Source organism: Hetaerina americana, unplaced genomic scaffold (genome assembly GCF_022747635.1).
Source record: "Hetaerina americana unplaced genomic scaffold, ioHetAmer1.1.p SCAF_8, whole genome shotgun sequence".
NCBI classification, from domain to species: domain Eukaryota; kingdom Metazoa; phylum Arthropoda; class Insecta; order Odonata; family Calopterygidae; genus Hetaerina; species Hetaerina americana.
This window is the reverse complement of record NW_027287427.1, coordinates 2,752,176-2,824,264: the sequence shown is the minus strand read 5'-3', so window position 1 is coordinate 2,824,264 and position 72,089 is coordinate 2,752,176. Positions and strand designations below refer to the sequence as shown.

Here is a 72,089-nt window from a genome sequence, read left to right as displayed (position 1 = left end):
TTTGATATGGAGCGTCGCTATGTACGGCGCGGAAACGTGGTCATTGAAGCAGGAGGATAAACATAGATTGGAGGCTTTTGAAATGTGGGTGTGGAGAAGAATGGAGAAGGTGAAATGGACAGAGAAGAAAACAAATGAGGAAGTATGGTGGACGAAGAGAGGGGATTGTTGGGAGAAATCCTTTGGAGGTAGGAAAAGTGGATGACGGGGGTGTTGACCGGCAGTGGGTTGTTGAAGACTGTGATAGAGGGTAGAATGTTGGGCAAAAGAGGAAAGGGAAGGAACAGGATAGGAATGTTGGGCGGGATGAAGGGAGGAAGAAAGTACTCAGAGACGAAGAGGGACCTGATTTAGAGTAGGATGCTGGATTTTGTGTTTTGTTAGGATTCACAAAATATTTATTTAGCAGCTGTGTCCATCCAAAAACCTACCTTAACCGGTAGATTACCTAATAATAATAATAAAGTTAAATTCTTTAAAATATGAAAATAATTTTAACAAGAGATTATCTGTTATATGGTAATTAAGCGGTAATTACTTTTCTAAGCATAACATTAATAAATTATGTTTGGAAGGAATGCCGACACACACGGCTACTGAGAATTTAAATACACCTTCTCTACCAGATAAGGGGTCGAAGTAACTGCAAAAAAAGACCGTGGGAAAAATGGCATTTCGATCTTTCGGTTTAGCGTTCTGTCTAAATCTTATGTTTAGCATCTCTCTCGTAAATACATCGGGGATGGCGATACAGTTTGCAAATTATCACCAAAAGTGACCTGCTTCCAATTCCTATATCGAATTAAATTTTGTATTTTTATTTTCGTTCTGGTAGGATTTTCATTCTCATCTATCTAATAACCAAGTTAAGGTCATTACACGAGGGTAGGCTGAAAAGTAATGCACACATGTTTGTAGACCACAAACAAAATGACCTACAGAAGCACTTCTGGTAGCATGTGGAAGTAAAACTCTCTCTCAACACGCATGCGCAAGTTCGAGGTCGTTACATTCATCCAGTGTATTTCGAGAAGCGGAAGTATGTGGACGTGTTCTAGTGCTATGTCAACGCGAGTTAAACAGCGTCCTTTTATCGAATTTTTAACTGCTGAAAAAGTTACTCCTACTGAGATTCATCGTCGTTTAAAGGCTGTTTATGGTGACGATTCTGTTGATAGGTCTACTGTAAATCAATGGGTAAAAACATTTCCTGGTTGTGAGCCTGGAAAAGCTATAATTGTTGATGAAACACGCAGGGGACATCCGATCACTGCCACAGACGATAAACATCGCAAACTCGTCAAAGATTTGATCCAAAATGCCCGGCGAACCACTCAAAAGGGTACCGAAAACCAAATCGGAATATCCAAGGAAGAAGTTTGTTGTGTTAAAGGCAGCCTGGCGCCAATAATCTTGCAACATGACAACGCTCTTCCACACACCTCGAGCGCAACTGGAGAGGCTCTGCGAAACCTGAAATTTGAACCGATTCCACACCCTCCTTATTTCCCCGATATTGCGATGCCTTGCGATTTTTATTTTTTTTCTCAACTCAAGAGACATCTCGAGGGTAATCATTACGCCGATGAGGTGAAGGCAGCTGCCAAGTCCTGGATTCGAGAAAAGTCGGTAGAGTTTTTCATTGACGGATGGACAAATCTTGTTACACGCTGGGAGAAATGTGTTAACCTTGGCGGCGACTATCTTGAAAATAAATAAATTATTATGAAACTTAAGAATTGTACTTTAATTTACTTTTTGCGCGATATATTTGTTTTTGTTTGAGATCTACAAGCATGAGTGCATTACTTTTCAGCCTACCCCCGTCTTACCTCTTCGCTGCTTACGATTTAATCGGCAAACGAAACCGACTTTATGAGGACCCTGTACTAGAATCCAACATGGCCTCCATGCGAAATGTTTCTGATTCACATTTCCGATGCATTCCCTTCAGTTACTGGGTGAGCTCTCTCAAGGAAATAATTAATCAAAGGGGGATTGATTTTGTGAAAATATGAAGGTACAGAATAAGAAAGGAATTTCATCCCCCATCCTTTTTAATCGTTGGCACACTTCAGCTTGTTTAAGGCCTTGCTGTCATTTTTGCAGTGCACTGTTGTAATCTACTTAATGATAAAGCGTAGGCATAAAAACCAATTCCAAGTGTATCTTTAACGAGTATGAAAACTGAATGTCAGAATTCTGCATCGTTAGGAAAAGCCGCGCAATGTTAGGCTTACAGAAAATGGGTTGTCCGCCTTAAGGATTCCTGCCATGCTTCCGAATGCCTTATGGTGCTTATTTGCCCAATATCTTTCAATCGTAGATTCTTTAGTGCAATCCTACAAATCTTCTCTTTGCTAGCAGTTCAATCATATTCGCCGAAGAATTCCTTGGCTTGCTTCTCCCTCAAGCAATTTACCCTCCTCTTCTCGCATGACAGTGTATCTGTTCAATGGAGATCCAGCAACTCCGCGTGATATCGCCCCAGCGAAGAACATTTCATTTTTCTGTGCATTAATATTAATGCACGGAAAAGGTGTTCGCTTCAGAATAAATCAGTTCATCGAACCCACAATTCTTTCGCAACTGACTCATTCCTCCTCGCCTCGTCTTTCTCTTCTATTTTCACCGCTACACATTCCTGGGATGGAAGAAGCGCGACCCACATCAAGCGAAGAATAGCCCAAGCAAAGAAGGCGTTCATTGAGAAGAAGCAACTACTACTCTGTTCAAAGAACATAAGATTGCAGATAAGGAAGCAGTTCGTCAAAAAGTTCGTGAGGAGCTTGGCACTCTACGGATCGGAGGCATGGAATATTGGAAAAATGGACCAACGAAGAATGCGTAGAAGCCTTTGAAACATGGTGCTGGAGGAGAATGCTGAAGATTTAGACAGTGAGGAATGATGAAGTAGTATATAGAAGAGCAGAAGAGGAGAGGACCACATGGAGAGCCCTACGGCAAAGAAGAAATAGACGGATTGGACATACCTTGAGGCACAATGGATTAGTTAGAAACATAATAGAAGGAAAAATTGAAGGAAGATCCCGCGAGGAAGGCCAAGGGACAAGTACATAGGGCAAATTAAGAAGGACGTCAAACAGGGAACCTATCAGAGGGTGAGGGAATTGACACTAAATGGGGAAGAATGGAGGGCTGCAATACACCAATCTTCAAATTGAAATACTCATGATGAAACATTCCTCTTATGTGTCTTGTCCACATTCCACTGTAGTCAGTGGAATTTCACGCTTAACATCAAGTTCCGCTTCGGTTCAGTAATGCGGGGAAAAGTACGCTACATTGCCCTTTTTTGCTTCATTTCAACAGCATTCGTATTTTCATGCACTCAAAAACGTTAATGCCGGCGAACGCACGCCTTTGAAATTTCTCGTAGAAATTGGAACGCGTTTTTTTAGCGTTAGAAAATAGTTAGGCATTGTCTCTCATGTAAATGATTAACAATAACAATGCGTATGATTAACATAAGGATGCTCAATTGCATGGATCCGAACCACGGGTCTTATTTTACGCCCTTCTTTTTTGCCGAAAAATATTTTTTTATTACTTTTAATATGCAACAGAATGCAAAGTTGACAGTGGAGGTAACATTTGATGGTGATGGTGGAGTGGAAAGCGAAGGTGCTGAGCGAAGATGGTGTGGAGGTTTCGGCTGAGGAATAAGGAATAACAGTGCCGGGGGTGGAATCAAATTCCGTTGGAAAAGTGGTTTAATCATCACGAATTCTTAGTTTAAACATAACAATAGAAGTAGACGTACGTTGATTATACCCAGGAACTCAATAGAGATATCAGTTCATGACTCTATTTTGTTTAGTCACAGGTTCAGGAACAGCGTGGTCAATTCGCACAGTTTCCCGGAAGCCGACGCGGATTCAGGTCACAATGAAGTACTAATGATGTGTAAGTTCAGATTCGAGAGGATCATACAGGGAAGAAAGATGAGGAAATGGAATGTGGGAGATTTAAGAGGGGCGGGAAGGAAGGAGTATCAGGAAATCTTTGAGTGAGACTGGGATAAGGGCATTATTTATTATTATTTTATTTTACAATTACTTTGCAATTAGGCGATTTTCCTGGTGGCAACGGTTAAGTTTGGTCAAAGATAACTCTTACAACGAAAAAAAACATGCATACACGCACTATAAAAACAGATAACCCCGTATCCACCCAATTAATTTCGCTCACGCCTCTGTTCTTGTAAATTTGTCCGCCAAACTCTGCGTTTGCGCTTTTTCATTTTATTCTTTCAAATATTTATTTAAATCCAGTTATATGCAATCCATGGCTGTCTTGGCCATTTTCTATTTTCAATTCCCATAATGCCGTTCGCGTATTTCGACATTCCTTTTTTAATGTTATCGATTTCCTTCCATTAAACCCATTATTCACTTTCTTCCCCTTGCACTTTTTTCGTCCGTTTAACGCTTCATTGCACTTGCAAAGGATTGTTTCATGTTTACGTCTTTTGAACATGGTGTTACTCTTCGTAGCGACTAAATTCTGGTCAGAATCCGCATCCGCTCCCGGGAAGCTGTGCGAATTTATCACATTGCTCCTAAACCTATGTCTAACCAGAATATAACTGATACCTTTCTGAGTCACCCCGCATTTTCTATGTATACCTACGTAGCGCCCTTCGTGGTGTCTAAACCAAGTGTTGGTGATGACTAATGCCTGTCTCCTGCCGAACTCTAATGCTTTCTCCCCGCTGTGATTTCTTATTCCTAAACCCTAATCCCCCACCTCATCACCATTTCTTCCTCCGTCTACTGTCAAGTTCCAATACCCAATCACTATAAAATGTTTTCCTGCAGGGACACACGCGATTATGTCCTCTAACTGATCGTTTATCCTATCGACCTCTTCCTCCGTATGGTTTCTCGGTGACATGCGTACCTGAACAATGGCCAAGTTCGTCGGTTCTGCTTTGACCTCTACTAGTAATATTTTATTCGCTGCTCGCTCTATGTTGACTTAGCTCCTCCTACCTCTTTATTCAATATTATGCCAACCCAACCGTTCCGTTGGTTCTCGTCCCCGCCGCTGTATATTATTCTATAATTAGCACACCAGTAATTTCCGCTATCCTTCCATCTCACCTCGCATAGACCTAAAATACGAGGGTAGGTCAATAGTAAAGTCACAAACATCTCTTAAAAACTGCTACAAGCTGTCACAAACATTTCATTCGGAACACCTGAAATATCCACCGTTCAGTTCCGAATTCGCCCCCAGTGATTTTTAACAGTCAGGGCCCCAAAAATCTCATTTGGGTGGCCGAGGTTTTGAAAATGACGGCGCAGAAGTCCGAGAGGTTACTCGTAGCTGCGACAGTCGAACAGAATACTTCTATGCTGCCGTCTATTAAGGACTTTTAAAGAGAGGAGAGAGGTTTTTGAATGTAGAGGCTCAATATACATTAAATTTAAATAAATTTCAGGAAAACACTGATTTTTATCGCCTCTATCCAGTTTTGCGAGTTATTTATCGACTTAACCTCATATCTGTGCGATTATTTCCCCTCTCCATCTCTCACTTAATATTTTCTAATTTTCCTGTCCTCTAAATCGTCCTAGCATTCCTAAGTCTGACTAATTCGGTTTTCATTTGCGTCTCCTGCGGGTGCTACTGTCAATTTTCCTTTGCAATGATGTGATGTCAGGACGACCGCTAAAGCTTTTCCACTCCAGCTGCCGGGATTAGGTAGCCCAAACATTCTTCGCTGCCCTTTTTTGGAATTTCTATCCAAACAGATAGTGTCACGGAAATGTTAGATGTACTGAAATGGGAGAGTTTGGAAAATAGAAGAAAAAGGAGTAGGTTAGGCCTGATGTATAGAATTGTTAAAAAGGACGAAGCGTGGGAGGATTTATGGCAAGGGATAGAAAAGCCTAACTTTAAGGGGAAAAAACGACCACAGTTTCAAAATAAAAATAAGGACGCAAAAAACAAATAAGAAAAAAATGCTCTTTTTTGAATAGAACTATAATTGATTGGAACCAGCTGCCTGGAGGTTTTTTTGAGCCCTTTCCATCCAATTTTAGAAGTTTTAAGTATAAATGTAAAGCAGCCACTGGGTGATAAGCTTCATTGTAGTTATTAAAATATTGTTTGCATGTGATGTGGACGGCATTTTGTATGTGATGTGGAAGTTTGTTTGTATGTGATGTGCAAGTTTGTTTGTGAGAAGATCAAAGATTAGTGAGAAAAATTATCAGTTGAACCATTTTAAAAATTCAGGGGAGATGGTAAGGATGTATTTAATTATAAACTCTATGGCAAAGACAATATACCAGCAAGTACAGGCATGTAAAGAGGATAATATGTAGATGAGAATAGATTAGGTCGAGATATAGCTAATGGCGAGATAGAAAGTGCATGAAGGGAATTGAAATCAACCAAATGATGCAATGGGGGTAGATGACATTACCCACGGAGATACTTCAGGGTTTCGGGAAACGAGGAAGGAAAGTTTTCATGGACTAATTATGAGCATTAATGAGAGAGGAATTTGGTTGGAAGATTTTGTGAGATCAGTGTTAGTTCCTATTCCAAGAAAAGCAACCACATGTTTGGACTAAAGAACAATAAGCTTAATTTCGCACGCAGCTAAAGTGGTTCTCAGGATCATCAACGAGTGGGTGAAGAGCAGGGCAAATTAATACTTCGGGGATGATTAGTTTGGGTTCAGGAAGGGGGCGCGTGATGCAATTGCAAAATGAGGTCACTGAGGAATGTAGAGTACAATGAGGATGTAATTGTTTGCTTAACGTATATTTCAAAAAGGCCTTTAATAGAGGGAATTGGGGAAACAAATGAATTTACTGTGGAAAATAGGAACAGATTTGAGGGACAGGAGACTAATCCGCAACCTGTACATGTCTCAGACTGCTCAGGCACGAGTGGGGCATTGTGAGATGGGTTAGTCAGTGTTAGGAAGAGGTGTAAGGCAGAGTTGTCCATTATAACCGGTGATGTTTAAAGTGCGAGGTCTTCCCAATAAATACGCGAACTGGTGCAATCTGCAATCGCCTGTGACCCAATGAGCCGTCTGTGCTTGGCGGATCGTCGAGCTGTGCGTATGATTCCAGTTATGTTAGTTTCTGTTGTCCTTGTTTTTACTGTTTGTCGAAAACGGAAATTGACTAAATCACGGAGCAACGAATCAATATCTAGTTTTTTGGTGAAGTGCGGAAAAAGTTATCAAGAATTCATATTACTGAAATTTTGACAGCTGATTACGGTGACAATGCTCTGAAGAAAACATCCGTTTTCAAGTGGATTAAATCAAACCAAAAAATCGAGAAAAAACTGATCGAAAATCAAAGCCATGCTACTGGTTTTCTTTGATGTCATGGTTCATCATGAATTTCTCCCTGAAGGACAAACAGTGAACGCTGAGTTCTACCTTTTAGTTCTCATCGCGTGCGACCAAATTTGACTCAAGGCGATGGATGGATTCTCAACCAAGACAATGCACCTGCACATTCAGCATTGATTGTTCGCCAGTTCCTGGCAAAAAAATTCAATCACCATCCTCTTTATTTGCCAGATCTCGCCCCCTGAGACTTTTTCTTATTCCCAAATTGGAAAAGTGCAATGAGGGGACATCACTGGAAGATGTGGACGCAATAAAGCGAGAAACGACGAGAAAACTAAAAAGCCGAACAGCTCAGGACATCCAAGGGTGCCCTAAACTGTGGAAAGGAAGATGGAATAATGGGCAGTACTTTGAAACGAATGGAGAGTACTTTGAAGGTGACAAAATCGATGTAGACTAAAGTTTGCCAAAAAAAGTTTTTATATGCCTCAGTTCGCGTATTTATTGGACAGGCCTCGTGTATGTGGAAGAACTGATAGGAGGGGAAAGGGAGCCCATGGAGACTAAAAAGAAATCGTCGTGCAATCCATGGCATCCATGAGAAATTAACGTTTTCGGACGATTAATCTTTGGATAGCCAGTCATCCAATTGGCTGACAAGTATTTGGGAGTGCATAAAAAACAATGTTAAAGGTATGGGATGATAGTCGACGTATACAAAACAACGGCTATGAGGTTTTATGATTAAGAGTACAGTTAAGTTATGTGCCATAAACTAGATTTTGGGTATTTTACCCATTTCGGAAGTGTTTTGAACGAAGATGGTCGAAATAGCAGATCCATTATGAAGGGGAAAAGTTGCGTCTCGCGAAAAATACACTTCACAAAAGGGAATCGATGACAGGGACGTTGAGTAAGGATGTTGAGAATAGGTACGTTAAAACTTTGTAATCGAGGGTAGTTTTGTACGGTTGGGAAGCATGGTCGTTGAAGCAACAAGGTGTGCTTAAATAGGAAGCTTGTGAAATGCGTGTTTCAGAGTGTGATTCAAAAGTTGGTGAAATACACAGAAAGGAAAACGGAGGAGGAAGTGTTGGGCTTAGTGGGGAAGAGGATGGGGTCGCCGGTGGAAATCCAAAGGAGGCATGAGAGATGGAGGCAGATCGTTTTGATTGGCGATGGGATGTTGAAGACTGTGAAAAAGGGGAGTACGTTAGGCTAGCGAGGAAAGGGCAGGAATAGGAAAGGGATGTTGGACCGAATGAAGGGAGAGGGGAAGTATACGGAGATGAAGAGGGGCTTGTTTTAGAGTAGGATGTTAGGTTTTGCTTTATTAATTTATATTCAGGCTTCATCTGTTCCCCAGGGAAGTGTTGTGTCACCTCTTTTATTCCATCATTACGCTAATGACTTTAATCTGAGGGTAAAGGCGCTTATTTGCCGGCCACGCATTAGTTTGCAGAGATTAGATCAGTTATTAGTAGTCTTTAGGATAAGTAACTTTAGTAAGACGGCCTTAATGCAATTCAACGATGGTGTGGCACTTGGTATTTAAAATAAAACTTAAAAAAGATTGTAGTGGTGAATTTTGGATTATGAATAGTTTTATCCAGATTGCCTTCCGAATCAGCAATAACCGAAATATGAGGTGTATAGAAACTCGAGCATATTACTTATTACGTGTCACCCTTACAGACGACCCCTCCTGAGTGAAACACATGAGGAATATATGGGCAAGCAAGCGAAAAATTAGGATTAATTGGAAGAGAATAGGGGAAATGTAACGAGAATGTTTGGAAGAGAAATTATATCTCTTGCTCGTAAGGCCTCATTAAAAATATGCTGCTAGTGTAAGGGATTATCGTGACGTTGGATTGATTGCCGTATTCGATCGCGTGCACTAGAAGAGTTGTAAAACTTGTGAAGGCGTGTAAAACGTTGTTACGATAAACTTTGTAGCTTATCCAAAATATTAGAGGAGCTGGGCTGGGAATCACTCACGGAGCGAAGGTTTAGTTCCAGATTAAATCTCTTTCATTAATTGGCAGTGGATCTTTTAGCGTTGACGTTGAAAATGTATTATTAGTTAAATCATACGCACGCATGGGAAATATCATACGATTGGGGAAGATTGTAAATAAAATTAGAGAGATTAATTTTAGAAGAGATTGAATTGAGATGTCATTTTTCCCACGAAGAATAAAGGATCAGTCTAACTGTATCTGACCGTGTTTTCCATAGGGAGGGCAAAAATATATTTAAATTTTTCATTCTACTCGTAAAGTAATTTAGTATGCTGTCATTGTCTCATCCAGCATATGTTTTTGTGTTTTATGTCACTGACACCTAGGGAAGTATAACTAACTTGGATACCGTGTGCAAACATTATTTGAAATATTTTACTGAAATATACGTGGTCTATGCAATAAATGCGCGAACTGGTGCAATCTGGCGGCCATGGCGCGGACTATAGCCCCGCCCACTAGCGGCGCTATTTGCCTGAGACCCATCTGTGCTTGGCGGATCGTCGAGATGTGCGTATGGTGCCGGTTATGTTAGTTTCTGTTGTCCTTTTTACTGTTTGTCAGAAATGGAAATTCACGAAATCACGTAGCAACGAATCAACATGGCGTTTTTTGGTGAAGTGCGGTAAAAGTTATCAAGAAATTACTGAAATGTTGACAGTTGTTTACGGTGATAATACTCTGAAGAAAATATCCGTTTCCAAGTGGATTAAGCGTTTTAAAGATGGCCACGAATGATGCAAGGCCGGGACGACCGTCAAACACCTGTGTTGACGACAACATTGATCGTGTGCGGCCCCTTGTCCTTACCGATCGTCGAAAAACTGTCCGAATGGTAGCTGTTGAACTGAATTCAGGAAAATCTACAGTGCACCCTACGTATTTCAACCGAACATGACGGGTATCACATGGATGATGTCCTTTCGCCCTCTTCCACGTCTCCTTCATGTGGGTTAAGGAGTGCAATGTGTTTGTGGAAGTATCGGAGGAGATGCAGGAATGCTGGTTACCTAACACCCCCTGCCACACGTCTTTGCGACGTGTTGGAGGGTAGTCTTTTCATGTATACAAAGTATATGAATATGAGGGAGATAGGTCTGTATTTACCTAGCTTCTCTCCGTTGATGACTCAAGTTCGGTGTTACTTTAAATGTTTCGTTATTTTGGGGAGAACAATTGGAAACTTCTTAAATGTGATCCCTATATTCGGGGCAATTTTCGACGCTATTTCCTTAAATAAACATACGAACTGCTATTTGATCGGGCCGGAAGGATTTTAATAGGTTTCTGTTTTTCAGTGGAAGTAGTTCTATTCCACTCTGTAAATTTTCAATTTCGGGTATCGGTTGGGAAAACCAGCTTAGGTAAAGTGCAAGAGATATTATATATATATATATATATATATATATATATATATATATATATATATATATATATATATATATAGGTGGAAACTTAGTGGAATCGCTTTAAGATATGAATTTCAGCAGCTGCGCTGCTAATCAAAATACTGGTTACTCTATCGCCATTATCGTTTTTGAGCGAGTAAAACGTTGTTTTATTTCCCAGAACTTCCATGGGAATGGACCAAAATGTTTTCGGATTTTTGCGTACATCTTTAGCCAATTCTTTTCTTTTGCATGCGCTGATCGCTTTTTGCAATGCTTTATTTGAATTTTGCTGGGCTGTTTTTACAATCGTGAATAATCTCATGCCGTTCGTCTTTAGAGATATCATTCCGTATATTTTTCGTCTTTGGTATAGCCTTTCACGTCGTAACGATTTTCTATCTTTGTGTTGCACCATGCTAATGCGCGTGTTACCCTGACAGACGACCTCTCTCGAGTGAAACCTGCATGGGGAATATGTGGACAAGCAAGCGAAAAGTAGAGATTAATTACAAGAATATTGGGGAAATGTGACGAGAAGATTTGGAAGAGAAATTATATCTCTCGCTCGGAAGACCTCGTTTAGAATATCCTACTAGTATATGGGATTGTAATCGATTGCCGAATTAGATCACGTGCAGTAGAAGAGTTGTAAAACGTGTAAAAATGCAATCAAGTTAACGTCTAACTTCACGATTTACAAACTTATTGTTGGTTCCGTGATATCTTTCATGATTTTACTTGGAATGAACCCGTTGGCTGCTGAGCAGGAAGAAGTGAGTCCCAGTGTTTCGGCGCTTGCGAAATTTCGTAAAGTTAAAAAATGACCTCTGTCAAAAGCAATTAAAGCCATCACGGTCCCAGTTATCAAAAAAGCAAATTTATCTTTTGCGCTTCTTATTTCGGATCCCATAGAGGGAAATCTGTGGTCTCTAATTACATTCATAGTTTCTATTTTTGAAACTTTTTCGGCTACGTTCGTCGATGAGAAATCAAGAATAACATTGCCCCTTCTTTGTTAAGTGAAGCATGGAGTTCAACGCTAAAGAATGTAATAGCGACTCGAGGGTACAATGATAGGCTGACAAAAGTAATGCAGACCACAAACAAAAACAAATAGCTTGATCGGGCGGAAAGTACATTAAAGTACAATGCTTAAGTTTCGCAGGTCCGTGCAATAAGTATCGTAACTGTTTCGCTGTAGTCTCGCCGGAGCGGTGGATGGGGGTCCGACCGGTCGGCTCGGTAGAGGGGTCCCCCGCCACTCAGGCGCACTTTAGTTCAGTCGCCTCCGGGCATGCTTTGAGACAGGAGGTGGATTTTTGTGACGAGTGATTGTTTGCGGTGTCGTCGCGACAGCAAGTAGCGCACCGTCGAGCAACGGTACGCTGTGAAGTTTTGCGTTAAACTCGTGAAATCCGCGTCGGAGACCCTTGAACTCATTAAACAGGCTTATGGGGATGACGCCTTAAGCCGTACAAGAGTTTTTGAGTGGCACAAAATGTTTAAGGAAAGCCGGGAGCTCGGACGCCCGACGACCGCTCGAACCGATGCTTAGGTGGTCAAAGTGAAAAAGTTTTGGACTCTGACAGGCGTTTAACCATCGCACTTATCAGTGAGGAGACCGGCCTTCCAGTCGGAACCGTCCACACCATTGTAACAGAGGATCTTGCGATGAGGAAAGTGTGCGCGAAGCTGGTGCCGAAAGTCTTGAGCGAGGAACAAAAACTGTCGCGGGTGGAAATTTCGCAAGATATTTTGGACTGCATCCTAGAAGATGAAGATTTTTTCAACTACGTCATTACCTCAAAGGATAGCTCCAAAGAAGCTCAAAGGGTATCGGTTCGACTCCATCAAGGCGGTTCAAGCGGCGACGACAAAGGCTCCCAACAGTATTCCGGAAACCGAATTCCAGCGGGCTTTTTACGAGTGGCAGACGCGTCGAGCTAAAAGTATCGATGCAGGATGAATATATTTTAAGGATTATTAAATAATTGTAATGATAACTGCAATAAATTTTGATTTTTGGAACCAGCCCCGATACTTGCTTTACGGATGCTGTAATCACCGTTAAGGCTAACGCATTTCTCCCAGCGTGAAACAAGTTTTTCCATTCCGTCACTGAAAAACACTTCCGTCTTTTATCGAATCCAGGTCTTGACAGCTGCCTTCACCTCATCGTCCGAGGAGTAATATTTAACCTCGAGGTGTCTCTTCATTTGAGGAAAAAATTATAATCGCATAGATCAGCGGATCAGCAGAAATATCAGGGGAATAAAGAGGGTGTGGAATCGGTTCAAATTTCAGGTTTCGCAGAGCCTCTCCAGTTGCGCGCGAGGTGTGTGGACGAGCGTTGTCATTTGGCAAGATTATTGGCGCAAGCTGCTGATACGTTCCTTGAATATTCCAATATGTTTTGCGATACGCTTTTGAGTGAACAGCCGGTCATTTTGAATCAAATCTTTGACGAGTTTGCGGTGTTTATTGTCCGTGACAGTGATCGGACGTCCGCTGCGTGTTTCATCAATAATTATGGCTTTACCAGGCTGGCAACCACGAAATTTTACTACCCATCGATTTACAGTAGACCTATCAACAGCATCGTCACCATAAATAGCCTTTAAACGACGATGAATCTCTGTAGGAGTCACTTTTTAATTCACGCTGTTTAACTTGTGTTGACATAGCACTAGAACACGTCCACATACTTCCACCTCTCAAAATACACTGGGTGAATGTAACGACCTCAAACCTGCGCATGCGTGTTGAGGGAATGTTACTTTCACAAGTCACCGGGAGTAATTTTGGAGGTCATTTCGTTTGTGGTCTACAAGCATGTGTGCATTGGTTTCCAGCCTACCCTCGTACCTTCGTCTTTAACCGCCGTTTCAAATCTGAAGAGGCTCCAACAAATACATAAAACGAATTATCCACTGATTATTATGCCTCTTTCATTGTTTTTGGATGAGAAGGTTTTCATTTGTTTGTCTAGTTCTAGCATTGAATTAATCCTATCCTCTAGTGTTCTAAGAAATGCCCATAAAAGGGTTCTTTTCGATCGAAGACTAAACAGAAAACACCGTATCCGAACCATTGTCTGGAATTATCTCAGTCCTGCTGATGGAAAAGTTCTTAACTTCAAAAAATACGCCGCCCCCAATTCCATATACTCTGTCATGTCTGCCAATGGAAAAGGGTTTTGGAAAAATGTCACTATTGGCGATAACCTGCTTTCGGTTTCAATAATTATAACTGCCCCTTTACTCTGGATAAATGGATGATGTTCAACTAATATTTCTTAAACTTTCTGCTGTTGTTAACTACTGATTCATTCATTGCTTCTCCGACGCTAACCTTGCCTCGGCTTTTTACTGGGAACTGTTTTTTAATATAGTAATAGAATAATCCTATACAAAACTTCCCGTTCGATCCACGCTATTTATCCCATTTGTATCACTGAACTCAATTCATTCCGAGTCAAGCTGCCGGGCAATCAGGATTTGAGAGGTCCACTCTTAAACCGACACATAACTATCGCTGTTTATTCCTTCTCGCAGTTGCGCTGTTCAATGGTCGCATCGTGACGAAAGGCAGTAAAAATTTATTTGAATTTAATTTCCATATGCACAAATACCCTCTTTCATTGAGAACACGTGATTCTACTCGCAAACAAGCCGCGAGAGGAGAGAGAGGAACCATGCAATCCACGACGCTCAATGCGCAGTCAATGTCGGAAGGAATTGGGTAGAGCAGAGAGATTTATTCAGAGAGCCAGAACTAGAAAATGAATATTCAATGAAACACTGGAAATCCTGCGAGAGAAATGAATATTTCATTTGAAACCACGCCATGTTGGCTGCGGAAAACCAAAGGAAAGTTTTTTCTCTAAGCATCGACCAGCAGATGATCCGAACACATTTGATGAACCCATGTGTTGCTAAAAGCGAAACCAGAGTTGCAGGAATTTTGCCTAAATAACAACTTAAGTGGGTAATTAACTGTAATAAACCAACTTAATTTGTCAATTTCCTCGCTCGCTAGGAATGAGCAGTGTGCCTTCTTCGTGTCTGTTCGCATTGCGTTCTTTGGAAGTGTTCGTGGAAGTCCGCCGATGCATGGATTTTCTGACGAAAGATTTCGTTTTCAGCGCGGAGGCTGAGAAGGGCCGTCGCCGCGTGTTGTGCAAGGACGAAACAAAGGACAAGAGGTTTGAAAGATTTCGGTCATCGTAAATTATCATTCTGTGATGCTTGAGCACCTTCATTTAGTAAAATGTTGAACAAACGATGGGAATTGCAACATACATAATATTTCTGTCAGCTGTTCGTATTGCCAAAATATTTCCTGAAACTCAGCAAAAAAAAATTTCAATCGGAATCAAATTAAAAATTAGGAAGAAGTAATCAGTTCGATGGAGCCTATTTTCAAATCGCCTGGAAAGGGTGTATCTAGACCTCAGCGGTCTCGGTTGGCGTAAAGTTTTGTTACTGATTTAATTAACGTCTTTTCCACTGTTTAAAGCACCCTTGGAATTCCTCGGCAGTTGGGCTTTATAGTTTTGCCGTCGTTTCTTGCTTTGTTGTGTTCACATCTTCCCAGTGATGTCCCTTCATCACATTTTTGCATTTTGGGAATAGGGAGAAGTCGCAGGGCTCGAGATCTGGCGAATAAGTTGGATGAACAAGGATCAAGGTGATTGAATTTTTAGCCAGAAACTGGGGAACAATCAATGCTGAATGTGCAGGTACATTGTCATGGTGAAGGATCCATCCATTAATCACGTTCGGTTAAAAAAGTGCGCACTGTTGATTTTCCTAAATTCAGTTCATCAGATATCATTCGGACAGTTTTTCGACGATCGTTAAGGACAAGGGACCGCACACGATCAATGGTGTCGTCAACACACGCGATTTAAGGTCGTCCTGGCCTTGCATCATCCGTGGCCATCTTTAAAACGCTTAATCCACTTGGAAACGGATATTTTCTTCAGAGCATTATCACCGTAAACAACTGTCAACATTTCAGTAATTTCTTGATAACTATCACCGCACTTCTGCACCAAAAACTTGACATTGATTCGTTGCTCCGTGATTTCGTCAATTTCCATTTTCGACGAACAATGAATACAAGGGCAACAGAGACTAACATTGCAGGCACCATACGCACAGCTCGACGATCTGCCAAGCACAGACGGCTCATTTGGTCTCAGGCAAGTAGCGCCGCAAGTGGGCGGAGCTATAGTCCGCGTCATGGCCGCCAGATTGCACCAGTTCGCGTATTCATTGGGTAGACTACGTGTATCATTTTGGTTTGTGTTTGAGTCACGTGGTGGACGTAGAATCCGAGCCAGAGAGATTTGCACGATTCCTCAATCATTCCACTGACGAGGATCTTCATGGACGATGAGTACATAAGAGCGGCCAAACCGATTGTATGCGACGCATAGTGGCCAAGCGTGTGATTGCAAGAAATATTACGTATTAGAAATCTGATTTTGGACTGTGGGCACGGTAAGAAATCAATTCCTCGGCAATCTTAACAGCAGCTAGGTAAGTTTATTGCAGCCGGACGATTTCACTCAGGAAGAAATTGAGAAAAATGATAGGATGCGCACGTTAAGCTGAATAATCGGAGAACATTTTGAGCGATTGGGGATATACCCCTAGAAATAGTAGAATTGACGTCATAACTACGAGGGTGGGCTGAAAGCTAATGCACACATGCTTGTAGAATACAAAAAAACGACATTCGGAAGCACTCTGTTGGCATGTGGAAGTAACATTCCCCATCTACATGCACCCGTAGATTTGAGGTCGTCCTATTCATCCAGGGTATTTTGAGAAGTGGAAGTGTGGACGTATTCTAGTGCTTGCAGTTCTAGTCGTAGGTACTGTAATTAATAGGATGGCAACGGGACCGAGTATTCTAGGAAATTGCAGACATTTAATCGAATGACATGAAATCGATGCGCGTCTCATCTCCGCGTGCATCTCAAGAAACTATGGCCATCACCTTGTCGGCCGATTTCACCGTCTTCGCATTCTTCGGAGTCGGATCGCCTTTAGAACCCACTGCTTCGAATGCTCCTTTGTCTCTGGAGTGCATCCATGCTTCCTCCACAGTTACGTATGCATCGACGCAGAAACTCATAAGGATTGCGATGGAGAATCCGCAAAAACAGCTTCCGAGTCCACCACCCGATTGCGTTTATTATCCACTGAGGTTGAACGCGGCGGCACCCTCCTTGCCGAGATTTTTTCACCCCCAAATTCTCGTGCAAAATGGAGAACACTGTGCCTATGGTCTCAACCATTCCGTGAACCTCGATCCGTCGATCAATCAGAACCGTATCGTGGATTATGCCGACCATTGCGGAGGAAGTCACTTCTACTGGACTTCCCTAAGGATGTTCATCATTTGTGGATGTACGGCCACGTTTAAGCTCATTAACCAAATTGCAAACAGTCAAAAACACAGGAGCAGATATGCCATGGCAATTATCCAACTCGGTTTTGATCGTTATCGGTGTTAAGCCTTTTACTTAGAAGAGCTTAATCAGCGCACGAAATTTATGTGTACGATGAGAGGGCCATGATTTAACTCGGTGTTTAACTCGGTGTGAGAATAATATCTGATTTATCAACGGTCGTACCGCGGTAATCAGTGGAGATTTCAATCTTTCTTCAATATTCTCAAATACGAGCCTTCTGTATAATTTCAATCGTCTCCGTACAACTCTTGCCGAGATTGAAACAAAACTTGATGCAAATTCGTTGATCTGTTCTTTCTGTCATTTTCAACAGAAAACAAATGCGACGAACGGAACACGCACGTTGGACAAAAACACACGCTGCACGCGACCCAAGGTGTCCGGCAGCTAACTATGGCATTCAGGGAGTTCGTGAGGGACTACTAACTGGTTAAACCAGCTGCGGGCTCGTACCCCGCAGAGGCAGCACGAGCGCTCTGGCGCTAAGATATGGACGCAGGTCGGATAGTTATCGAACGCTACTCGTACATAAAGTTTTCGATTAAATGGAAAATGCGAAAGAGTATCGTAACCTTTTGATTATTACTCAAAAAATAACCGAGATAGAAAATTAATTTTTACTTATTACTCTTGAGACTTCTCTCTTCATAGTCACCATCCAGAGTCTCCCGGCGTTTCTTGACCTTTCGAAGGTCGTTATCGTAGAAGTCAGCAGATTGCGTCGAAAACCATCGTTTTCCCTCTTGAATGACGTAATTTTTGTAATCTCCGACCCCGAAATGGTTTCTTTGATTTACGAGAATATGAAAAGGTAGCTCGGGGCGGGGGGATGGGGCGGATTTGGCAAACTGTCGAATCTACATCACTTTGATTCCTCGACCGCACCTTCGAGTGATGAGTGTGCTCTGTCGGCAAGGAGACGGGTGCCTTCGGTGAACCAATCGCACCGTTTCTATTTTCAGAGCACCACAGGATTTGTTTGGCAGTGTAAAGTAATGGGCACCAGTGATGGACTGACCTTTCTCCAAGTAGTCTGCTTAAGATGACCGCACGACAGTCCCAAAGAACAAACGACATGGCCTTCCCTTCAGACTTCTGCATCTTAGCCTTTTTTTCGGAGGGGGGATGGGGAGAGTCACTGTGCTTCTTTGGTCCTCTTTTTCTTGATTCAACGTCTCCCTTGATTTGTCGCGCCATGTTTCCTTCTGAAGAGGAGTAAGTAGTCGTGGAACCCAGCGTCCTGACACCTTTGACATGTTCAGTTCTTCGTAAATAATTTTCCACACTCTGCCATGCCTAAGATCAGTCATTATCATTTAGATGGTTGCTTTTCGGTCTAATAGGATGAAGTCCTCAACTTCCTTCCTCACTGTGGGGCAGCATCGTCTCTGAGAGATGGTCTTCCACTTCTTAAATCGTCCGTGAGGGATATGTGGCTGCCAGTTTGAAAATTCCTTTCCCATCCTACAACTGTCGGGTAGTGTAACCTTTTAAATGAAGAAAATTGACCACAGTGCGAGCCGATTGTCTTCTCAATACTGTGAGTTACTTCAATCTATGGCTCCTGGAACAATAATGTCAGCATTTAATAACTTTAATTGAAAACATCACGTACATGAGAGTCAATCAGTTTGCAGCATAAATTTGATCTAAATATCTCGGTTATTTCTCAGAAATAAGTATTTAAAAACGATACCCCCACGTGCAGAGAAATTCTCCCATCAATCTTGGGCACACTTGCAATAGAATCGCTTCAGTGCTTAGTTACATCGATGACGAGGTAATTATTAGCAAAAAATACCTATAAAAAAGTACCTTGAGAGATTTCAAATGTAGTTACTATTGAAGGAATTAATTATCACAAAGATATATGCGTTTGATTTTCCTTCAATTGAAAGAAGATTCCGATTCGAAAATGAGAAATCCACTTATTCAAGAGGACCGATTCACGTTGGATAAGACATGGATCAATTGAGAGATTTGATAAATTCAGACGTTTAATCAAGACACGTAATGTTGAGGGAGCGTGGGAACTTCTTTAATTCCAACATTTCAGCAATTCAAGAGCTATAACCGAAACATCCAAGAAAATTCAGAACCTATATGATACGCGACACTCACTTGTATAATTCTGAATCACGTGATTAATGCCCTTAATTTTTTCCAAAAAAATCATTTGCTAGTTCTATAAAATACAACTGCACTGATCAACGGTTGCTACTAACACGTTAGCTAATACCATTAATGTAAATACATTCTATGAAGGGAGAAAACGTAGAAATTATTATTGACAGCATGAAAAAGGCAAATATTTTAAATAAATTTTTCCAGAGTGTCTACAATAAAGACACAATAGAACCGAACGAGCTCCCAAACCCACCCACCCGGGGAACACATGGGCGAATATACACTCACCAAGATAAGAATAGACCATCAGCTCCGTAGTACCGAAGCCAACAAAGCACCAGGTCCGGAAGAAATGTCTAGTATAATATTGGAGAAATTAGCTGGATATATTTCCTCATTTTTAGAAAGTATTTTTCCTGAGCTACATGTAGTGAAATAGAAAATGTTAAAGTGCGAAGATAAATGTTCAATAAAGGCTAAGTTCTCATTATTTCCCCAATATTCCATACATGAGACGGAAAAGAGGGCAGGATAACGTGCAAATCTGCATAGCAAGGCCCGTGAGTGATCATAACCGTTAATTTTGCACGCCCTAAGCGTAGGCAGGTCCGTACTCCGTAAGCCTAGGCAGGTCCATTAGACATTTTAATTTTAGGTAGGACTTACGTAAATATTCACGTTAGACCTACCTAAAAAGACTCCCAATTCAGTCAAACCAATATATTATTATTAAAGGTAATCTACCGGTTAAGGTAGGTTTTTGTATGGACACAACTACAAAACAAACATTATATTACTCCTAACAAAACACAAAAATCCATCACCCTACTCCTAGTTTATATCAGGTCCCTCATCATCTCGGAGTACTTTCTTCCTCCCTTCATCCCATCCAACATCCCTATCCTGTTCCTTCCCTTTCCTCTTTTGCCATACATTCTCCCCTCGATCACAGTCTTCAACATCCCACTGCCGGTCAATACCCCCTTCATCCACTTTTCCTGCCTCCACAGGATTTCTCCCAACAAACCCCTCTCTTCGGCCACCATGCCAAGTACTTCGTCATTTGTTTTCCTCTATGTCCATTTCACCTTCTCCATTCTTCTCCATACCCACATTTCAAAAGCCTCCAATCTACATCTATCCTCCTGCCTTAATGACCACGTTTCAGCACCGTACATAGCTACGCTCCATATCAAAGTTTTTACGAGTCTTTTCTTAACATCCTTACTCAACGTCCCCGTCGTCAACTCCCTCCTCCTTGTGAAAGCCTCTTTGCCTAGCAAAATTCTTCTCCTTACGTCCCTACTACTTTGACCGTGTTGGTCCAAAACACTACCGAGGTACGTAAACTGTTCTACCTGCTCTAGTTTTTGCCCTCTTATTTTAATGTTAAGCTTAGCCTTTTTCTTTCTGGAAAATCGCATAACCTTTGTTTTATTAATATTGATTCTCATCTCATACCTGTCGCACTGAATTTCCAATTCACTAAGCAAAGCTTGCAGCCCCTTGGCTGACTGACAAACTAAAGCTTGGTCATCAGCAAACCTAACTGATTTTACGAATTCCCCGCCCACTTTCATTCCTACCTCCAGTTCTTCCCATGCCTCTTTGATCATTTCCTCTGCATACAGGTTGAACAGCAACGGTGATAATGGGCAACCCTGCCTTACACCCCTTCCTAACACTGCCCATCCTGACTCCCCGTTTCCCACCCGCACCTGAGCAGTCTGAGAAATGTACAGGTTGCGGATTAGCCCCCTTTCCCTCCAATTTATTCCTATTTTCTGCAATATACCAATTGGTTTTTCCCAATTCACTCTATCGAACCCTTTTTCGAAATCTACGAAACAGGCAAATACCTCCTGGTTGTGTTCTATGTTCCTCTCGATTAATAATCTCAATACTGCAATGGCATCACGCGTACCTCTCCCCTTCCTAAACCCAAACTGATCATCCCCTAAGTAATCTTTTGCCCTACTCTCTATCCTTTTGTTTATGATCCTGAGGACAACTTTAGCTGCGTGGGATATCAAACTTATCGTCCTGTAGTCCTCACATGATGTAGCCTTTACCTTTTTCGGAATAGGAACTAAAACTGATCTCACAAAGTCTTCCGGCCAGATTCCCTCCTCATAAATACTACGGATCAGCCCATATAGCCTCTTCCTCCCACATTTTCCTAAGCATTTTAAAAGTTCCGCGGGAATGTTATCCACCCCCACGGCCTTATTTAGTTTCATCTCCCTTAATGCCCTTTCTATCTCATTGTCTAGTATCCCTGGAGCTAAGCTATCTTTCTCTACGTCATTTTCCTTTTCTATGTCTAACTTTGTTGGTCTAAGCTCTTTACCATACAGTTCTTCTATATACTCCTTCCATCTCTCTCGGATCTTTCCTGCGTCAACTATTACCTTACCCGCCTTATCTCTAACTGCTATCGTTGATCTCCCTTTCTTACTTCCCGATAAAGATTTAACTTTGCTGTACAGCGCACCGATTTCACCCTTCCTCTGCAGACTTTCCATATCCTCGCACTGCGTCTTCCACCATGCTTCTTTTGCTTTATTTGTTGCCCGCCTCAATTTATTGTTTAATTCTTTGTACTTCATTTTGCCTAATTCTGTATTTACATTCTTCCATTTTCGCCGCTCATCCAACTTTGTGATCATCTCATCCGTGATCCATGGTTTCCTAGTGCTTTCAGCGTTAACGGTCCAATAGTGTCATTTGCGGCTTTAGCCAACCCTTTCCTGATACTTTCCCTTTTTCTTCGATTGTACTTAGCTCTTTATCATCCTCCATGATTTCCTCTACCGCCTGTTTGTATTCCTTCCTTTTCAAACCATTTAATGCTTCTACATTCCATTTTCTAACTCGCCGCCCCTGCCTTATCTTTTTGAAACGGGCTCTACATTTCATAACAACTAAATTGTGGTCAGAGTCCGCATCCGCTCCCGGGAAGCTGTGCGAATTTATCACACTGTTCCTAAACCTGTGTCTAACCAGGATATAATCTAGCTGATACCTTTCTAGGTCACCTGGCATTTTCCATGTGTACCTGCGTCTTTAGTGGTGTCTAAACCAAGTGTTGGTGATGACTAGCCCCTCTCTCCTGCAGAACTCAACTGCTTTCTCCCCGCGGTCATTCCTCGTGCCTAAACCGCAGTCCCCCACCTCATCACCATCTCTTCCTTCGCCTACCGTCGCATTCCAATCCCCCATCACTATAAAATGTTTCCCTGCAGGAACACACGCGAATATGTCCTCTAACTGATCGTATATCCTATCGACCTCTTCTTCCTTATGGTTGCTCGGTGGCATGTATACCTGAATAATAACTAAGTTCGTCGGTTCTGCTTTTATCTCTACTAGTAGTATTCTATCCGTTACCTCATCTATGTTGACTACGCTTCTCCCTACCTTTTCATTGAATACTATGGCAACCCCTCGTTGGCTCTTGTCCCCGCCGCTGTATATTATTCTATACTTATCACTCCAATAATCCCCGATATCCTTACATCTCACCTCGCATAGACATAAAATATCTAATTTTCCCCTTCCCATCTCTCGCTTAACATTCTCCAATTTCCCTGTACTCAACATTGTCCTAACATTCCACGTTCCTATTCTAACTAATTTGGTCTTCTTCTCCTGCGTCTTCTGTCCTGCTGCTTCTGGTTTTCCCTTGCAAGGGTTTTGTGGGATGACGACCACGGAAGCCTTGCCTCCCCCGCTGCCGGGAACGACACACGGCCGATTGGGCCGAGCCCTGTGGTTGCCAGGACTCAAAATATCTCTATTGTCCATCATATTTTCTTGGGAATGATAATTGAGGTGGTTTCCCGTTGCCTTCCTCAATAGTGTTTTTAACGTGACACCATCACTTACTGGCCGCCCCACTGGGGTCAGACGCCATTGCAGCCGCCTCACTGAGGAACAGACGCTGCGTGGACTACCTTTCGTCTGGCTCCTAATCTTCGACCTATCTATTATGGGTCACCCTACCAGGAGCAATAATTATTACTCCCGCCAGCACAGCTCTAGGGGTCATCGGAACGCACAAGCCCTTCCACCACGTCAAGGTTGTAGTCCGGGGAGGGGTCAAACCAATATACTGCATTCAAAACTTCAACAAGTACACCCCTCATTCCCTCCAACATGCGTACCCTCAATTCCTCCATCGGCCTCGTCCCAACTCAACATACTACATAAGGGGTTAGGCTGAAAAGTAATACAAACATGCTCGTAAACTACAAAGAGATGGCCTGCAGAAGCACTCCTGGTGGCATGTGAAAGTATAACTCTCTCTCAACACGCATGCACAAGTTCGAGGTCGTTATATTCATCCAGTGTGTTTCGAGAAGCGGAAGTATGGAGACGTGTTCTAGTGCTATCTCAACGCGAGTTAAACAGCGTGCTGTTATCGAATTTTTACCTGCTACCAAAGTGATTCCCACTGAGATTCATCGTCGTTTAAAGCCTGTTTCTGGTGACGATACTGTCGATAGGTCTACTGCATATCGATGGGTAGTACAATTCCGTGGTCGCGAGCCTGGAAAAGCCATAATTGTTGGTTAAACACTCAACGGACGTCCGATCACTACCAGAGACGATAAGCATCGCAAACTCATCGAAGATTTGATTCAAAATGACCGGCGAATCACTCAAAAGCGTATCGCAAGCCATATTGAAATGTCCAAGGAAGAAGTTTGTCGTGTTAAAGGCAACCTGGCGCCAATAATCTTGCAACATGACAAAGCTCGTCCACACACCTCGCGCGCAACTGGAGAGGCTCTGCGAAACCTGAAATTTGAACCGATTCCACACCCTCCTAATTACCCCGACCTTGCGCCATGCGATTCTTATTTTTTTCCTCAACTCAAGAGATACCTCGAGGGTAATCATTACACCTCGGACGATGAGGTTAAGGCAGCTGTCAAGTCCTGGATTCGAGAAAAGTCGGAAGAGTTTTTCGGTGACTGAACGAAAAAACTTGTTACACGTGGGGAGAAATGTGACAGCTTTGATGGTGGCTATGCTGAAAAATAAATACATGATTTTGGAACTTAAGAATGGTATTTGAATGTGCTTTTCACCCGATCTTGCGATCTGTTTTGTTCGCGCTCTACAAGCATTTGTGCATTACCTTTCAGCCTACCTTCGTACATTACTCATTTTAAAATGCCATGTTCACTCCTTATTTACTTCTTCCACTTCTCTAGCCTTCTTCGAAATCCTCCAAGCGACCCTCTGGCCTCCCCTCTCCTTAGTTCGCTTCATATCCGTCCATCAAACTTTTTTCAATTCTCCTCCTCGCCCCCATCTCAAAGGCTTCTGGTCTGCTCCTACCTGAACGACCAACTTCAGAGCCCATGTTAAAGCGTTTACTAGTCTTTCCCTGGCATTATCATGGTCATCAATTCCTTCCTCTTCGTTAAAGCTTCTCTACCGATCGCAATTCTTCTTCTGGTGACTTTAAATGGTGAATGCTTCTTCAAATAATTATTACCAATTTTAGCAGCATTGTCTTGTTCAGTCTCCAGATGTTTATGGTTCATTTCAAAATAGTATCCATTGGGAGCATCGCACATGTCGCGCCATTTTTTACGGTCCTCAGAGATGTGCTGGAAGGCACTTCAAAATCGCCAAGTGAGCCCTCATCACTGCTTCTGGCGATGAGCGAGTATCACTTGGGACAGTCAGGAGTGCAGTGAGAATGGGGAACCCACTTAACATTGATTTTCGCAAGGTATTCAGCCAAACCATTTCCATTCTCAGGTCGCGTGTGGTCCAGTCTGTTGCTTAGGAATGTGGGACTTTTTGCGATCGATATTTTAGCGGTGAGTATTCATGATTACCCACTTGATATACTCCTTGGAATCCATTTCGTATACATGTACTGCTGCGTGAGCTTGAACGGTGCACATTTACCCGATACGCTGAATATCAAAGAATATATGTAAATAATTAATCGAAAGAGATACACACTTTAAGGGAAAAAACGACCATTGTTTTAAAATAAAAATAAAAACGCAAAAAACAAATAAGAAAAAATACTCTTTTTTTGAATTTTGATTGTTGAATGGAACCAGCTGCCTGGAGGTTTGTTTGAGCCCTTTCGATCCAATTTCAGGATTTTTAAGAATAAGAGTAACACGGCCACTGGGGTGATAAACTTCATTAATCAGTGATTATTATACGATTGTACTTGTTAAAATATTGTTTGTATGTGATGAGGGCGGAGTTAGAAGTTGTATTGCAAAAGTGAATGCTGTGTGATAACGGTGCGTGATTTTGAACGGAATATGAAAATGAAGAGTGCGTGGTTATGGACGGAGTGCGTGATTATGGATGGAGCGTTGTAGCAAGTATGGTGTGAACCTAGTCCTTGTGTGATGGTAAAGGTGCGGTTGATAATCTCCATATAAGTGTCATTGCATCAATATAAGAGCACTTTGTCTCATATCTGTTCTTCTTGTGTATGTATGTATGTGCATTGTGAGAGTGACCATTGACCAGACTTGACCGTTGCCACCAGGACAATTGCCTAATTGCGACGATGTTTATATAATAATAATAGTATATGAGCATACCTGTATAGTCCCCAGCAGAGGCCTTCACTTTCTTTTTTGTGTGTATTGGCGATGGTAGAGATTTCTATTCAGACCCACACTCTTAGTTCTAAGGATTTAATGATCTCGTCAAGTTTCATCTGCAGCGATTCGAAGAAACTCGTCAACTGCTCATAACATGGAGGTCAACATGTGAATGCAATCGCCCGCATACGTCTCGATGCTCGGGTGAGAACGATCTCGGAACCCACCGAGGACAAATGCGTGACTTGCGCAATTTTTCGGTTACCAAACAAGTGGGTGGCAATCCGTGAAATTTTCGATATTTGTCATAGCGCTGCCAGCGTTATTCGACGATATTCTCTGGCCATGGCAGGCACAGTGTTAGGGGTTTCTTCCGTAGGAGTAGAGACGCGAGTTTCCGATGAAATTGGTTGTCTTTTCCATTCTTCAAACTTTTTTAAACATCTTCCTTATGGTATAGGGAGGAATTCATTCCCCATTACCCATCTTTAGTATTTATTGATGATGATTTTTTCAGGCGAAAGCAAAATTTCAATGCAAGTACAACGCATTGCTCGTCGCGTGTAATCTTCATCTTTGCCGTAGTGAAGATGTTTGAAATTGCAAAGGCGGCCGGTGATTCGACGTTCGAGTCGAATCATTGAAGCTTTTACCACTAATGCAGCACGCATTAAGCTAAACATATGGCATAAAATTAAAGTTTTACTCAATAAAACATTGGAATGAAAAGGTTCACTTCGAATGATCACTCCTTCATTTAGTATCCCGGATATATTCAAAAAACTGCAGAAGATGGCCGCCAAAGTCACTACGAGGGTAGGCTGAAAACTAATTCACACATGTTTGTAGACCATAAACAAAATGACCTTCAAAAGTACTCCTGGTGGCATGTGGAAGTAAAATTCTCTCTCAACACACATGCGCAAATTCGAGGTCGTTATATTCGTCCAGTGTATTTCGAGAAGCGGAAGTATGGAGACGTGTTCTAGTGCTATATCAACGCGAGTTAAACAGCGTGCTGTTATAGAATCGAAATTTTAATTGCTGAAAAAGTGATTCCCACTGAGATTCATCGTCGTTTAAAGGCTGTTTCTGGTGACGATACTGTCGATAGGTCTACTGTAAATCGATGGGTACTACAATTTCGTGGTTGCGAACCTGGAAAAGCCATAATTCTTGATGAAACACGCAGCGGACGTCCAATCACTGGATTTGATTCAAAATGACCGGCGGATCACTCAAAAGCGTATCGCAAGCATATTAAAATATCCAAGGAACGTGTCGGCTTCATTATTAAGCGATTGAAATACCATAAAATTCGATTGGAATGCTGCGAGCAACCATTCTTATTCCCCCGATCTTGCGCCTTGCGAGTTTTATTTTTTTCCTCAACTCAAGAGACCTCACCTCACGGGTAATCATTACACCTCGGACGATGAGGTGAAGGCAGCTGTCAAGTCCTGGATTCGAGAACAGTCGCGTTGACACTCCTAGTCCTGGAACATGTTCCCATACATCCGCTTCCCAAAATACACTGGAAGAATTTAATCACCTCAAATCTGCGCATGCGTGTAAAGGGTAATGTTACTTCCACATGTTACCAAGAGTGCTTCTGAATGTCATTTTGTTTGTTGTCTGCAAGCGTGCGTGAATTAGTTTTCGGCCTATCCTCGCATGAACGGAGTCATCCGCTAATTTGCACTAAAATGCAGAAATTACAAAGTTTAACCAATATTCGCCTTGAGCAGGTTCGATTCCCGAACAAGACGAATGATTTTTACACTTTGAAATTTCTGCACCCTGATACCATGTCGTACATTTCCCACCTTCTTCTAAAACATTTCATGAATCCTTAAAGGTTTATATTCTACTCCGTCTAGGTGACCTCTTTCGAATTCCAAAGAAACTGCGGGAGATGCCGCAACAGTAACTTTTAACGGAGTCATCCGCTAATGTGTATTTCAATGCAACAATTTCAGAGTATAAAAATCATTCGCCTGGACCGTGATTCAAACCCGTATCCCTCAATGTCCGGTCGACCGCTTTAGCCAGTTAAGCTATTGTCGCGTCCTCTTAAACTCTGAAAGCCCCTAAACATTCAGAGGTTAAAAGGACGCCCCGGTACCTTAACTGGCTAAAGTACTAGACGGGTCATTTAAGCATCCGGTTTCGTATCCCGGTCATGGCGAATGATTTTTACACTCTGGAATTGTTGCATTGAACGCTTTCAACTTTGTGACGAGCATTATGTTTCTATTTTTTTGAGAACCGTCACCTTTCTCTTGTTTCTTATCCCATGCGTATTACACTTGTGTAAGTGGAACTTCAAAATTTGAGGACGACTGGATCGGTGGACGAGCTAACCTATCTTGTGAGTGTTTAGGACCAAGGCGATCAAAGTCTATGGGACATCAGAAGAAGAATTGCATAACGCGAAGTAGTTTTCCCGAGGGAGGAGTTGATGAGAGGGACATTGTGTAAGGTAGTTGCGAAATACTCGTTCGACATTTGATTTGGAGCGTAGGTATGAATGGTGCGGAAATATGTTTATTGAGTCATCATGATAGGTGTTTATTGGAGCCTTTTGGCATGTGGGTGTGGAAGAGGATGGGAAAGGTAAAAAGGAAAACAAACGAGGGAGTAAATGTGGTGTGGGAGGAGAGAGTATTGTCGGGAGAAATCATAAGGAGGCAGGAAAAATGGTTGCAGAGCATACTGATTGGCAATGGACTGTAATAGAGGACTGTGATGGAGGGAAGAATTTCGGGCAAAGGAGGAAGCGGCAGGAATAGGATAAGGATGTTGGACGGGATGATGGAGGGAAGGAAGTACATAGAAATGAAGGCGGCTTCATTGCACGTGGTCTGTGCAATAAATGCGCGAACTGGTGCAATCTGTTTGCTATGACGCGGACTATAGCCCCGCTCCCTAGCAGTGCTGGTTGCCTGAGACAAAATGAGCCGTCTTTTCTCGGCGGATCGTCGAGCTGTGCGTATGGTGCCTGCAATGTTAGTTTCTATTGTCCTTGTTTTTACTGTTTGTTGAAAATGGAAATTGACGAAATCACGGAGCAACGAATCAACATCAATTTTTTTGGTGAATTGCGGTAAAACTTATCAATAAATTACTTAAATTCTGAATGCTATTTACGGTGATAATGCTCTGAAGAAAACATCCGTTTTCAAGTGGATTAAGCGTTTTAAAGATGGCCGACAAGACTTCACGGATGATGCAATGGCGAGACGACCTTCAACTACCTGTGTCGACGACAACATTGATCGTGTGCGGTCCCTTGTCCTTACCGATCTTCGAAAAACTGTCCGAATGACAGCTGATGAACTGAATTCAGGAAAATCAACAGTGCACACAATTTTAACCGAGCATGATGGATGGATCCTTCACCATGACAACGCACCTGCACATTCAGCATTGATTGTTCACCAGTTTTTGCCAAAAATTCATGAAAAATCAAATTTATTCTCAACTTTTCGTGCATCGTTGGAAAATTTGAGCATTTAGCTATTTTTGTACATAGTCGCCTTAACGATCAATCACATTTTGCATCCATGTAAGCAGCTTTTTAATACCGGCGTCGTACCTTTTGTCCCGCCGCGCCGCAAAGCCAACTGCGAACAGCTTCTGTCACTTCCTCGTCTGACTTAAATTTCTATCCTCCAAGGTGTTTTTTGAGAGTGGGATACAAGAGGTAGTCGCTGGGGGCAACTTATTCTGCCGACAATAAATTTGGATAACTATTGATTAGGAAAACAGGCAAAGAATCGCTATGCATGGCAAAACATTCGGAATATACTACCTTGATCAAAAAGTTCCCGGAATAACCACCGTGTGGCGCTCCCATCGTTTCGATTTGAGTTCTGTTTATTTTGTTAAATTGGTACATCTGTTGTTGATATTCCCTTTAAATCTTAGTGTCATAACTTGACATTTGCAAAAGTTACGGTCGGTTTTCGGTATGTCCATCAGTGCTTCCTGCGATTTTTCCATTACTTCCTCTCGGCTGCTAAAACGCGTTCCCCGTAATGGTTTTTTAACTCGATTGAACAGAAAGAAGTCACAGGGAGCCAAATCAGGTGAATTCGGTGGCTGTTGGATGGTATTTGTTGCATTTTTCGTCAAAAAATTACGAATAATGATAGCACTGTGCGACGGTGCGTTATCATTGGTGCAAAATCCACGAGTTTTCTGCCCACATTTCTGGTCTCTTTCGGCGAATTGCTTCACGCAAACGTCTCATAACGCCCAAATAATACTCTTTGTTTACTGTCTGGCCTTCTGGCAAAAATTCATGATGCACTACACCGTTGTAATCCATGAAAACCGTCAGCATTGCCTTCTTTTTTGACTGAAAACGACGTGGTTTTTTTGGTCTCGGCTCATTTGGTGAACGCCATTCACTTGCCTGATGTCTGGATTGCGTGTCGTACTCATAAACCCACGTCTCGTCTCCAGTAATGATCCTTTTGATGAATGTGGGATCGGATTCAGCCTCGCAAATCATGTCTTTTGCGACGTCAACACGGTCTCTTTTTTGCATGAAATTGAGGTCTCTTGGCACCAACTTTGCTGCTACACGACGGAAACCCAAATCATTAACCACAATGTCTTGGGCGGATCCATAGGCAATGTTCAAGTCCTCCGCTATTTCTCTGATGGTTAATTTGCGGTTATTGACCAACATTTCTTTTACTTTATCAATTTTTTCACCGACTTTCGATGTCGATGGTCTGCCACTGCGTTCATCATCTTCGATTGACTCACGACCACTTCTGAACCGCTCGTGCCACTGGTAAACGACCGTTTTTTTTTAGAGAATCGTTGCCGAAACACTTTTCCAACATTTCCAACGTCCGTGCGCCACTAAATCCGTTTTTTACGCAAAATTTAATACAAGTTCGTTGTTGCAAATTTAAATCCATTTCTGAAATTGTAAAAAATCGCCAACACACACAGAGATAGATGTACTCTTGGCTACGTAACTTTTGCAAATGTCAAGTTATGACACTAAGATTTAAAGGGAATATCAACAACAGATGTACCAATTTAACAAAAAAAACAGAACTCAAATCGGAACAATGGGAGCGGCACACGGTGGTTATTCCGGGAACTTTTTGATCAAGGTAGTATTCCTCGTATTTGCGCCAGAGAAAATAGTTAAATCGCTGATAAAAGATAGCAGCATACTCTAAATTTATAAATTTACTACTAATACGCCAGAGATCGTTACATATGTGGCCGTAATTAAAGAACATGCGAGTTATGATCGTAATATACTCTTATAGCTATACTCCCATTGAGCTATACTCCTCATATACTCGTATCTGTTGGATGAAGGGAACGTCAATCGTCTTTGGGAGAATAAAAAACAAGAACTGGAATTATTCAAGTTGGAAGCTCGCAGCGCTGACTCGTAGGTTTATCGAAAGGTGCAGGACACCACAGCTTTGTTCAGATATCGAGGGGTTTCCTTGGGCACCAAATTACATTGGTAGATTCGACCATAGGAAGATATTAAGAGAGATAGATGCATTATTGGTAGGTTAAATCAACTATTAGGTCTGTCTCAAAAGAAGTAAAATTGAGTTGATTGAAAACATTATTGCCACAGTTGATACATTAACTCGAAGGTCTTCTAAGTAGTAGCACCCTTCTGCGTCCACACACCGCCGCCAACGGATTTTCCACACCTCTTGCGCATTCTGGAAGACGGTGCTGCAAAGCTCCTTTGTCACGGCCTATTGTCACGCCTCCACCGAGCCTTGGTGACGTCCTATTAGCTAGGATTTGAAACGGGGGAAGAGGAAGAAGCCTGGTGGGGCATTGTCTAAAAAATGTGGATCCTCACTCTCAGGATCGAGAAACTCTTCACGGATCCGCGGGCGATTTTTCTTTTGTTCGTCCGAGGGCACTCGCGGCACCAACTTCGCGCACACCTTTCTAATGCCAATTTTTTCGATCGAAAGTCGATACACATCACTTTTAGGGATGCCAAGTTCATCAGAAACCATACGAACACTTAATCTGCGATCCCTGTCCGACAAAGCCTTCACTCGTGCAAGATTTTCTTAACTTTTTGAGGTCGATGGGCGTCCTGAACTTTCGACGTCTCAACATCTTCTCTACCCTCTCGAAACAACTTGTGCGAGTCAAAAACGCTCGATCTACCAATGGCCTTATCATCATAAGCTGCATTGAGAAAATCATGAGTATCTTTCCCTGTTTTTCCCGATTTCACGCAAAATAATGCCTTAGCGTTATTCCAATAACCGGTTAATGACTGAGCGTAACGATGTCACGTTATTGAGGTTTCGCAAACGAACGGTCCGCACTCCGCAAAGGATGAGAGCCCACCATCACCGGTCTCCAGCCTCTCCCTCGAACCCAGCCAGAGAAAACACCCCTCGTCCGTCCGCCTATCCGGGAAAAAATAAGTAATAATACCTTTGGGACACAACTTGTGGTTCTTTCCTCGCGCGATACGCAACCACAACAAAATCAAAGCGCTTGACTATAAGAGACGACAATCAAACGATTAAGTCAACCATACCAATCATTGCTCGACGTATGTGCTCGTGTGTTTGTTGTGCATGAGCAGATATACATTCTAACACGAATATGACCTAGTTATTCCGCCTGTATGCCTGGTGCTCTTACACATCCCTTAAAGCACCCTTTCGGCGGCTTACGGATTATTGCGTACACGTAAATGGGCGAAGTTTGGCTTCAAACCAATCCTCGGATTGATGAATTTTGTTTTTCGGAAATTATTGCATTCCAAAATAGAATGGAAATCCCTTTCTCACTCAGTCGAGTTAGGAGCATCCTCGAAGCTGGTCCTCGGTCCTGCCACGAATCGGTGGGGATGTCTCAAGGGCACCTACCACATTGAACGCTGCTCGCCCAGTGCGGGGCATGGAGATCTCCTCCCGACTCCGCGGAGGAGGCAAGAGCAACCGCTTGGTTTCTCCCTTTCCCCCTCCCCCACCCGAGGGGGGAGGGGCTCGCCCTCCCCCGCCAACCCCTTGTTTACCCAGCCTCCCTCGAAGGGGTCGAAAGGAACCTCTTCTTTTACTCTCTATTTTTGGAGGGTGCTCCCCGCCCGCCCCCCACCAACTCCCTCCCACGAACCCTCGGCGGAAAGGAGGAGAGAGTAGGTCACGGTGGAGGCGCCGCCGCCGTATATATTCCCGGCCCCATCCCAGGACTCCGGGATTCCTCCGAAGGTTCCGAAACCGATTCGCACAGGCTCCACAACGGTCCCATCTCCAGCGGGAACAGATTTCGGGCTTGCTGGGCGCTGAGACCGTCCGCTTCGTGGTGATCGTTGCTGCCGTCTGTGGTTTGGCGTTTCTGGACAGCCGACAGTCGCCAGGTGAAATGAACGCGTCGACAAACCCCCCTCGTGTTGTGTCCTCCCCCCCCTCCACAAGGTCCACCCCCAACGAGATCCAGGAACTGCATCCTCCCCCCCTGCCATTGCCATGAACTTGTGTACGCTTAGTCTAATGATATAATGCATGTATGCGCGCACATTTTTGCAAGAAGGGAGATGCACAGGATGCTGGGGATTTTGAGTGGCCGTGGATTATTGAAGACTGTGATGCATAGGGGGGCAAGGATATTGGATGAAGCATTGGAGGGAAAGGGAATAGCTCTATCGGGTGGAATGAAGGGAGGCAGAAATGTTGTGGGGATGAAAATTGGTTTATGGTGTTCTGGGGGTGGTGGTGGAGCATTTTAGGTGTTGATTTGGGGGCTTAGGAGGTTTGCCGGGTGAGGTTTAGCAAGTGGTGTCGTGCTCACTGTCACTGTGTCTAGCACGACGGGTAATCAATCTGCTCTTAAAATTAGAATCGTTGGGCACGAGAATTCGGGACTCTCTGTTTTCCGCGGTTCCTACTGCAGCGGTCGGTCGTCTTCCCCCGTGATATCAGTTGTCCGTCAGGGGCAAAGGGGCTCGTGACCCAAGTGTTGGGCCTTCCGATTGTCCCTGCCCGAATTCTCCAGCATTAAAGTGGACAGGGGGATAAAGGTGGGTCGTCGGCCTCCGGTCGGTTCTGGAGTGAGCCTTTCGAAGTCAAATGGTGCCCTCTGGTTGACAATGACGTCTCCCAATCGTCGAGGAGTGAATTTCCCCGGCTGTTCTTCCTCCGCTTCTGCGTGAAGGGGGAGATGGCTAGCACGTGAGCCATCATATTGATTATCAGGGCTGCTTTGGAGCACTTTACGAGTATGGAAACTGAGATTGAATATAAATTACATCGAAAAAAGGACTCTAGTTCTAATATTAGCATTATGGAATCCCGGTAGGGTACGTAGAAACTCGAGTGAAATAATAAAAAAGAATTCCGTTTGAAAAATGAATGGTACACGGAATATTATCGTAGTCACTGGAAGGAATCAAATGAAATAACGAGGGGGTATCGTAAAATTTAAATTATTGCTAAAAATAAACGAGATATCAGCTTAATTTCTATTTGCTATTCCCATGACTTTCGTAAATAGTTACCATCCAGAGTTATACCTGTACATCAATCAAATCAGCAGTAAAAGGTTTTTCTTTCCTTGAGTAAACTTCGTGCTCATTGTCACTTTTGAAACTTTCATCCCTCCTGCTTGTCAAATATTAATTGTCGCATTTTTTTCTGAAACTCATTTGGATCGTTGACACCCTTAAAAGATTAATTTTCGATTAAAAGTAGATCGAACCAAGGGTCCGCTACAATGGCTAATATGAATATTGAATTTTTTCCGTGGCCCGTTTGACATTTTGATTATTTTCGTCGCAGCCCATTAGAATAATAAATAAAGGTGCTTGAAACTCTTGAAATGAAGAGAATCAAAAAATTTTAAGTACTTAATTTTATATTTAAAATTTAGCCCAGCGACGGCATTAATTTCCGATTTGTGATGGAACATTTGATAGAAATCGAGAGGGACTCCTGTACTTCTGTGCAAATATTAACAGAGAAACATGATCGGTGGAGGCGGGATGCGGGATGAATGCGTGCGATGGAAGCGAAAGAGAATGCCGACGGGGAGGGAAAGTGAATCATTCTTTTTTTAAAAATTAGGGAGTTTCGGAAGAAAAGCGAACGTTTGATAAGCAAATCGAGGCGTAGGCCTGTGTATTTATGACTGCGTAAAAGTTTCAGTGCTGAGCATACGGTGATTAAATGTAAATTTGAGATTAAGAAGGAATATGATGAGAGGAAAGCGAAATATTTTGATGCGCGGCTCCGGAGAAAGCGTCCGGCAGGCGTAGGAGTATAGAGAGAGGGGGGCGGGGGTGGGGTGGGACGGAGGATGAGGTTATGCCTCGGAGGATGGGGCCGGAGGATGCCAGATCATATCCCACGCGTGGCATGAGTCTGTGGGGAAGATGAGAAGTCACTGGAGCGGCGTGAAAGTTGTTTTCTCTCATTTGCAAATCATTAAAACAGTCCGTTGGTTTTAGGAGGCCTCCCAATTCACCTTCCTCCTCACTCACGCGTGCATCTAAGTGAGCTCTCCAATCCGTCGATTTACGGTATCGTTCGTGCAAATTTTACTCTTCAGCATTTCCCAAAACGGGAGAGACTGTTTTTTTATGTGACGGAGCTTAAATATTATAAAAATTAAAATTATTTCTGCGAAATGGTTAACATCGAATAAGTTCGTCACAATTTAGGACTAGGCCACTTTTATTCCATCGCTGAACTCGTCAAAACTAAAGATGTAGCCGTCTGGATCTCTTCCGGAGAAACATATTTTTCAAACTATCGATGATATACGATCTACAAAATTTTACTGAATTATGTCTAGGGATAATGGTAATTCGATTTAATTGATTTCGCTTCGCTTTGGAGATGGAATAATTATTTTTTAAATCCACACTGATCGTGTTGAAGGTTGTTTTTGCAGGTGAGAGCTCTTGCTGCCGCCTTTTAATGCCGTGTGAAATTCATGAGTAATGAGACAAGTTCCTCGTTCCCTGAGCGTCGCCTTCGATTCCCAAGGAAGAAGATCTTGGACCGTAAAGATGGAGCAGTTAGGGTAACTAAAGCTGAGGATATCCAGTCACCGGGAGTCGAACCGTGACCCACTCAATTTAGTCTTCCCAATATTACATTATTAAATCGACGTCGGAATTGAGATCAAGTGCAGGATCGCTACGGCGAGGTCCCTCGTGATTGGATTCGCCGACGAATGCGACATCGTCTTCCCGAGAGGGCGACGGCGCTCGCGAAGTGTTTCCTTTCCGCTTCCCCGAAAAAATGATGTAAGATGGTTGGAATGCTCCATCTGCCGTCTTCGTCTTCGGTTCCCTTGGGAGCGCGGGTCAGACGGGAGACAGCGGTGAGACTTCCGCAAGCACACCATTGTTGCGCGCGTCCCAATCGAGAGAGCGCCGTGGGAGAGAGAGAGAGAAAGAGAGAGAGGGAGGGAGGGGGGCCAATTCCCCGGGGGAATTAAACGCATCCCTGGGGTGGGGTGGATCGGCGTGAGATGACAGGGCGGTCTGATTACGCTTCACAATTCATTTGGCTATTTTGGCGAGAAATGATTTATTTTCTTAAAGTCTCAAACTAGGGTAAAGCATATTGAGCATACCCAATTCGGTAAATACGTATGCAACTCATAATACTACAACCTCTATCAACATGGATACAAGACAAAATACGAAGTCTGTCCTATAAATACACGAACTGAGGCCATGAAAACTTTATTTTGCAAAATTTAGTCTGCATCGATTTTGTCCCCATCAAAGTACCCTCCATTCGTTGGTGCTATGCACTAATTCCATCTTCTCCTCCACTGTTAAAAGCACTTCCAACGGTGCTTTAAACAGTGGAAAAGAAGATGGAATAATATGTCCTCGGCAGTTAGGCTTTTTAGTTTTCTCGTCATTTCTTCCTTTATTGTGTCCCCACATCTTCCCAGTCTCATCATCACATTTTTGCATTTTGGGAATAGGAATAAGTCGCAGGGGGCGAGATCTGGCGAATAAGGAGGATGATCAAGGATCAAGGTGATTGGATTTTTTGCCAGAAACTGGCGAACAATCAATGCTCTGAATGTGCAGGTGCATTGTCATGGTGAAGGATCCATCCATCATGTCCGGTTAAAATAGTAGCGTGCACTGTTGATTTTCCTGAATTCAGTTCATCATCAATCATTCGGACTGTTTTTCGACGATCGGTAAGGACAAGGGACCGCACACGATCAATGTTGTCGTCAGCACAGGTGGTTGAAGGTCGTCCTAGCCTTTCAACATCTTCGGTGTCTTGTCCGCCATTTTGAATGCGCCTCATCCACTTGAAAATAGATGCTTTCTTCAAGGCATCATCACCATAAACAGCTGTCAACGTTTCAGTAATTTCTGGATAACTTTTACCGCATTTCACCAATAAACTTGATGTTGATTCGTTGCTCCGTGATTTCGTCAATTTCCATTTCCAACAAACAGTAAAAACAAGGACAACAGAAACTAACATAACTGGAATCATACGCACAGCTCGACGATCCGCCAAGCACAGACGGCTCATTGGGTCTCAGGCAACTAGTGGGTGGGACTATAGTCCGCGTCATGGCCAACAGATTGCACCAGTTCGCCCATTTATCGCACAGACCACATACTGTGGTGAAAAATTACTGGAGAAGAACCCAATAATACGACTTAGTATCAATTTACAGTGGATGTTCACATTATGTTGCCGGAGAGTGTGTTCGCAAATGAATTACCTCCAGAGTAAATGGTTTTTAGAGAGCCATTGTCGTTACAATGCTTGCGTTTGGGTGGCAGTCAAATCAAGGTCCGATCCCTAGTATCCGAGATCCGAGTCCCGTTGTCGGCTGATTGGTGGACGGATTTATGCCGAGTTCTAATTGAGGGATGAATTAGCAAGGGTTTAAAACTCAGGTCGCTGCCCTTCGGAAGAGATGTGAAACCCTTCGGCCTAAAAGGGAGTAGTCGAACATCGGCGCCGAGTTTCCTACTGACGACCCACTCCGCTCTTTGCGATTGATGAGGGATACGAGAACCACTGCCCTTCTTCCCCCCTCCCCCTTTCCTCCCTCCCTCCCCCAGCATACGTGAGCACCGCTAGTGGTAACTGCAAGATGGTGATGGGCTTTCATTCGATCTCCATCGCGAGGACTTAAGAAATCCATTTTTCATTCGCCCTCCCCCCATTCCTTCCTTTAGTGCTTATCGTTCCCGATCGCTCCTTTGGATTCGTCCTTGGCCTTTCTCTCCGTCCCTTGTCCTCTCCGACGTGGTTCCCACCAAACGACAAATGTGCCCAATTGGTTTCCCTCTTCCTCTTTCGAATGCACGTCCCCCATTTTCTCCTCCCGTCGTCCGCGTGGACATTTCCCCTTCATTAGTCACCCTATTCACCCGGTTTGTTTTCATCGCTCTTCTGTTGCGCCAAGTGTCCGTCGATTCATATTTCTGTCCCAATCGCCCACTTTTGGCATCTGTGAGAGAATTTTACTCAATTTACTGTATAAAAACCAGAGGAAATATCACACTCCTGGTAATTTGCAATAGGTAGTAATTGTATTTATGAACTTTCTCATTCATTAAGAGTATTTTTTGACTTCGTGGTAACAGCAAAGAATTCGAAAATGATATATGAAATCGTTTTGACCGATTTTATTCGTAAACAACCATTTAAAATGTGTACTGTTAGCCTGGACTTGGTTATATCTCATTTTTAATCCTCGTCGAAACTTATGATCCATTCTCAGGACTTAATATGAAAATTAAACAGGATACAGAGGTAAACTGCAGTCTTTGTAGCAAGTAATCATGAAAGAGTAGGAAAAGTCACGTTAGGAAATTATTTGCCCGGGTTGTGAGATGATGGAAGCACGAACATTTTATGGACAAAATTGCGATATTCCAAGAGGTAAAATTCAATTCAATGCCTCTATATATCCAATAATGAATTGCATCAAACTACTGATATCTGGCATTTATTACAGAGAGAGTGACCCCGAGCAGTACATCATTCAGCATGGATTCAAATTTTGATGAAAATACATGTAAAATTGCATGGCATTTCATTCATATAATTAGTGTTTGTTTGTAGGACCTGTTGTTCAATTTATTATTTAACGATATGGTAGTAACAGCAATTTACATTAAGAGTTTGGTAGAATAAAATCCAGTCTATATTTAAACAGATTGAAAAAATTGTTCATTCTTCACGTGCATTTCAGTTAACGCCTTCAAATTATATGAGAAAGCTCTCCCCTTCCCTGTAAGATGCCATGTCCTACCCCCGATAAACTGGTCTTCATTCGTAGGCTTTGTTGAATTTTAGAGAGCTTATCTCCGCCGCATATAACTGCAAAAAAACGTAATTATCAATTAATAACCTCATAAGAAATGAATTTGGGATGCGTCAAATTTTGACGGCACGTCATCATTTCCCTGTGGTGGGAAGCAATTCCTTCGCATGTTAACTTTCCTTCCGCCGTGACTCTTTCCCCGTGCGTTTTCCCTTTCGTCGGATCGGGTATCGATCAAATCCTCGCATTCACCCGTCGCTTTGATGCGGCGCCTGGACGAGTATTGTACCGGCGTGAGCGGAGAAAGCGGCGGCGACCCCATCCGCTTCCTCGACATCAATTATCACGAGAGCCTCTTCCCACTGGATGATGATGACCTGGGCCAAGTTTCTCCTCGGTCGTGGAGCGAGAGGTCCATGCTCCCGAGAAATCCCAAGGACTTCCCCGTAGCGCACTCGCAAATGCGAGAGTCACACAAATCATTCGCCTCGACTCGGATGCCTCGATTTCCTCCAATTGGCCACTGAGGCTGCAAGGGACCTCGCAGGGAAATTCTTAAGTTTCTGGGAATATCACAACGATCATCATCACTATGTGGAATTTCTCCATCATTAGAACAAAGTCAGACTGACTAAGACTTCCGAGATTTAATGAATTGATGGTACTGGTTGCCGTCGCAACGGTGTACCTCACTATAAGATATAACGCCTGAAAGCGGTTCTATCATTAGGTCAAGAAATAGTGGGAGTCACAGGGTTTGACTTTGTTTTAATTGAGTTTCGGGAGTACTCAACATCACCTTGGTGAAACATAAACGTTTCCTGACCTCCGTTCAAGGATTCTCCAGGGTCGATCATTTGCTCTGCGAAGCGTCCGGCTTTATATGGTTTGTCGAGAAGGGAACTCCCTAATGATAGTAATATGGGTGGCGTGGTGTGTCTCTGGACAACTCTCCATTTATCCATTTATCTCATAAGTTTCCACGTCTATGAATTCCCAGCCCCTCCCTCATCAATCTGATTCCAAATACGTGTTGTACGGTGGTAGGGGATCCAAACGAGACGAGGAGAACAAGTTAATCGACTCCGAAGAAGCCTCCAGTGGAGTCGAAGAACGTTGGTTTTTCGTTGATTCCTTCCAAACTTATGTCCCCATATGTGGGCCGCGGAGATTTTTATGAGCTTTGGGTGTGTTTCGCACCCACAGCCGGGGCCGCTTGATGCTATTTGACGCCTCTCGACTCCGCTGATAACCCTGTCTTCGTGGAATTGCAAATATGTTATTAGTTTGGATAAAATGGAGCGTCGCGTTGTTTGCATCCGAAAGATAGTTGCGAGACGATGAGCGTAGATTGGATGCCTCTGAGGCACGGGTGTGGAGGAGAATGGAGGAAGTGAAACGGTCAAGAAGGAAGGCCAACGACGAAGTTGGAGATATGACTGAGAGAAGAGGGGGAGTGGCTGCTCGAGAATACCGAAGGAAACGGGAAAAGTGGATGAGGACGTATTCTCAAAACCTAATTGTGGCTATTAGAACACCATAAATCATGATCTTTGGTCGGGTAATGAGAATTGTATTGCTCTCATGTCGGTCCTTTGCCGATGGGTTGTATCCTTAGAGATGAAACAGAAGAGCAATGTTCCTCCTGTTCATATGTTTTATTAAGTAATCAACGTTCCGGTTGCGGCGCCTGCCGACTTGGGAAACGGCGCCCATTCTCTGGAGGGTGGGGATGCGACTTTCCCCACGGGCGGGGGTCTAGGGGGGGGGGGCGTGTGGGAGAGAGAGAGGCGAAGGAAGTTAGCCGCGGGCCGTGCCTTCCCACGGGGGGGCGGCCATTGAAATCCCTTGGCCAATGACTCGTCTCGGGTCCGAGGGGGCGAAGGGACTCGCGCCGCTTGTGTGTGTGCGAATCTAATTATACATGTTATTATTATTAGGTAATCTACCGGTTTCGGTAGGTTTTTTTTAGATGGACACAGCTACAAAATAAATATTTTGTGACTCCTAACAAATCATAAAATCCAGCATCTTACTCCACATCTCTGAGTACTTTCTTCCTCCCTTCACCCCGTCCAACATCCCCATCCTGTTCCTTCCCTTTCCTCGTTTGCCTAGCATTATCCCCTCTATTACAGTCTTCAACATCCCTCTGCCAGTTCCCCTTCATCCATTTTTCCTGCCTCCAGAGGATTTCTCCCAACAAACCCCTCTCTTCGCCCACCATACCAAGTACTTCCTCATTTGTTTTCTTCTCTGTCCATTTCACCTTCTCCATTCTTCTCTCTCATTACCCACATTTCAAAAGCCTCCAATCTATGTTTATCCCCCTGCTTCAGTGACTACGTTTCCGCGCCGTACAATGCTACGCTCCATATCGAAGTTTTTACGAGTCTTTTCCAAACATCCTTACTCAACGTGCCTGCCATCAACTCCCTCCTCCCTGTGAAAGCCTCTTTGCCTAGCGCGATGCTTCTCCTTACGTCCCTACTACTTTGACCGTGTTGGTCCAAAACACAATGTCGAGGTACATAAACTGTCCTACCTGCTCTAGTTTTTGCCCTCCTATTTTAATGTTAAGCTTAGCCTTTTTCTTTCTAGAGATTCGCATGACCTTTGTTTTATTAATATTGATTTTCATCCCATACCTGTCGCAATGAATTTCCAATGCACCCAGCAATGCTTGAACACCTTGGCTGACTGACAAACTAAAGCTTGGTCATCAGCGAACCTAACTGATTTTACGAATTCCCCGCCCACTTTCATTCCTACCTCAAGTTCTTCCCATGCCTCTTTAATCATTTCCTCTGCATACAGGTTGAACAGCAACGGTGATAATGGGCAACACTGCCTTACACCTCTTCCTAACACTGCCCAACCGGACTCCCCGTTTCCCACCCGCACCTGAGGAGTCTGACACATGTAAAGGTTGCGGATTAGCCCCCTTTCCCTCCAATTTATTCGTATTTTCTGCAATATACCAATTGGTCTTTCCCAATTCACTCTATCGAACCCTTTTTCGAAATCTACGAAACAGGCAAATACCTCCTGGTTGTGTTCTATGTTCCTCTCGATTAATAATCTCATTACTGCAATGGCATCACGCGTACCTCTCCCCTTCCTAAACGCAAACTGATCATCCCCTAAGTAATCATTTGCCCTACTCCCTATCCTTTTGCTTATGATCCTGAGAACAACTTTAGTTGCGTGGGATATCAAATTAATTGTCCTATAGTCCTCACATGACGTAGCCTTTAGCTTTTGCGGAATAGGAACTAAAACTGATCCTACAAAGTCCTTCGGCCAGATTCCTTCCTCATAAATACTACGGATCAGCCCATATAGCCTCTTCCTCCCACATTTTCCTAAGCATTTTAAAAGTTCCGCGGGAATGTTATCCACCCCCACGGCCTTATTTAGTTTCATCTCCCTTAATGCCCTTTCTATCTCATTGTCTAGTATGCCTGGAGCTAAGCTATCTTTCTCTACGTCTTTTTCCTTTTCTATGTCTAACTTTGTTGGTCTAAGCTCTTTACTATACAGTTCTTCTATATAAGTATTCCTTCCATCTCCTTTGGATCTCTCCTGCGTCAACTATTACCTTGCCCGCCTTATCTCTAACTGCTATCGTTGATCTTCCCTTCTTACTTCCAGATAATGATTTAACGTTGCCGTGAGGCACACCAATTTCACCCTTTCTTCTGCAAACTTTCCATATACTCGCACTGCGTCTTCCACCATGCTTCCTTTACTTTATATGTTGCCCATCTCCATTTGTTATTTAACTCTTTTTACTTCCTTCTGCCTAGTAATGTGTTTACATTCTTCCATTTTGTATTCCCATCTATCGTTGCAATCATCTCATCCATGATCCATGGTTTCCTTTCGTTTTCCCATTAACGATTCCTATAGTGTTTGTCCTTCTGGTGCATATTCATGGTGCACACTTCCATGGATATCAAAGAGCACACTTGCCTCACCCTGATTTTTTTCAGCCTTTGGGACTGAGCAGCACAGTCATCACAATGCTTCCATGGTGATGGTTGTACTTTTGTTTCACATCTGTACCCATACATACACTCTAATCTGTAGTTAGTTATCATGGGATTCAGAAACTCAGGATCAGTGTTGGAGGTGTCCAGCAGGTCCTGTGCAACCTAAAGATGGAGTTCTTTCTGCAATGCTGACAGCAGTTTGGACCCTAATTTCACAACCACTTTGCACATGTTTAAATCTTCATACAAAGTTGAATGAGTGGAATATTCAAGTGTCCCAACCTTTCTGGCAATCTCTCGTATGGTCAAACAACAATTTCCCATTACCCTGATTTTCCATTCTCTCCATAATGGCTGTAAGGCAAGCAGTTTATTGGCCTCCCAGAATGCTGGTCACTCTTCATTAATGTGTGACCACATTTGAATCAGTTGTATCATTCCTTAATTAATGTTATAGCTATAGCATAAAAGTATTGTCTCCAAACACCTGCTGAATCTCACAAATTGTTTCCCCTTGAGAATTACCGAGCTTTTGACAAAATTTGATGCAGTGCCTTTGCTCAACTGGCTCAGTCACCTTGAGAGAGAAATCAAAAATCAATGGCCACATATGCCAGCACCTCACTTGGTGGCTAACAGACAGTGACTGGCTCACTCAAAGGTGGTTAAAATATTCAAGTATGCACATTCAGCTGCAAGCTGAGCTTCACCACAGTGCATGGTAAAATCTAAAGTCGGTTTCTTTTATTGACAGGCCTCATATGCTTTAGCTAATCTGTACTTTTACTCTTCCTTAGGTTTGTGGGCCTAGGATTGCCCAGGAGACAGATATGCAGCAGCAGTCAGTAATCGCTGCATTCTTGGTGAGTCACGTTAATGAACTTGACTTATTTCACTTCTAATCCAATCCTCACTATAATAAAAAGCTTAGGGACTTTTTTCCATGAATATTATTTATCTCAACTTTGCTCACTTAGAGTCAAAAGAATTTCTGAAAATAGAACATCCAATGAGGCAGCAGCTCTCTTTAATTGAATTCGAGAGAGAACTTGATTTACATGTGGAAAGAAATCCACAAATAATAATCATAACTTGGAAAATGTTGGCTGTGTGCAATGAATGAACCCATATCCTTAGATCAGTTTTTTGATGCTTTTTGAACTGAGTTCATAAACCACAGAGATTAAGCATTTTATACCATATGTGGATGGAGCCCTGAAACTTAATGCTTCTGCATAGAATGGTGAAATCCCATCATCCTGATGTATAATGAATGTAATTCTGCTATGCCTTTGTCTCTGTCTCCTACTGGAGGTCATCGTTCATGACCTCCACAAGGAGACTGAATAAATGAGTCTTAGTTTCAAATTTTTGCAATGGTTTAATGCTAAGCATGCCAATTGCCATGGCAAAATTAAATGTCATCCCAAAATGTAAATGAATTTTTTTTATCCTGTATTAATTCCCCCATAATGATATTTTCTTGGGACCCTACGTACCAATTCAATTTCTAAACAGCTTGTTGTAATTATTCTTAAAATTATAAAAAAGTAATATGGTGGTGAGATTTCAAACATAGTTCTTGATGAAATAAATGGGTTGCTTTAAAATTTATAAAACGAATTAGAATGCCTGTTGTGTAGGCTCTGTTATTAACTTTTCTGATAAGAAAAGAGTATATTTCTTGGTTTTCAATCTTTTAAATTGCCTAAATCATTGTTATGTATTGAACATTTACATTATGTGCAAATGCATGCATATATGGGATATACCATGGTAATACACTAAGGCCTGTTAAGAAGAAAAACTAATTCATACTGAATTTAAAGTGAGGAGTATATGATTTTGAGTGGACTTGTGTACTTATCCATCGAACATTGAGCTTAAAAGTTAATGTTTTGAATAGCTCTAGCCGTCAACAGTAATTGTCTTTCCTTTGACTTTTTAGCATAAAACATTTATTTATATGGGAAAAACTTATTGTTAAATGTGGTATTTAAAAAGTAAATTCATCCAGCACCAATTCAAGATAAAAGGAGAGAGGTAACAAGAAGACTTCCCACAAGACTCTCTAAATATTTAGAGAAATTCAATTCATAATCAGTCTCAAAAATTTATTAAATTTTTCTTTGAGAAATTGACACCTTTTTTGGCTTGATTTTTTTGGGAAAATAAAGATTTGTTTAATAGCAACTTGAGGATAAACCCAAGGGTTAACTCTGATTTAACTAGAATTAATTCCATTTGAATTTGAATTTTAGCTTTACTCAAGTAGAACTAGATTGCGTTCAATTTGGCTGAGTTAACTTTTGCAATTATCTTCCCCAAAACTGAGATTGACATAGGTATTTCATCAATCAGAATACATGCAGACGAAGGGAAACTGAGTTCCCTTAATTTATATCTTCCAGTGGTCTAGTGTGCACTCAGTTGTGTAAGGCAGTATCAGATCAATACCAGTGCTATCATGCCAAATCAGTAATTCTCTGTTACACACATATAGGTCATCCATCAGGGGCCACAATTTGAAGGTTTTCATTTTCTCTTTACCTCAACACCATTCAACCGGTTAACAGGTATTTACCCCAAGCTTAATAAAATTGACATTTCAAAACTGGCATGGTATGCACCATGGAGGATTCCAATATTTTCAAAATATACCTGTTTTCTTTCATGGGGATTGACTTTGATTTTCAAAAAGACATCTTCAGTTTTTAGCAGGACCCATCGAATCTTCAAATTTCATTCAATCTCAGTTTTTCCCATGTGATAAATGTGTGAGCAAATAGGCAACAGGTGAGTAAAGTTGTCTTCTAGACTGAATAGGCAGATAACTGAAGGCATAAATGTAAGGTCATACGAATGAATTTCATAATTGCTCACTTTGGAGCCATGATTGGGAAATACCAATGGTATGGTGCAGCAGAATGGTTAGTATGAAGTGTGCATTTTTAAACATTGGGTTGATTAGCAGGTGGAAATATTTACAAAACATTTCACTCCTTAATCCTTAGGCATCTACAGAACATGTTTCTTTACATGAAAATTTCCATGCTTATTGAAAATTTTGTATTTTATATATGAAAAAGCAATGAATTAATTCATGTTTCAGAATAAATATGTACTCTTAAGATGAACCTCTAAATATGAATTTTTAGATTTAGAACCAGTGGACTGGATGGGTAATATATAATAATCTGACTGCTGAACCAGAGGTCTAAGGTTCAAGCACCACCTCGAGCATGAGCTCAACCGCGAATATGATAAACCAAAAATGACTCACTCACTGACTCAGGGATATGGGTACATGCACATATACACACACAAGCTATTTGTAGAGTCCTTGGAGCAGGAACATGAGAGGTATGATGTATTTTGCATTTACCTTTTTGAATTCCATGACTATTCTATTTGAATTCTTTTCACTGATGGTACATTGTAATTCCTCATTTCGTTAATTATCTCTTGTTTCTTTTTATCTAATTTTTTTAACTGTCAAGACTATTAAATTGTCAGTGAATTTTCATATTAGGTTCATGGATTAAACTCTAAAATTTTCTATATCATTGATCCCAAAAATTATACTGCAATTGGTCATTGGTGGATCATGTTTATTTTTTTGGATACCTTTTTCTATAATATGAGAATAAATATGTAGCTACACTCATTTTCTTAATTTCTGTAATATTTTTGTAGCTTTTGTGGCAAGTGGTAGCAGCTGTAGAGCATGCCCTGTTTATAAGGGTGCCCAGACAAGAGCCTCTGGGCATATTTGGAGAAGAAGGCTACAACATCCCGTTGCCGAGTGGACCTCCATTGCTGGAAGAGCGTGAGTCACCAGAGTTGTTTGTTTTCTGAGATATTTGCTCAAAGAAATGACAGTACCTGTGAACAATCGAAATATAAGGTGGCCTAAGTTTTGGTCAATTTTACACCTTCAATGCCTCCTAATTCCAGTGACTCTGTCATTTTGAGCTCAAAATCACTAGCAATTATGACATCGTTCAATTAAAATTAAAATACCTAAGATTAAGTTTTCAATGTTCAGGGTTTATTACATCTGATGTAGAACTACCTAAATTCCTTCATGTGGAGATGTACATGTAAGTGGTATTTTTTATTTTAAGGTTTCACAGTATTTTAGAATGAAAACACAGTCCATTTCAAAGACACTGTTCTGAGCGTGAGGTGGTTAAGCGACATATGGAGCTGTCTCCTTTCCATCCTATGCAAGGCACACTCCAGGCCCTGCCCCCCTTTACAACCCCCAAAACCCCTTCTCTCTCATCTATATATCAGATTGGATGGTCAAGGAGGCAGAAGAGGTCAAGCTGCAAGTCCATTCCACTTATCTCGAAGCCTCCACTCTTGTAGCCTCGAAGCCTCCACTCCACTTTTGTAAAATTTTCATGATGGCCAGTTTACATATTATGATTGCTGTTGCTCGTCCTTGCCTCTTGTTACATCTGACAAAGCCTGGGTATTCTACCTGTGTATTCTACCTACCTAACAGCAAGGTCACGTGCGTGCCAGCACCCATGCAAATTCAAACTAACAGTCTGCAGGCAAAATCATGGCAACTGTGATGTGAGATCTTAAGAGGGCATTGCTGTTCAACTTAATGGGTTTTGGGACAAAAGGGTTGAATGCTGACAGGTATTGTGAGACACTTGGACGACTCAGACAGGGAATTCAAAATCAGAGAAGAGGAATGTTAAGCAAGGGTCTTCTCCTCACCAGCGCTTGCCCCGCACGTGACCCAAAGAACCTTTGTACTCCTGCTACAACAGCCTGGATGGGACAGCACCGCCCCCCCCCCTCCTCTATAATTCAGACTTGGCACCCCACCATTACCACTTGTTTCCTAACTTGAAAGAACGTTTGGCTTCAGCTTAGGCACTTCATCCTTCCAATCTGGTCTGGCTCTCTGCCTCAGCCAAGCTGTCACGATTTCTGACATCCCTTTTTTGGAAAAGGAGAAATGGCACCTTCAGAAAACATTGCAAGGAAATAGCTCCCATCCTGATGTGATCCACAATACTGTATGTAATGAAGAAAGGAAAATAGGTATGGCCCTAAGAAGGACCGTGAACCCACAAATGGAAGAGGGTAGAGAGAAATGTTCCACTTTCACCATAATCCAATCCTCTATTCTGGGCGCTGGGCAAATTAAGAAAGATCACCACACCACTGCACTAGCCATGCACAGTTTAATGACAATATTTAGCTGAGTCATGAAGCCCACTAACTTTCTCTGTGCAAAGAGAAGCATTGTGTTTCAGTGTAAGTTTAAAGCAATTTCTACAAAGTTACATACAGCTGTGGAAGCAGCTATGCTGGGCAGACCTCGAGATTACCTGCAAGAACACCGAAGGGCCACAAAGAAGAAACAACTGTGCCTCTTCACTGTTGTGGGATACAACTGGATGGGACCTTCACATAACATCTATTTTGAAGAGGGCTAATTGAAGTCATCAAAGGAACCCATTATTTCTTGTGGATTGTGCCATAGGACCATAAGGGAATCGAATTCAGCTAGAACCCCAGGAATTTCAACAGCAAAAACAGCTACATGCTCTCCAGTGATTAGAAACACATGTTCAAGGAAAAAAGAAAATCAACCATTCACAGCTCACCCGATTCCAATGGCTGATGTACATAAGACCAACAAATTTTGAACATCTTTACTTAAGTGTCATGATGGCTGCAACATCGGCAAAATATCTGCCCAGCATGGATGGACCACGCACGCAGAGGAGTGACCAGAAAATCACTTTTATTATTTCAAGAACACTGTTTCTCACAAGCACGAACACACACATCTGCAATCATACCTGCAAAACTTTCTTGAAAAATTTTGCAATACTTTGTCTCTTTTGATTTTTTTCTTGTGCCCAACATTACAGCCTTATTTAATAGATGACTATTAGGCTTGTCAGCATCAAATCACTTGTAATATTTTGGTGGTAATTTCAAAATGACAACATTCAGTCTCCACACAGACTTGCTTCCAATCTACCTCAAACATGCCCAACAACTTTTCCTGAAGATTTTTCTCATAAATTCCACTGATCAACTTGTCTTTTACTAAACTGTCTACATTAGTATTGAAAGGACATGGCAAACTAAGATGATTTTTATAGACAATCATTTTTGCTCAATGTTGGGCAGTAGAATGGGTACTAAATTCCTCATTCAGTTATATGGTAATTGAGGTATAAGCACACCACTTTTCTGGTCATCTATTAAAGAACAAAGTACCTCTGATAGGTTATGCTGATAAGTGGGATGTGGTACTACTCAAATGTCAAAAACACCATTATATATTTTTTCATCATCAGTGAGATAGAATGACTCAAAAATTTCCCTTCCTTCTCCTCACTATATGAACGCAGTGAGATCATTACTTTTTTGCATCCTTAGGATCATGACAAATAGGCATCCATCAAAGTGAAGGACTACTATTTAAGTAACTTTCTCATATTGACGGCCACATCACTGGCTGTTTTCAAGACCAAGACCAGGCATGGGCATTGATTGACGTGATGAGACAAAATGCTATAAACGAAAACTTTTTGAAAACCTTGGCATAGGTGTACTTAGATATCCACTGCCACCATGGTGTGCCCTTTGAATGGGTTTATTCTCAAGCAGAGTGACATCCACCAGAACGTACAGGCATGTTGCCTCTTTCCACTTCCTGCTCACGCCCAAGCCAGGAGTACCCCCAGCTAGAGCGCAATATAACATCCTCTATTAAGAACAGAAGAAGAAACTATACAACAAAACAAAAGAAATGAAATAACAGGTAGTGGATGTTGACATGTTATGGTGGATCCACTGAAATTGGAACTGTTAGCAACAATAAGTAAATGACGACCAAACCGCATTTATCAACCGGTCAGTTTGGTAGGTGATAGTAGAGTTCACCCAATACTAAGCCCAACGGCATTTGAAATTCATACATCTGAGTAGGGGAACCAGTGTTCCTTTCCTTGTGCCACCTGTGGTTTACTAGGGTGATCTGGTACTCAAAATATTACACTGCTCAGGTGAAGCTGAGCTCAGGCTCTCTGAGTTGCCCAAGAATCAAACCCGTGCCCTCAGGTCAGAAACCCCACTTAAATCTACTAAAGAAAGATGGATACCAAAATCAATTCCTAATTTGAAGGAATATTTCAGTGGATATCCTGTATAATGTTTAGTGAGCTTTTGCCCTGACTTTGTAAGAAATATGATCATGATCTATATGCCCATGATAACAGCTTGTAGATAAGAGACTGTTGTGAGTTTTCCATTAATTATTCATCAAAAAATCATAATTTCATGCTCAAAATATTTTATGAAGAGGAATAACATTGGTGGTTATATTTTTTTGAGAGATGCTCTTTTTTCCTTTAGCAGTGACAAGTGAACTTGACAGTTTTACCATTTTTTTTATTCAGATATTTCTGCAGTGAATGAGACTGATTTTTTTTCAGCTTTTGAAATCTTGTTCTCAATGATCATGTGATTCCTTCATTCTTACATGATTGTTTCAATAAGTCCTCCATTGTAAATTTTAGCAGCTAAAGAGGTATACATTCATTGTTATTGTGATCATAATGTGTATATTGATAGATTTGGTGACTTCATTGGTATTTTAACACTTGTATGTACTAATTGATCATCATGGCAAACTTCAACACTGGTAATGACTCACAAGCAGTCATTCACTCTGTTTGGCACTGGTGATGCATGAAGACCCCTATTTTAATTATCTCCTCATGAACAAGAGATGACATTGAAAAACAAAAAGAATGGGTTGATGATAAGTAGCTTGTTTAATTCCCCAAGAGGAATGAAAATTTGTTATGCACTGGTTATTGCACTTTATGATGATTTGCCTGAAACAAAATTGTTTTGAGGAGTGACCTAATTGTAAAAATCATTTGAATGCAAATCTTTATCAGGAAATCATATCAAAATCGTTCTTTAAGATGCTACCTCATGAGTCTTCCTATGCTATCCACTTTAGTCCTGTCAAAGTCAAGTTCTTATTTTCACCTGCCAGCACAACTTTGCCTTGAAGTGCTGAGAAATGACTCCTAAGTTATTTTTAACAAATATATGACATGAATTTAGTGATTTTTTTCATCTCTCAGATAATATTGTTATCAGGCTAAGTCAGTGGTGATAATTATTTCGAATATGCTTATGTAGAAAACTGTTAACCTAGAATAACCTAAGAATAGCATTTTCTTATACAGTGGAACCTCCCTTAATGAGCACATCACATACCAAGTAATTCACATTACACTCAAGATATATTTTTAACATGTGACTCTCTGAATGAGTGGCATTTTGCATGACGAGTGAAGAAGAGAGGGGAATTCTCAGAATGATGGCACATCTACTGTTTCAGTTTGAGTTAAGCACTCATTCCACTTGTATCTCATTGTTGCTAGTGTTCACACATATTCCGAAATTTGTATTCAGACTTATTATTTGTGATATTTTTTGTGCATAGAGCAATATTCGTTGCACAGATGTCAATGTATAATAAGCTGTAAGAAGGCAGCCATTAAAGAGTAATAATACTAGTAGAAATGAAAGTAAAAGCATGGAAACCCAGGAAAGAGTTGTGAGTGTGACTGATCTACCATGCACATGAAATCAGTTGACAGTACTAATTCACACTATCCTGAAGAACAAAGATAAGATTAAGGAGACTGAGAAATGTTTCAATTGGAGTGACAAGAATGCCTAGGAAATGCTTATGTATTCTCTAAGTGTTAAGCACAGAAGAGGCTATTCTCAAGTCTCTAGTTCAGGCTAAATGTGATGTGCAAATAGTGGAAAAGCATGGGAAACTGCTGCATTGTACAATGAGAAGCATCACCTTAATGAGGCAGTGGCTATACGTGCTACACATTTATTTAATGATGATATTGTGTCTCATTTTCAAAAAATTTTTAAGCTTTGTTAACAACAGATGTCCCTATACAACTTTCTGGTAAAAATAGTTGAGAATGTACATATCATAAATAATAATCTAATTTGTTTGATATATTTTGTATTCTACAAAATGAATTCGCATTCCAGGTTGGTTCATTCTGTGATAGAAGGAAAGATGAAAATGATTTCTTATCCTGAACAATGCAGCTATAATGTACTTGGAATTAGCTTGTACACAATTCATTTTTTTGGAATAGTATGAATTATCATATTTTCTATTAATTTGCTACCAGGAAGGTTCCAATATGAATTATTATGTTCATTAAGCAAGGTTCCACTGTACTCTTGATGTGTGGAAATCAGAGCAGCCATAAATTTTAAACACCATGAGCCTCAATATTTGGATAATCCCTTCCCACTGAGAAAAGATTATATGAAAATACCATGATGCATCAATTTCAGCAGTATTTTTTTATCACTCTTTTAGAAAATTGCTGAAATCATTACTTTTTGTTGGCAAGATTCCACAAAAATGCTGAAGAGTACTTTACATGGAACTAAGTGGGCGGAAAAGCTTTTCAGCAAGGCTTTAATGCTTCAAATGATCAAAGTCTGCTGTTGCCATAAAGAGGACTGATAAATATCCATTCAAAGCCATGATCATCCAATATTTCAATTTTGCCTGCTATGATTTAACTCACCTTGATTTTTAAACTTAGTCTTTTGCTTTCAGGATGTTGAAAGTTTCATACATGGTTCTATTCAAGTGATATTTTGAAAGGAGAAGTTACAATCTGAACATTCAAAGATAAGGCAACCATCTTATTCTTTCAGAAAGAGACAAGAGGGAGGCTCAAGGGAATAGCTTGCCTTTGCAAAATGTCTTCCGGTGGTTTCAGGAGCAGTTCCCTAACCAGAGCCGAAGGAAAGGTGCTCACTACACAAATGATATTTTTGTATAAATCTGCCAGAATTAATGTCAATTAGTACATTTTTCTCAACTTAACTCTCTCACTGCCAAACATAATAAACCTTCTAATAATTAAAACTGCCTCACATTTGATAATCATTCTTTTTGAATTTTCACCATAAGTGACTATTTTTCATGACATGGCATAAAATTTTCGTTGCATGATCCCAACTAGAATACTTTACCATATTTGTTCAAATTAGAAACATGTAACACCATAAGCATGGTTCATCATTGGGTACCAAGGTGTATTGAAATTAACAGCTGCTATTAGCATTTCATCTTCGCTTTCCTTCTCCCTCCCTTAACAGTTCTTTTTATGGTTATCAATAACATGATTGGAAACCAAATTTCATGTATTGAAGAAACTAAAATAATGAATTTGAAGAAGATAGGAAGATTATGAAGAGGGATAAATTATAATTAGAAATATAGAAAGGAGAGGGAAATTAAAGAATGAGGAACAAAGAATTAGGAAGATGGAAGTACAAAGAGTTGTATAATAACAGAAAAATAGGAAATGATTTTGTCAGGTCAGTGTTAGTTCCCATCACAAAAAAAGGAATGGCTGCAGTATATGGGTACTAAAGAATAAACAGTTTGATTTCACTGGCAACTAAAGTGGTACTCCTGATCATTCAATAAAAGGATGGAGATGAGGAATTATGATTACTTGGGGGATGATTACTATGGGTTCGGATAAGCGGAAGAGGAAGAGTTGAGATGGGCAGTGTTAGGAATAGGTGTAAGGCAGGGTTGCGTATTATCAACTGGGCTTTCTGATGTATATGGAGTTTATAATGGGAAGAGTTCACCCCAGCCGTACTCTTATAAATGGGCAAAGGATGGGTGGGGGATATTGGAGAAAATAGAAACAGTAAATCGATAAAAATTATAAAATTAAATAATTAACTGAAAATAAGACTAACAATAGTAAAAAACTGAAAATAATTGAAATATTTAAATACCGCAAACGGTTAGAACAATGAAATGGAGGGGGGAGGAAAAAAAAATTAATTTTTTGAATACTAAAAAAGTGAAAATTAATCACGCACTCTCTAGCTCGGATTTACCATATAGCATTGATCCTTGCTAGTCACAAGCACTCACCTTCAATTAGGGCTTACGAGAGGTTTCCCTCTGCGTCAGGGGCCCACCAATCACACGTATTAAAATAAAATTAAGAAATATAATAAACGAAAAATGATCACGCGCTCTATAGCTCGGATGTACTATATAGCATTGATCCTTGCTAGTCACAGGCACTCACCTTCAATCAGGGCTTAGGAGAGGTTCCCTCTGCGCCAGTGGCCCGTCAGTCACACGTATAATAATAAAGGCAAAATAATCACGCACTCTCTAGCTTGGATGTACTATGCAGCAGTGATCCTTGCTAGTCGCATACACTCCCACTCTATCAGGGCTTACGAGAGGTTTCCCTCTGCGTCAGGGGCCCACCAATCACACGTATTGAAATAAAATTAAGAAATATAATAAACGAAAAATGATCACGCGCTCTCTAGCTCGGATGTAGTATATAGCATTGATCCTTGCTAGTCACAGGCACCTGATAGAGTGGGAGTGTATGCGACTAGCAAGGATCACTGCTGCTTAGTACATCAAAGCTAGAGAGTGCGTGATTATTTTGCCTTTATTATTATACGTGTGACTGACGGGCCACTGGCGCAGAGGGAACCTCTCCTAAGCCCTGATTGAAGGTGAGTGCCTGTGACTAGCAAGGATCAATGCTATATAGTACATCCGAGCTAGAGAGCGCGTGATCATTTTTCGTTTATTATATTTCTTAATTTTATTTCAATACATGTGATTGGTGGGCCCCTGACGCAGAGGGAAACCTCTCGTAAGCCCTGATAGAGTGAGAGTGTATACGACTAGCAAGGATCACTGCTGCATAGTACATCCAAGCTAGAGAGTGCGTGATTATTTTGCCTTTATTATTATACGTGTGACTGACGGGCCACTGGCGCAGAGGGAACCTCTCCTAAGCCCTGATTGAAGGTGAGTGCCTGTGACTAGCAAGGATCAATGCTATATAGTACATCCGAGCTATAGAGCGCGTGATCATTTTTCGTTTATTATATTTCTTAATTTTATTTCAATACGTGTGATTGGTGGGCCCCTGACGCAGAGGGAAACCTCTCGTAAGCCCTGATTGAAGGTGAGTGCTTGTGACTAGCAAGGATCAATGCTATATGGTAAATCCGAGCTAGAGAGTGCGTGATTAATTTTCACTTTTTTAGAAGGTATTAAAAAAATTAATTTTTTTTCCTCCCCCCTCCATTTCATTGTTCTAACCGTTTGCGGTATTTAAATATTTCAATTATTTTCAGTTTTTTACTATTGTTAGTCTTATTTTCAGTTAATTATTTAATTTTATAATTTTTATCGATTTACTTTTTCAATTTTCTCCAATATCCCCCACCCATCCTTTGCCCATTTATAAGAGTACGGCTGGGGTGAACTCTTCCCATTATATTTATACGGCCGTAGTTACCGTTCGCTTTGTATATATGGAGTTACAGAGGAATGGAAAGAACTGGAGGTAGGAATGAAAGGAGGTGGGGGATTCATAAAATTAATTTGATTTTTTATGACCAAGCTCTAGTTTGTCAGTCAGCCAAGGAGTTGCAAGCATTGCTGAGTACATTGGAAATTCAATGCAATAGGTATGGAATGAGAATAAAAGTAAACAAATTACGAGGGTTTCGAGAAAGAGGAACACCAATCAAAATATTAAAATCCAAGGGCAAAACCTAGGACAAGTGGGGCAGGTTACCTATCCTGGTAGTGTTTTGGGAAAGGATGGTTAAAGTAGCAGGGGCAATAGAAATGGAATTGCATTTGGAAAAAGAAGTATTCACAAGGGAAAGAAAATTAATGCAGGGATTTTGAGTAAGGATATTAAAAAATTATTGGAAAAAACTTTGATTTTGAACATAGTTAATTACAGCTTGGAAAATTGATTGATGAAGCAAGATGCCAAGTGTAGATTGGAGGCTTTTAACATGTGGGTGTGGAGAAGGTGGAGTGGAAAGGAAAACAAATTTAGAGGTGCTAGATATGGTGGATAGAGGAGAGGGTGGAGGAGGAGAGAGGATTGTCAGGAGAAATCCGAAAGAGGCAGAAAATTTGTACACTACAGAGTGTTTTGGTCAGCGATAGAATGCAGATGACTGTGATAGAGGTTAGAATGGTAGCCGAACAAGCTATAGCTCGGAAAAGTAGAGATGTGTTCATTGGAGTACATTGTAAGCAGAATTGAAGAACAGTTCATTGAAGTGTGAAGTGACAGGTTCTTCTTGTTTGCCTAGAAAAAGAAATGTTGGTGTGTACAGTCTGCCTCCCTCCACAAACTACCTTGAATGTTCAACTTCCAAATGACAATAATGATATATGTTAATTTTACGGCAGGGCTATACGTATATATTTCTGGAAATAACATATTTGCATGCAAAACACGCTGGGGATGTTCCCTTGTTAACAATAGGGGACCAACCCTTGCTCTATCCTCTCATTATCTTCTTTGGCTACCGATAAGACATCAAGACCCTTGAAACATTAAAATTCCGTGCAAACATTAATTCAATAAATAATGTATGTAATGAGTTCACGGTGACATGTTTGGTTCACTCTGGGCCATAAAAAGACAAAATATATGGGTGCCTATTTGTAATTTTATCATAAAAAACAAGAGTTGGATGTAATGTACACTTTCTAATATCTGTAGCAATTAGTTTCATAATTAGTGCATTCGAAAATTGAACTCAATCTTAAGCATTAAAATTGTATTTTAATGTAAAATTGAAAAAGCCAGATTCTAAGCAGAATCTGTGATTTTGGTTCAAATTTGACAGTTAATTGTTAATTTGGGATGAAAAGTATATATTTGGAAGAGCTGTTCATGACATTCCCTCTCCTTCATTTGGAGAGCACCTTTATATTAGTAATCATCCTATCAGTCTATAATTCGTTGTCTCAGGCGTGACTTCATGGAATCGACTTAACATAATGAAAGGAGAAACTTTGTAATTCCACATAGATTTATTCGCCGGACGACCTAGGTTTCGACGTGGCACGTCATCATCAGGTACATTTTGTAAAGAAGACAGAGAATATATAGTCACACAAATTGGGGGGGGTGGGTTGGGGGGGGGGGGGGGAAGGCGAGAAGAGAGACAACTCCCCGGTCTGAGGTGAGGGTTAGGGGGTGGAAGAGGGGAAAAACCCAGGGGGGGGGGGTTGGCCCGGAGGTGGTTAAGGGGGTTGAGAGCAAGGGGCTAGAAGAAAGGAAAGGATTAGGAACTCCGTAAACTCAGGAAGGGGGAGGTGGTGAAGGGGACGCGTATATTCTGGGTTTCCCCTCTCCCTCCTGATCCACGCGTCCCCTTCACCACCTCCCCCTTCCTGAGTTTACGGAGTTCCTAATCCTTTCCTTTCTTCTAGCCCCTTGCTCTCAACCCCCTTAACCACCTCCGGGCCAACCCCCCCCCCCTGGGTTTTTCCCCTCTTCCACCCCCTAACCCTCACCTCAGACCGGGGAGTTGTCTCTCTTCTCGCCTTCCCCCCCCCCCCCAACCCACCCCCCCCCAATTTGTGTGACTATATATTCTCTGTCTTCTTTACAAAATGTACCTGATGATGACGTGCCACGTCGAAACCTAGGTCGTCCGTCGAATAAATCTATGTGGAATTACAAAGTTTCTCCTTTCATTATCCTATCAGTCATTAGAGTGGCAATGTTTTTAAATGATTATTGAGTAAATTTTACATACTATTGATGTCTCCACCACAATATTCAAGAGTTAACCTTGGTGCTATTTCAGCATGCATTGCTGTTGTTCTTGTTTTCTCTGTTAAAACCTGGACACAGCCCCTTGAATGTGGATGTGCCTTCCAACCAGCGAAATTCGAGAACCATCTGCAACCAACAAGATCTTGTCTTGTAACTTTCATTAAAGGGTTCAAACACTCTGACACTTATCCCCTGTGAAATAGTAGTAGAAGGGCCTTAAAACTCCCATTGAAATGTCCCTTTTTTCCACCCTTTGAATGTCAAGTCAATTATGATCACACTAAGTACCAATAGGAACTTATCTAGTGTTCATTTGTTTCCATATTTTCACTCATCTTTCATTCTGCCCTCCCTGTTATTAAGGGGCCAGCTGCATGCCTTAAATCACAGTCGCTGGTGTACTTGCTACGAGGGCTATCATGGTGCTGCATAGGTGACACCATGACTATTGTGTCCCCCCCCCCATGTTGTTGCTCTTTACTGGATGATGGTGTCACTGGTGTTGCAGGCAGCATATTTGGGCATATATTTGCAGACTGTAACACCCCAGTAGCACTATCATCCAGCGAGATGAAGTGACAATGTGGATGGATAAACCAAGGTGCCTCTTGTAATTTATGGAGTTCAGAAATTATAGGAATGCAAATTATGTTCTGTTAAAGTTAGTCCCATGGATGAATTTAACTTTTACTTAAATGGGGAAGCATTTGAAGAAAAATCAATTAGCCAATCAACCATATCCAGCAGGTAGTAAACCTGCCAGGCAATACAAAGATCTTAGAATGGGAAAATAAGATTTTTAACTAGGCATTCATCTTGCATTGAATAAATCATTGTTCATATTAGAACTCCCCCAAATTCAAGTGAACATGATGGTCACTGAGTGTTCAGATCAAATGCATTCATTACAATTGTAACCATGAATATTCATTCCTTCTTTTGTGGGACTGAATGTGATAGAGACAAGTGCAGAGTTAAATTTGAACTTCATTGTATTCAAGGGCATAATTTTAGACTCTTTTTATTTTAATTTTCCCCTGACTATATATTTTGTGAGCCCTTATGTGTAGACACCTTTTTGCCTTGATTATCTAATATTAAAATGGACAATGGTTGTATAAACTTGTAATTCTTTAAGTCAGTAAAATTGCATAAAAAATTCATAAAACATCTTTAATAGAACTTAATGTACTAAACTGTCATCTTCCAAATCAGAGTTTTTTAATATCGAAATATGTTTGATAACAAAATAAGCTCTTAAAAAGCATGTATATAATGAAAGTACTTATTTTATCAGTATCCTATATATGTAGCCGATATGAAGAGCTCTTTCCAGATTAGTGCGTAAATATTTTTCTGAATGAGTCTAATTTTATAAGCTCGTATTTTAAATTTTAAGTTAGTTTCATATATACCAATGAAAATGTTTACAATGGCCATAAAAAAATTACCTTGATGTTAGAGAGAGAAGAAAATAGAACAATGTCAACATAAGATTTTGGTAGAGGGAAGTATAAAGAGTTATGTAATAAATAGAGATGGGAAACAAATAGAGTAATAGAAGTTAAGTAGAAGATGCAGTGCTAGGATATGGAAAGTTTACGAAGTAAAGGTGAAACTGGTGCACTTTACAGGAAGGTGGAGGCACTGTCAGAGGAATTCAGCAGAAAAAATCCATGGAAACAATAAAAAATAAGTAAGGAAAATTATTAACTGAAAGGAATAAAATTCAAGAGAGTTAGAAAGAATTCAAATAGGAATGATACGGTGGAGTCACAAGGCCACAAAGTTTAGACTTAGAAAGAGAATATGTTATAGATGAAGATAGCTTAGGTCCATGCTTACATGATTAGACAGAAAGGGTATTATGGGAATTGTAATCAAATAAGGCTGTGGGGGTAGGCAACATTCCCACAGAACTACTTAATGGTTTGTTATAACGTGGAAAAGTTTTCATGGACTAATTTTTAGCATTTATGAGAAAGGACCTGGGTGGAATATTTCTAAATATCAGTGTTAGTTCCTATTCTAAAAAAGAAAAAAGGCTACAACATGTGAGGACTACAGAACAAACCGTTTGGTTTTTCATGCATCAAAATTGATTCTCAGGATCATCAACAAGAGGAAGGGGAGCAGAGGAAATGATTACTTAGGTCATGATAAATTTGGGTTCAGGGAGGAGAGAGGCACACATGATGCCCATTGGTATCTATTAGCACCTGTTCTTTTCAACATTTATGTAAAGGATATGGTAAAAGAGTCATGGGAAGCACTGGAGGTAAGAATGAATACAATTTAGATTTGCAGATGACCATGCTTTAATTTTCCAGTTGGCCAAGGGATTACAAACTCTGCTGAGTGCATCGGAAGGTCAGTGCGATAGGTATGGGATGAGAATACATGTAAGGAAAACAAAAGATATGCGGTTTTCTAGAAAGGGGAAAGCTGTGTTAAATATTAAAATGAGAGTTCATTAATTTGAGTGGTACTTTTTTTGGGCCAAGATGGTCAAAAAATATATACACGAGTGAATGTATATCATTTGAAAGTCTCACAATTTTGAATAATAATTCAAATAAAGGAGTAAGATGGCATTAGCCAACAAAAATACAGAAAAATAAAAACAAAAGGACACTTACATGTATTCCAAATTTTTGTTGGCAAGACCACCTTTCTCTGGGGAAAGAAGGAACTCAGCCTCTGAGACCACCTTGCCTTCGGAAAAGAATCACTCACAATATCAATTTTTAAATATTTCTTTAACCCAACCACCTTTTTCAAAGGAAGGAAGAAAACAGAGGATGTGAGGGTGGTGGAAAGGACGAGTGAAGGGAAGTGGGAAGGGAGAGGGAGGGGTTTGGGAGTGATCGTTCGGGAGGGGTAGGGGTCGACAGGAAGAAGGAGGGTGTACCCCCAAGTGGGCAACAATTAGATTTGAGCCAGCACCAAGGAGCCAGATGCATGCCTATTCGAGGGTTTTGAGTTTTAGCCACATGTCTGAAGGTGGAAGGGAGGCAATAATGGAGGCATTGAAACAATCATTGAATGAAACAGTGCTGAGGGAGGCATGTTTGGGCACTGGTAGGGAGAAACTAATGGGGGAGAAAGTTTGCATGAGGCGCAGTGATTGTTGATGTGGATGTTGAGAAGAATGGTGCACTGCGCAACATAGGAGGAGGGACAAAGTTTGCAGTTACATTGGATAGATTATATTACAGGATATTCATGAGGGAGTACCGTGGAGACAATTGGTAAGTTGAGAGGGGAGGCAAAGAGCGTTGAAGATGGGTCATTTTAGTCTGTTGCGGGGTGCTGGTGTGGATTTGTGGATGGCAGAGGATTTGTATAAAGGATTGGTGGATTTCATAATGTCAGATAAATTGGTGGTTTGTTCAAAAGTAAATGATAGACATTAGCGTAATAAGTTTGCCGCTGTTTTTTGGTCAGTCAAAATGGTGAAGATGCCCTTGAGAAATATATGTCTGAGAGACATATATTCTCAGAATGACAGAAAAAGGATGTTGTCCAAATGGAGAGGGTGTGCCTCCTCCTGCTTTTTCAACTTCCCTACCTCCCACCCTCCCTCTGGAATTTTCTTCAGTGCATTCCCCAACACGCTAATCCCTTACCCGTTCCTTCTGAGTGGCAAAAGAATGCACAAGACCCAGTAGACTTTGCGTTGGTAAACCTTTCATTCAAAATTTTGAGTCCTGATGAAATCTTTAGTCTTAACAAAGGTCTCCCATTTTCGCCCACTACAAGAATAAACAGAGTGACCAATCTCATTGACATTTTAAATTTCTCCCGAAATTTAAGATGAGAAGAGTGTGTCCTCCTCCCTGTTGACCCCTGCCCCACCACTCACCCTCACCCCCAAACTCCTCTCTCTCCCTTCCCACTTTCCTTCACCCGTTCTTCCTATGCCCATCACCTGCATCCTCTGTTTTCATCCTTCCGTTGAGAAAGGTGGTCGCGCCACCAAAATATTTAAAAACCAATACTTTGAGTGTTTCCTTATTTTGTTTTTCTAAGTTTAATATATCATAGCCACATTTGTGACTGACCTTATATTCTTTTTTATGATAATTTTCCATGAATACATAAATAAATAATATTTATAAATGTATAAATAAATATATATATATAAATGTGTGTGTAGTATTACTATAATTTAAATTTTGCTGCTGCCAACCGATTCCTAAATTATAATTATAAATCCATTAGAAACTATGTTAGGCACTGTAATTTCTGATTTTAGGCAATGGTTAAATGTTTAAATGTTCCATAATATTATTTCAGCTGCTCGAGACATATCGGAGACCCTGGGGGATCCTTCCCGACAGTACCTGCCCATCAGCCCATCCAATCCAAGTTCCACTCCAAGGCCCTTCCAGCCAGGCGGTCTCTCCCCCACGCCTGGCTCCCCATTCCCCTCGCAACCCCCCTCCCCCTTCCCCTTCCCCTCCTCCTCCCGCCCGTCCTCCTCCCGACCTTCCTCCTCCCGCCCCTCTGGTAATCGTCCCACCCCTCTCCCCTCTGGTGATGGCACTCACTCAGAGGGTGACGACCACCTTCACCCCCCACACATCCATGCCCTTGATGTCACATGTGCCAAGGATCAGATGGACATCAGAATTGAATTTGACCGGGAGTTTGATGGGACAATTTACTCCAAGGTAACTCTCAAGCCCACCACTGTTGTGGTGTCCTATTCTTCACAAAATTCAATTTTTTAAGCTTTGAGGAACTTCTTCTCATGAAAAAAGCTTCCTCTCAGCACAAGTCCATCCAATATGTATACATTGTGTATTCATGACTATTGTTTACTCTTGATATATCGATTAGATGTCTAGATTTCATACAATGTGCATTGCTGATGGATAATATATGTGTGTGGATATCCAAATGACTTCATATTAGCCAACACTTACTACAATTTAAATATGTTGTTTTCAGGCTGTCGTTTTAAATTGCTTGTAAAAGATATTAAATCAGAAATTATAATCTAGAATCCATCCTCAATGCTAAATACCAGCTTTCTTACCTTAACCTTCTCTTTGGTGTTGAGAATATATTAACGCTAACCAAATAATACTTTAATCCATGAATATCATTCCTTCAAAATGAAAAATTATTCATTACATCGGTAATTAATACATTATTTTTAACTTTGCTCTCAGGGACATTACACAGAACCTGCATGCCGTTATGTATCCCCTGGAAGTGGCCAAAAAGTATACCAGTTCACATTGTATTTGAATCAGTGTGGCACACAATTTGTTGATGCCTTTGCCACAAATGAGGGTAGAGCATACTTGGAGAGCACCCTGGTGCTGCAAAATGAAGATGGTATCCAGGAGGTAAGGTTGACCTTAGACTTGTGCCTGCATCTAGGGTATGGATTATTAAAAATATTTTCCGTTTTTATGTATTTGAAAGCTTCCTGAATTATCACTTGAATTCTAACCAGAATCTTACTCTGTTTCCTTTGGAGGTGTGGGACAGTGTGCGAAATGTGCAATGCCTGTGGGAAGGGAACATTAGGCAGCAGCTTAAGACTGGTGTCAGTGTGGACATGCTGGATGAGCAAGTAGTGACCTTCTCTGGGGATACAGCGTCTGCTCAGCTTGATGTCAGGGTGAGTTTTTGCCATAATTCTATTTTAATCGATTTATAGACTGTTATGCTGTGCCTAATGTTGAAACTTTTCATTCTCAACTATACATTTACCTTTGGATAAGGTCACTGCATATGAAAGAAGAGGCCTGCTGGGGTTCTCCTTACATATGCTCTCAACTAATGGGAAGGGAAATGAAGCCATATCCCTCCTCTGTCTTCTCTTGCGGCATCAAACGAAGTTACCTTGTCCTTTTCCTATTTACTTTTCCCTAAGTTCTTCTCATGGCTTTTGATACCTCTTTTTTGAAATGTTCCTGTTTTTTTCTACTGTGCCTGCCACCCCTTCTTCCCTCAAAATGTCCTCAGCAGCCCACTGGTTCTTTTATCTTACTGTCCCAGTTAATACATCTACATTCCATTTGCTAAACCATCTTCCCTGATTAATGAGTATTTGAATTGGATTCTAAACTTCATCTTAACTTAAATATGATCTGAATCTATATCTGCTCCTTGGAAACTGTTTTATTAATGATGTGTGTCTATAAACCTGGGCTCGACTATGGTTTGCATTAAAAATATACATGGTTTGGCCAAAAAATGTAGAATGATTTTTTCCGCCAACTTGGATGGCAGGAGTAGGGCAATTTGTGGTGAGATAGGTGGTGGGAGGTCTTGGGAAAGCAATGCAACCTACCTCAGTTGTCTCTGGGCCATTAAGGTGTGCTGATCACAACAAAACTGCACCCCTGTTCAAGGGTCGCATCACAAATTCATGATACCATGCTCCATGGAGCAACAACATGAGATAAAATTTTGTGTTGAGCTCGGAAAATCAGGTTTTGGAGACACAGCAATGTCCCAAGGAATGGTTTTCCGCTGGCACAAGATGTCCCAGAAGGGTAGAGAGGAGGTTGACGATGAGGAATGCCCTGGACATCCATCAACAACACAATCTGATGAAAATGTGCAGAAAGTGAGACATATGCTCAATTCTAATTTACCTTTCAAGTGTCTTGTATAGTCTATACTATATATAGACTGACATCTTTCTGAATCCCTGGACGTTTTCAATTTATGCCCATGCTTTTTGTGACATCCAAACCAAGTGTTCATTGTGATTTACCCTTGTCTCCTGTAAAACTCAATCACTTTCTCCCCGCATTTATTTCTCGTACCTAAACCATGATTTCCCAACCTCATCATCATCTCTTCCATCACCTAGCGTTGCATTCCAATATTCCATCACTATCAACTTTTATCTGCAGGACCACATGCAATTATGTCCTCATACTAATCATATATCCTATTGACTTCTTTCTCCTTATGATTGCTCGGTGGTATGTATACCTGAACAAGGACCAAGTTCATCGGTTTTGCTTTTATCACTGCTAGTAATATTCTATCTGTGGCTGGCTCTATGTTGACTATGCTTCTTACTACTGTTTTATTCAATATTATGGCAACCCCTTGTTGGCTCTTGTCCCCTCTGCTGTATATTACTCTATTACTATTTATCCAGTAATACCCACTATCCTCCCATCTCACCTCACATACGTGAACCTAAAATATTTATGTTTCCTCTTTCAATCTATCGCTTTATATTCTCGAATTTCCCTCTCCTCAACATTGTCCCAGCATTCCAAATCCCTATTTTAGCAGTATTGATCTTCTTTCCTACTGCCGTTGATTTCACTCAGCAACGATTTTGTGAGATGACAACCAGTGTAGTCTTGTCTTTTATGCTGCCAGGCATGACACACGACTGATTGGGCTGATTTTCTTAGTTGCGAGGACTCATACTCTGATCTTTGTCCATCTTAGTAGCATTGATAGAGAGACTTTATTTACCATATTTGGTATGTTGAAATCCTAGTTTTTAAATCATATGTCCCCCTGATATCCTTTTGTCACTGTCCCTCTGCATTTTGCCACTCACCTGTTGCAGGAGGTTTTTTCACTCTTGGATGCCTCAGGCCTTGACTCATGCTCGCTTGACCCCATCCCCCATCATCCCCCGACCACCTCCCATCTTCTTTCTGCCATATTTCCATTGACATGACCAGTATGAGGTCACTCCTTTCAGAATGATCCCTTGCTCAGCGGGTGACTGGCTGCTCCCGTGCCAGTAAATCTTAGTCATAGGACTGAAATCAAGGATTTTCCATGTCTGCTGATAAAACACTTCAGTTATCAATTCCAATGTTGGCTTCATGCATGAGGGGTGCATCACATCCTGAACTGTCAATGGTATTACTGGTAGGTGAAATTTTCCAGATTAATGCATAGATGAATTCTCAAATTAATGCTTTCCCCATGCTGCCTATGGTTTCCCAGACAGATGTGGTCCACAAAAAGCAAAATCAGCTTGGGTACCCAGATTTCTTATACCTGGGTTTGAATACTTCCCCAAATGGCTAAACATTCACTTTGCCCACTGTAGTTATGGACCAGTACATTTCTCTCCATACTGATTCAGTTTAATCCAACATTTGCCAAAATTCAAATTATCGAGCATGAGCATTAAAAAAGATTAAATTGTCGTAATCATATTTAGAATTAAATTCTTGAGTGTGTCATCATTCTTTCAGGTTGGGAAATTTGGAGAAGGTGGGGCAAATGCAATGGCTGGCGGCCTTGTCCAGATAGGAACAGACATGTCTCTGGTGGTGACCATTGACGGGGACCCTGGCTTTGATGTGCATGTTCGTGAATGCATTGCCAAACCAGCTGGGAGTGCTAATGAAGGTATTTTTTAGAACAGAACTTAGATTATAGTATTTCAATTAATTGTGGTTTATAAAGCAAAAACTTCCTTCACTAGTCAAAAATAACAAAAGTTACCCATTTCAATGGAAATTGGTGGCTTTTAGTTTTTTCAGTATTCAGTATGGACATTTAACCTGAGTTTATTTGGGAAAATGTAAAATATTGGTCAACCAACATCTCTTGGGAGTCTCATTTATCTCTGTTCTTGTTTAATACTACCTGCTTGGAAGAGTAAGGGGAGTTTTAGCTTTTTCATTTAACTTTTTCATTCCTTCATGGGCATCAATAGATACATGTAATTGTGTATGTACCTATTGGGTGGGGCATCAATCAAGAATTGTTTGGTAATTGTTAACTGTGAGTTATAATTGATTTATTCCTTTTTTTCGTTATTGAGGGTCTTGTGTTAAAGTACACCACAAGGTAATTTAATTAGAACATTTGTGAATATTCTGTTTGAGGTTTCCAAGGCACTGCGGAGAATGATTTCCTCCGTTTGACCGATGAGCGAGGTTGTCCTTTGAAAACAAAGATTTTCGGGGCATTCCAGAAGAAGCGAGGAGGAGTTGGGATTGGTGGGCAGGCCTCCACACTCTATGCCTATGCACATTTTCAGGTAAACTTTCAAAAAAATGTATTATGCATTACCTTTAACTCATCCTAGTGAGACATATACCCTGAGATAGCAGTGAAGAGGGCCCAAATGGGAGGATTTTGTACTGTAACTATGGCAAAAGCTCAGGCAGACCAACAGGGTTGCAAGTGTCCCTCACTCCAATTATGATAATATCATTTATTCATCCATGCCATAGTATAAAGTATAGTTGATAACATATAGTAATAACAGTTAAAATCCTCTGGGGTTTAGTTCTGCAGCAAAGCAGTAATTGATTTTATTTTTTGTCTATTTTAGGCTTTTAAGTTCCCTGATCGTAATGATGTCACAATTGAATGTGACGTGGAGCTGTGCAAGAGCGAGTGTGATTTTTGCCCAAACTTAGACCAGGTACTGTGCATTCATAATAATAATAATACTTTTATTGGTATAAAAGATCCATTGCACAGCTATATCTCATAAGTTCATGCAATGATAAAATTCATAATGCATACACCAATGATCAGAAAAATTTAAAGCAATGGTTATCACTTGAAGAAACTCCTTCTCTGTGTGAAAAGGGTTTTTAAGTAGCCATGAATAGAGAGATTATGTCAATTTTGCAGATAACACATTTTGAATATTTTTATCTAATTTATTGTGACATTTCTTCCCACCACATAATGGCCATCTATTGATTTTTGTTATTTGCAAGATGCATGTCCAGATTCTGTTGGGATTTTGATGAGAGTAAATGTCAATCCTAATTTCATTTGATTTATATGCACACCAGAACATCATAAATATATATATGTTTATAACAGATATAATATTCTCACTCATAAATAGTGGCTCTCAGTGTGCATCATCACCTTTAAGCATTGGCCATAATCCTCGTATGCCTTTTTTGGATCCTAAGTATTATATTTTCCCATTGATAACGCGTGCATTATCTGTACAAAAATGTTCCGATGATCGATAAAATGACAATGCATGTTATGTGATGAAAATTGAAAAACACCAAACATAGACATATTTTTACAAACACATATCCAATATAGATGTATTTTTATACACACTATATATAATTTTTACATGCATATATATATGTATGTATATATGTATGTTTATTGAAATGTAATGAAATAATTGACTTTGTAATTCCACACACTTTATTTAAAAACACACGACCCAGGTTTCGACGTTGAACGTCATCATCAGGTGGTCCTCATAGAAGCACGCCCAGCGTGCTTCTATGAGGACCACCTGATGATGACGTTCAACGTCGAAACCTGGGTCGTGTGTTTTTAAATAAAGTGTGTGGAATTACAAAGTCAATTATTTCATTACATTTCAATATGTTATGCAAATTCCACAAAGTTACGCCTGAGACAACAAATGTATGTTTATATATACACATACATACATATATGTATGTGTGTGTGTGTATATATATATATATATATATATATATATATATATATATATATATATATATATATATATTCAAACACGAAATCCCGCCAAACGGCAAATAAATACTCATATATACAGAAACAGATATAAGGAAAAGGGATAGGAACACATATAAAGGACGAACACAATAAAGGTGGGGAAGGCGGAATCGAACGGATCACAAGAGTAAAAATATTTCCTTGACCGGGACTCGAACCTCGGATCTTTCCACTTGCCGGGCGGATGCTCTTAACCACTTGAGCTATCGAGGAAACGTAATTTACCCTGAGATCCGTGGGTCTAATATGTCGCCAAGCGCCCCAATTCTTTAGCCAAGAGATGGCGTCAGGGGACTGTTTCACCCACCAAAGGAGAAATAGACAATACACAAGAGGAAAGGACAGTGGTTTAGAATTCATACAACATCATACAGGAAAGGAACAGTGCGTTTCGTGGCACGCATAGCCAGAAGAAAGAGATGAGCCACATTGGCCAAATACACATTCAAACACATATATATATATATATATATATATATATATATATATATATATATATATATATATATATATATATATATATATATATATATATATATATATGTACACACTGTGTGTGTATATATATATATATACACACACACACACAGATGCGTGGCATCTATACATGCTCAAGAGAACTATGAAGCCCCGGGCACGCGGTATCTATACAAATTCATGATAACTACCAAGTTCTGTGTGCTCGTTATACATAAGGTGTGCGTTATTGATGGGAAAATACGGTATAATAATTTCAATACCCGATCCACAACCGTAGCCTGACCAACATCAATTTTCAATACCCGATCGACAACCGTAGCCTTCACCAACATCCACGTTGGGGAGGAAGCCACTATGAAGGGTACCCAGATCAATAATTTGTTAGTGAAGTATTTTTTCTTGCAATAAATAAAGTTTGAGAACTTTTTGAAGACACTAATACGGAGATGAAGAAAGGTTTGTTGTGTGGTAGGATGTTGGACTGTATTCTGTTACGAGACCCAAGCACTGATAAATGTATCATTGTACAGTTGAATAAGCTGAGTCCATCCAAATCCTACCTTAAATGGTAGACTGCCAAGTAGTTATTACAGGATTATGAATAATGATGATAACAACTGTGAGTAGGAAGCCAATGATTACTGGCACTCCATGTGGTCTGCCAAACTGTCAGTGCCAGTGTTATTTGAATATGTGTTTTGAAATTGCTTCATTTCCAGAACACAGTTGGGTTTTCTGTAAGGAGCAAAAGAGAGACCAACTCAACGAGCCAATGGGATGGGCCCCAAGGTGCAACAGAGTCTGTGCACATGGTGCAGCACATGCGAGTTGTGACCCCTGAGGAGCTCTCCCTCCTGAGCGATGCCTCACTCTCAGGCAAGTGCTCTAGCATGCAAGTTCTCATATGCTTTGCTTGAGTCATATCCATATTTTTGCCAATTCTTTGATGTATGTGGGGAAGTGCAAAGATAGTAAAAAAATTGTGTATTTTTTGTGTGATATTGTTCAAATAAAATTTCAAAGTTTTGATTTAAAATATCAATGGCATGTCGGATATTGTGAGCAGTGTGATCTTAAAGTCATCCAATGAACTTGAGTGATTTTCAACCTAAGAGCACACCATCACTCTTTCAGCATCCATTACCACCATCCATGCCATGTAAAGCTCTTGTAAAGCATTCCAAACAAAGGTTTACAATTCTAATCAAAGATTCACATGCTTAATGTTTATTAAGTTTCTCTTTTGTCTCCTTTGGTGAATTTTCCTTTATAAAGTAATTTTTGATCAGCGCAAAAAATTCTCTTCCATTCATCTCTTTCAAAATCATTCAAATTCCTCACTTCAAACAAACACCAAACAAGGAGCAATCAACCAACTGGAATGAAAATTAGTGTGTGTTCCTTTGAAAGATGGCACTAACTGAAAATTACTTCAATATGCACCAGCAGTTCTATTTCTTTGGCTTTGCTTGAACCTTTCAGACTGCCCCCATAATACATGGCATAATTCTAATATTCCTTATTCTAATTCCTAATGCTGAAAATATGTCATGGAATCTTTAATATTCCAACATGCACTGTATATGCGTACATTTGAATATGCACCAAATCTTCAGCCAAATAAATGCATTGCTATAACATACAGTTAAACTTACTTAAAATGAATTGGAGGGGACTGGCATTTCACTTGATTATAAATAGGATTTCGTTATATCTTAACTGTGGCATTTTTACCATGCTCATTGTAGGATTGCAGGCTTTATTGCTGTTAATTCTGTACCAAACCAAAGGTAATTAAATTTTTATTTGGTTCGCTATTTCCTTCTTTGTCATACAGAATCTGCAGTAGAACAACAGATTTAATATTCAGAAAGTTTAAAAAAGAGTGCAAATTTAGGCCATCTTTTTAGATTCACTTTTTTTTATATAAGGGGATTAGTATTAAAATACAACCTTTAATATAGACACTTCTTGATATGCAACTTCAATTATTTTACTTATCATTTTCAGGACTTGCTGTTACCTAATTACCTATTTTTCCCCTTAGATTGTGACCCTCAGGACAGAAAGTTCATTCAACGTCCATTATTGTATGATTTTACTTTTATGTGCCAGAAGAACCAATTGCAAGCAATTTTATGTGAGAAAATATTTCCTATGCTCGCCAAGATTTTACTTGAACACATGCTAACTTGAAAAATATGATCTCCTTCTTGCAACAAATGGTAGAAGCATTAATGAAATATGAGGTTTCTCAGTACTGACCTTTTCATCTGGGTTTCCTTATTTGAATTGAGTAACGAGTTAGTTCAAATTCCCTCCTCATGTTTCCTAAAATGTAACATGCAAAAACCTCCACTAGTCTATTTTGCCCCCTATATTCTTACACTGCTTGTGTCAGAGCAGCAGCTTTTGGTGGTTTTTGTCATTGGATATGCCATGGATTATTCAAATTTGGAAAATGCTTTCAGGAAAAGCAGTTGTAGCTGAATCAGGAATCTGCATGTCACATTGGGGATTTGCAACAGCATCTGTGCTACTTTTATCGGCTCTGACTACAGCTTGTGTTCTAAGTGTGGCCCTCTATATCAGGAGCTGGAAGAAGTCACCTCATATCCTGAAAGCCCAAACATTGGCCTTTGTTCCAAATACACTGAACCATTACTGAAACTGTCCTTGCACAGTACATATTTCAGAGGGACAGATAAGCAATGCATCATTGGTTCATCTGCTGATTTGGAAATAATTGCATAAAGATTTCAAAACTGAGCTTGGTTAAGCATGATGTGTTTATGATTTTGCTCAAGATTAATGAAAACTCAAGGAGTGTCCTTTAATGCTGTATATAAATAATAGTTGTTGATGAATACACATTTCTTTAATTCAGTTTAGTACAAGGAGTTAGATTAATTACAAAGTACCTTGGTAATATACCAAATTTTGTTTGTGCAGGTTTTAATGTCAATAACCCAAAGATTTTTTAATAAAGAGAACATTTAATATTTTATTATTTACAAAATATATTTTCTTCATCTGTATCATAAATCATTTTTGTAAAGGTAAAAAATATTCTTATCACATAGTACATTACATGACAGTGTACAAATTTTCCAATACTTTTCCATAAA

At 40.9% G+C, this 72,089-nt stretch overlaps 1 protein-coding gene across 1 annotated transcript; it reads left to right on the top strand.

Moving 5' to 3' along the window:
• The first annotated feature begins 43,617 nt into the window (after nt 1-43,617).
• Nucleotides 43,618-71,629, top strand: LOC139697921 (uncharacterized). Its single transcript, XM_071596781.1, has 12 exons — nt 43,618-43,623; nt 44,065-44,130; nt 46,964-47,096; nt 53,039-53,134; nt 62,287-62,663; nt 63,168-63,347; nt 63,482-63,625; nt 66,195-66,341; nt 66,854-66,988; nt 67,286-67,378; nt 69,681-69,837; nt 71,433-71,629. Exons 1-12 carry the CDS (start codon nt 43,618-43,620, stop codon nt 71,627-71,629), a joined length of 1,731 nt encoding a protein of 576 aa, XP_071452882.1.
• The last annotated feature ends 460 nt before the right edge of the window (nt 71,630-72,089 follow it).

Bases quoted from the DNA above. Each gene is read 5' to 3' on its own strand.
- LOC139697921 (XM_071596781.1), top strand. The intron at 47,097-53,038 runs GTGAGTCACCAG...TTATTCTTTCAG, and splicing joins ACCTCCATTGCTGGAAGAGC to AAAGAGACAAGAGGGAGGCT. The intron at 63,626-66,194 runs GTGAGTTTTTGC...TCATTCTTTCAG, and splicing joins CTGCTCAGCTTGATGTCAGG to GTTGGGAAATTTGGAGAAGG.